Source organism: Lygodium microphyllum, chromosome 13 (assembly GCF_053477565.2).
Source record: "Lygodium microphyllum isolate KBCC chromosome 13, Lygodium_microphyllum_v1.1.10, whole genome shotgun sequence".
Lineage (NCBI taxonomy): Eukaryota > Viridiplantae > Streptophyta > Polypodiopsida > Schizaeales > Lygodiaceae > Lygodium > Lygodium microphyllum.
Window position 1 is genome coordinate 154516532 of NC_141147.1, and position 72089 is coordinate 154588620.

Consider the following 72089-nt stretch of genomic DNA (forward strand, 5'->3'; position numbering starts at 1 on the left):
AAACCAGGACTGGCTGAAACCTTATGCTGCAAAGGGTGCTCACATGATCTCTTATCCTGGAGCTTTCAATAGAATACGTGCTTTCTTTTCCAAATGATCCTTCACTTGTTGTTCAAGATGCACAATAAGGAAGTCCTAGTCTTTATTTTTTTCCTTTCTCGGCTTTGATTATGTCTTCTTCTGTTGCATAAGTCACCCACCTACTTATAGCTATGTTATTTTTCAACATTTCATTGTGTCTTTCAATCTGCTTCGATGCTTCACCAAGGCCATTCAATTCTTGCTTTGATGTTTCCCATTTTTATTTGAGAAAGCTTGATTCAGTTGTTTTCTCGTTGTGCTGCTTCTTAAAATGGAAAAGCTCCTCGTCTGCCTAATTTTCAAGATATTCAAGATGATGGGCATCTCTTCGTCTGTTTGATTTTCATCAAAGCACAATGCCTCCATCTCTTAATCTAATACAATCTCAGAGTTGTTGAATGCCAAGAATGACAATGATAAGGTGTACCATTCAAGAAGAGCTCGACCAAGTTCTCCTGTTCCAAAATTGATATGAGCCAGTTGTCAAGATCTTCAAGCGGAGGAAAGTCTGCAGGCATTCCTAACTCATTCCAGAATGGCACACAACAAAGCTTTATGTGGCTCTTAAACAATATGCCATCTGCTCGAGGGCATGCTCTGCTTGCCAGTGCTCAGGGAGCTGTAAAGCAGGCAAACTTGCCTACCAATAAGGTGCTAGATGGAAAAAGAGCTATTGCTATCAAGCAACAACCTGAAGACAAAATAGGATCGATTTAGAAATTTTGTGTGTCTGGAAAGAGGCTAAAGTGAGAATTGTTGCTACTGGAGAAGTGACAGTCATGCCTTTTTTTCACAAGCACGTGAGAGAGGAAGTCTCCATGGTGCTTCTTTGGTAGTGCCTTTCAACTAGAGTGATAGGAGAAAGAGGCGAACAAACGGTGGCAAGGGTTTGATTGATGGAGCTTTAGATTTCTGGATGCGCTTGTCAACGAGGATTGAAGAAGAGCTGTGAGGATTGCTCTTCTGAGTCTTCTAGGAGATGAGAGAGCTTCCTACAGGCATAGCAGTAGCAACAGAAGAAGCACAAAGAGGGAGAGAGACCTTTCTTGCAGCAACTCCGTGTGTTCTCCTTCCTCTCTTGTCAAGAAGAAGACAAGAGAGAGAGAGAAGAAGGGGAGAGAGAGTGTGTGTAGAAGAGAGAGAAAGATAGTGACAAGGAGAGAGAAAGACAGAAAGAGAGAGGAAGAAGCATGAAAGCTTAGAGAGAGAGGTGAAGATGAAAGGAGACTTGTATTATAATCTGATGGGTCAAAAATCAAGTCCCTAACACCTTATATACTAGCCAGTGTAGCTAGTATTTCCCCATTATTAAATCCCTCTCTCTTACATTCCATCCCCACCCGAAGGTTTTTACCCTCAAAAACAATTTGGGCACTACTCTACTAGGTAGGAACAAATCAGAGTACTACTCTACTACATTATTACAGGGGTATACTAATGAATGAAGAGGTATTATTGTATATGATGGGTCATTGGGGTATGTACGATACATGGGCCCTATTGAGGAATTATAAAAATGAATTTTAACCCAAATATCTTGAGTAAATGCGAGCTGAAGATAGTGGACAGCAAGTTGTTTATTACAGGGCCCTGTTGTAGTAAATCTGTCATAACTTTCTGTAGGAGACTCTAATCAAGGCATGCTACACATCAAAATGGAGCTCTTGGTAAGTGCTTTCAGCCCATGTAGGTTGGGCTTGGCTATTCAGAATTCAAAGTAAAATTTGGTGTAAAATAGTAAGTTGTCTGCAATCTTCCCTGCACTAAAATATGGCCATAGATAGCCAATCTTCAGCCAAAAGAGTCTACCAAAAAGATGGATGTTGGTCTAAATGAGACCCCAAGCATTCCATTAACCTCCTGGATCAAAAGGTATTCTGTCATAATGATTGTCCAAGAGAAGAGAATGCCCATCAACCACATACTCCAATCCACCCGGATCAAATGGATGCAATGAAGTATCCCCATAATCAAGTTGACAATTACATCCATAATCTCCCGGATCATAGGGAAACACAATGCCATCTTCATATTCATGTATGCCCAAATCATGTATTATATCATCATCAGACATATGCGAATCATCATAACCATGATCAAGGTACTCATTATCAAATGCATTCAATGGCTGTTGTAAACCTTGATTAACTATAAACTAATGCTCAAGAATATCATCATGAGGTTTCTCCAAGAGTCTAAAACCTTCAGCATAACCATCTACATCTGTGAGTGCCTTATGTGATTCATCAGCTAAGATATCATCAGCTTGTACATCTTGCTCTTCATTGTTCCCTTCTTGTACATCTTCTTGGTCTTCTTGCTCATCTTCTTGTTGATCATGTTGCTCATTATCCCAGTCTTGTTGTTCAGCTTGCTCATTGCTCTCTTCTTCATCATCTTTGCCATGTTTAGGTGTAGTCCCGTTAGACCACCTGTCACTAATTTGCCTGTAACTTGAGCTAGGAAGCTCTGATTGACCTCCTTTTTTGATACACTGGATGGTATATAAGGTGTTAGGGACTTGATTTTTGACCCATCAAATTATAATACAAGTCTCCTTTCATCTTCACCTCTCTCTCCTCTTCTTCTGTTGATGATGACAAAGATGAAGGATGATCCTTCTTGTCAAATGGAGGTCTGACTGTTGCAGATGGTGGCACATGGAGAGAATGGGCTGATCTCCTCCATGAAAGCTTGAGAGAAATGCTAAAAGAAAGAGAGAGAAAGATTGTTCCTAAAAAGTAACCAAAACTTTCCCCTCTTCTACTTCATTTACCACTGTCTCTTAAGAGAATACCTTCAAAATTGGCCAAAAATGACCCACGAGTTGCTAACTTCAGCCTTCCTACTACCAAACTTGGTCCAAGACTCCATTAATGCACCAAACCTGCAGTCCTTGTGGTCTATAAATCCTTGGTAACTGCACTGTTGCTCCATGTCATGTCTGTACCTGTGTACCTGTGTACCTGTGGCTCTTAAATCTGTGTGACTAAAAAAAAGATACCTAAATGGAATGTTGGCCAACTAGATCAAGAACCTATGGCTCTGATACCACTTGTCAAGAAGAGGACAAGAGAGAAAGAAGAAGAGGAGAGAGTGTGTGTAGAAGAGAGAGAACGACTACAAGAAGAGAGAGAAAGAGAGTGACAAGGAGAGAGAAATATTACAAAAGGAGAGAGAAAGATAGAAAGAGAGAGGAAGAAACCATGAAAGCTTGGAGAGAGAGGTGAAGATGAAAGCTTGGAGAGAGAGGTGAAGATGAAAGGAGACTTGTATTATAATCTGATGGGTCAAAAATCAAGTCCCTAGCACCTTATATACTAGCCAGTGTAGCTAGTATTTCCCCATTATTAAATCCCCCTCTCTTACACTTTAAGATTTTAATAACACCTCCATTGAACTAAACATAAAGATCCAAAATAAAATATTGGCTAAATCATCAAGGTTCTAGTCTAAAGGAACTTGACTACCACCAACATAATGCCATATATTGTAACAAAAGCTAAGGATGAAATTCCATCATGTCTTTATAAGCAACAACGTTATGATCTATCTTACAAGTTATCTTTCCTTCTATCCTAGTATCACATCCTTCATCAACAAATTGCAAGACATGATCATATCTTAGTCTTTCTATTGAGAACATGACCTTTGAACTTCTTACCTTAGCATTGTAAAGGCAGTTGAAAAATATATTAATAGGCCTAATAATGTGGTCTTGATTATCCTAATTGAGATATTAGGTTTCAATGCTCTTTATATCTCAAAAAATATTTTACATCTATATCTTTTACGAGGCTAGGCTTGGCAAAGGCCATTCAAAGCTTGAAATTTTAGGCAAAGGAAGGAGTGATGTTGCTCCATATTGGCAATGTTGTGTTGGGACAACATAAGAATGATTGTAAAAGAATACTCTATTCTATGCAAGTTATGTTTTATTCTACCTTTGTACATTTCTTATCCAATACAACCATGCATAATATCAATAATATCAACAATAGACTTGATCGGTTACCATTGCTCAAGATTAGATTAGTAGACATCTACAAAACAAATGAATTTGTCATAATAAAATCTAATACCAAGTTTAAGAAAAGAAAGACATTGAGGATGAAACATTAAAAAGTAGGTCTATGTATTGAAAGGTTTTCATGTTCCAAATGTAGCTCTCTATGCAAGACCACATTTTAAACTATTATCTATTTTACATGGTTCTTATTTGAAAGAGCTCTTACACCTTTGCCTTTTCTTATGTCTTACCTACTACATGATGGTGATCTAGCTATCTTTGCTTATAATAGTAGAATCCATCTTCCATCATTTTGAAATGAATTAAATATTGATATAAATGTGATTTGAGAGCTTGGCCACCTTGTTGAATGTCAAATTTTTGTATTCATAGTGCACATGCACGCGCGCGCACGCACGCACACACACATATGCACAAAGTGAAACAATTAAAAGAAAGAAGGGAAAGAGACGAGAGAAACAAGACAAAGGAGAAAAAGATAAGCAGTAAGGTCTTTTGTGACTTTAATTTAGATCTAATTGTTGCTACCATACAATCGTAGATGTGTCATTAATGTAAAGTAGCGGAGACCTTATTCCCTTAATGTAAAGGATGTCATAATCAACATTATAAGAGAAAAAATTTGATATTCATAATAAAAAATATAGTATTATTATTTTAATATTTATAATATGATACTTTTTGGGGTTTAAAAGTAGAAGTTCTATTACATAGGCTTTTCTCCTATTGGCCTAGAGTACTCTTTCTCTATTCCCTAATGGATTCCTTCATTATTCACTATTAATCCCTTCATGTTTGTGGAGAGGTGTCTTCAAACTCTTGGTTGTATAGATCAAATTTTCTTTGGCCAATCACAACCAAAGATTCTTTACTTGGGTCCTTGAAAGGTCCTCCTCCCATCTTATGACTCTTTGCATGGTGTTTTCTTAGGGTCTCTCTTAGGGATATTTGGATCTTTTTTTGTATGAATTTTACACTCTTCTTGGCTCCTATGGATCTTTTCTCCTTAGTATCCTCAAAGCCTTTGCTATCCTTGAAGATTTTTTTCTCTTATCAAGACCAAGTGATAGATAATCCAAATCTTCAAAAGAATCTTTATTGCTTAGGCTTTGGTAAGCCATACATAGTCCCCTTTTGTAGAAATCTAATATAAATTATATAAATGAGACCATGAATATTAGAAATGACAAAAATAAATTTTCAACAACTAGGCAAATTACTTACAATCATTGTCTTCTTTATAATCATAAATTTTATGTTTTTTGTGATGTGCAAGTGTAGCAGTGCTTTATTTGTAGATACTTACGGAATCAATTACTTGGAAAAACATGTATTCGTTTAAGCTAACATAGTAACTTTTGAACATATACTAATAGAGGGTGTCCAAAGAAAAAGATAGTTTCATGAGTCCAAATTTGAGATGGAAGGCAAACGCTTGTACAAATATGATAATTCTTGATGCAAAAGTTTTTTGGGTGGATATTTTGACCATTAGACAATCTCAAAAGCCTCATTCCAATCATGTTGAGCATAAACACGAACCCATTTTGAGCTCTAGAATGAAAGTTATGGCCCTTTTTGTGATGCAACCAATAAGATCAAGCCATAATAAAATGCATTGTACGCAAAAATATTAGGAAATGCCTTGGGTATGCCATATTGAAAATTCTCCTTGCTTATCAACAACAAAGGATATTCCATGCCCTAATAAATTGCGCTACACATTAAATATAATATGTTAGAAACTAAAAGAAAAAATGCAAAACTTATGAGCTAAAGTTAAAATATAAAAATAATATTATCTCTATTAGAAGATATCATTCTTCCTCTTTGGTATTGTTGCTTTCCTTGAGATCTAAAACATATATTTTTCTTCTTTTCCTTTTATTTAAGCTTCTCTAATTGCACCTTTAGTAATTACAATTCTATCTCTCCCTTACCTAACCTCCTTACTTGTTGTTTAATATATATTTGCCTTCTAATCATCATGGTTTTGATAAGTCATTCACCTTGCCTTATGAATCTCAACTTCATGTTGAGAGTGCAAACCATTACAACATCCTAGTAACCCACTATTTCCAACTCTGATAGACCTAATTGTATCATAAAGTGTACAAAATTTAAGCGGTTCACATATTAATAGATTTGTTGGATATAATTCTCCATCCATCCACATATCAATATGTTGCTTGCCTTCATCTTCTAACCTTTTAGCTTCAACTTCTCCTTGAGAACCTTGTGATTCTTTCTTTTCACCTCAAATATGGGATTCCACCACTATGTAAATATGACCCTTCACTTCAACCACCATGTATCTTAGAAGAAAGAGAAAACCCTCCAACATTCAAGACTTCTTAGATATGTGATAAACACAAACAAAAATAAAATCCAAATATAAATTAGAAACTCCTTGAGAGAATAGCTACCTTGATTTTTTAAAATGGAACTGTATCAATGATTCTAATAATAACTAAAAGAATCTCCTTATGGCATATTCAAGTGCTCAATAATCCCCTTATGGGGGAAGAGAGAGAAACACCTATAACAAGTAAAAATACTTTTAGTAGGACCTTTAAAACTACTGCAAAATGTAAACATTGAGAAAACATTTTGATCTAAGTATTCCAAACAATGTCTTGACCAACTTCTTATTTCTTGTACTTTTAATGGTATCTCAAGCTTCTTCCAATGGTACATACAAATACACAAAAGAGAAACAGAGATAGTGAGAGACAAAAGAAAGAAAGACAAGGGCATGTAAAAATTATTAGGTGTTTGTTTATTGGAACTTCTAAAACTATTGCAAATGCGAGTATTTTAAAAAAAGTATTCTTCTGATATTCCAAACAATACCTTATTGAGTTTGTTGCTTCTTGCAATCCAAATGATACATCAAGCGTTTTCCAATGGTGCACAAGGATATAAGAATAAGAAAAATGACTAGAAGAGAAAAAGAAATGAAAAACAGAAGAGATGTATATGAGAGAAAGAGAAAGAGAAATGATACCTTAGGCTTCTTCCATAGGGCAGATGAATAGGACACACACACACACACACACACACACACACACACACACACACATAGAGAAATGGCAAGAAGAGAAAGAAGATAAAGAAACTAAAAAGAACAAAAACAACAAAAGAATATGTAAAAGTACAAAAGTGCAAGAATGGAAATAATCAAAATCCAAAATGAAAATGTAATCAAATTTAAAAATGACCTTGCCCAAAGAAACAGTGCCTCAATCAACATAAATGCAGCGATCAAGGCCTGCTTTGCCCTATAGCGGCTAGTCCTCGATCAGAAAAGGGTGTCCCTTGGCACACCTACTCTATACCCTAATCATGGATCCTTTATTGAGGAGGTTTGATAGAGCCATGCAAGATGAAACCATCAGAGATTTGCCCCTACTGGATAGGCCACAAAATGTTGCCCAATTCTTTGCAGATGACAATGCATCCATTGTTGAGGCTGAGAAGGAATTGGTTCTAAATCTTCTAAAGATATACTTTTGAGTTCTCACAACTATTAGCCTCGAATATCAATCAATCCAAAACTGAGTTGTTCTACCTTTCAAAGGGGGTGGGGGGGTCTTGAGGAGTGGCTCAAGCAACTAGGCTTCAAGGTTGTAGCACCTATAGAACTAATTTGCTATCTAGGTGTCCCCATTGGAGTGGGTGTCACATTGAAGTAAAGGTTTATGTGGTTTCTAAATAGATTTCGAGAAAAGATAAAAGGGAGAACAAATGCCCCCTCTCCTTTGTTGGAAGATTGGTAGTGGTCAAAAGCATACTCTTCTTTGCCATGATTTCTAGTCTTACCAAAATAAAGAACTCATGCCACAAATAGGCTAGGGTATCCTCATTGAGGATAGGACGTAGGGAGGAGCTGGATTGGAAAGCCTTAGCTCAAGCTCTCAATATGGCATTCCTAAAAAGAATTGAAAATTCACGACCCTAGATGATATTGGTCAAGCATTGGATTGCTACTGGCAAAGTCAAAGGCTTCTTATGGGATAGTCTTCAATGGCATGACGTGATCTCTTACCCACAACTAGCAATCAAGATTCCATAGTGACATTGCACAAGGGCTAGTCACCCAAAAGCAAAGAGTCCTAACTAGCATGGAGTAGAAATTCGAAAGCCCATCAAAAGGCAACACATTGCTCTCTTGCAACATTTGTTTCTCTCTTAATGCCTGCGAATCGCCCAATGTCCCTAGTGCACAAAGGACCGAGGATAGTGAGAGCCCTATGCAACAAAGGAATTGCTTTCTAGGAAGACCTTTGGGATAAGCACAATGCTAAGTGGCTCACCATAAACCAATTAGTGCAACAACACATGTTGACAGACTACATTGGTCATGCTACATAAGGACGATTGGACCACCTCAATGGTTAGGAAGGACTTGGTTTTGAATAAATTGAGTCCTATTGGCAAGTGTCTCCTTCAATGCAAGTCAAGTGGTGAGTACAGACTAGCATCCCCATCCATCATAATGAAGATACAACACAACTAGAAGAAAGAGTGTCCCTTGGTAAGGACCGAAACATGGAAGAGAAGAATTAAGAAGGTTTGGAAATTGACTCTATCATACAAAATAAATGTGTTTAGATGTAGGTTGATGCTTTAAAAACTCCCATTGCACACCAAGTTGACAAACAGGATCAAAAACTCCCCCCTCTACCCCCTTTGCTATAGAGAAGAGAGTGAGAAACACTTATATAGGATACCAATCTCATGAGCAACTTTGGGATGGCCATATGATAAGACTTACAAACTAATCAGAGTCATATGTGGGGCAGCCATCGAGTTTGTATGGAATAAAAGGAATACTATGATTTTCAAAAGCCCCGTGGGGGGGCTTTTAGACATTGGTGTCAATCAGTTGAATGCATAAATCTAAGCTCTATTAAGTCCTCTCAAACCCATGCATTGGATGTTTAGGCTCTTTTGTAATAAGTTAAGCCAGCTAGCATAGTGCCACATTGCATCTCAATGATGTTGTAATCACTTTTACCCTTAATATAAACTACACATTACCCAAAAAAAAAAGACTCAAGGTAATGTTACCTTGCTACACCTACTCTCCAAGTAGCGAACTCCAACATGCTTTGTATTGTTGTGAAGATGGGGTTGCCAAAGTGTGATGGCACTCTAGCTATCATAATATAGCATCTTATGAGTCTCACATGCAAATTGTAGGCCCACGAAATAAACTCATGAAGTAGACAGCCTTGATGGTATCATCATTAAAAACTTAGTATTTAGTCTCACCTAGGTCATGGTTAGTGTCAAACTCCAGTTTTCCAATACCTTAGAACTTTTCCAAGGAGTTATTCCCATAACAAACATTACACTTTTCCTTAATGGCTTAATGGCTTAACTATATACAATCCATTTGGCTTTATGGCCACATAAAGGAGTGGGGTGGGCCTCTAGGGAAGAATACTCATTGTTGAAAGCCACCTTATATATATGGACCAAGCTCGCATCCTCGTGTGTCTTTACGAAGACAAGGTGGACTAGTGGACCAAAGTTTACCAATGGTTCAACACACATTGTATATATGTGGCCGTTAAGCCAAGTGGATATTGGCTAGGTGCCTTAGTCTCAAATTGACACTCATTGTCGAAATGGTTTGCCTTTCCAACAGTGGTGACAATACCGATTTTTCCTTGGGTACATTTTGCCAACCTGGTTTTAAGACTTGATTGGGCATTTCCATGTTCTTCACTAGTCTTTTAGATTGGTTGTTGTTCCTCCATTTCTCCTACTTCCCCTTTTGGGGAGAGGAAACAAGGGCCTCCCCTAAAGATGACACAAGATTTCTTATGCACTTGATCAAATAGTCCTACATAACATCATAATTGGCATTCAAACCCATAAAAAGCGGGCAAGTGAGACTGAAATGGTCTATTGTGTGAAATTAAAATGTTTCAATACCAACTTATTTCCAAAAAATATACCTTGGTTCCTCATCAAGCATGGGATGCTAATAATCTCAAATTCGGTAAGTAAATGCCAGTATTTGTATAATGTGACCCTTGAGTCACCCAAATTAGAACTTCTTTAAGTCTTGCAACTCATGTTAAGGTTTACATGTCATGTCCTATCACAAGTTGCATAACAATCAATCAAGTAGATCCATTGATTAAAAAGGTTGAAATGTCGTAACTAAGAGTGAAATTTAAGTAAAGAACCTTGCATTAGCTCGCCTATGTCAATGGCATTTTTGTTCTTCCAATAGCAAACAACCTCATACGAGAATCAATGGGTTTGGGTTGTGGTTCCAACGCCTGAACAAGATCCCAAGTCCAAATTAGGCCCCATAAGACTTGACCAAGTGAAGAAATTCAACTCGTTGAAGAAAGTCATGTCATTAAGTAGGCCACATAAAACTTGACCAAGTGGTAAAATTCAACCCGTTGAAGGAAGTCATGTCACTAAGTACAATATTGGTCGTGGTGGTAGAAGAATTAAAGAATGTGCAAGTCGAATGTGTGGTTTGTGTTGTGTTTGGCTTGATATGACATGTAACACCAAGGTACCTAGCATGATGACTCATGGCAATTGAACCATGGACAATAGTAAAGCTAGATAACATACGTATGGCCCAATAAGTTTCGACATTTGAGAGAATCGTGAGTGTTTGTGTGATATCGAGGGCTTGATATGTCTCAAATGGATATCCTTCCATGTAGGTCACAAATTGTTCTTGGTCACGAGGATGGACCCCCGCCAATTTTGCACCGCCACCATCCCATTGAGTAAGAGGTAAGATTCCTACAAGATACACACCTAAAGGATAAGTAATCCCCTAGTGTGGTGTATGTGGAATGGGTGTGAGCATATGTATGCAAGGAATACTTATCCCCTAGTGTGATGTATGTGGAACGGGTGTAAGCATATGTATGCAAGGAATATGCCCATAGCATGCACATCAACCAAAGATATCAAACTATTAAAAGTAGAATGTGTACCTTACATCTTGCATGGGACTAAAAAGATTGGATGTATTGTTATCACCTCTTTGTCTTCTTTGGACTAGACACTCTAGATCCTCAACAACTTTAAACTTAGACCTACGGTGCATCCTTCTCTTAGATATATACAATCATTGGGTTGATACATAAAAGAAGTAGGCGTGTGATGGTGTAGATCTTAAGCGGGACATTATATACCCTCGTCTAAATCTCTCTCATCCTTGCCTCAAATCCTTCACATATTAACCTTGGGTAAGAAGATACACTATCTTTGAAGGATACCTTTGATCTTAGGGGGAATCTTGCATTTGGGATAGAGATCGTGGATACTAAGACATCTCTTTTTGTGCTCTCACGAGCTCTTAAATGCTAAGCTTTCTTATGAAGGCTCAAGTGTCGATTGAGAGCACCTACCTTTAAAACCATGTAAAGGAATGTTAAGGGAAACAAAGAGACACAGAAAATGTACGACACAGGAAATACGATCTGTAGAACGCTCGATGAAAACGACCTAGACATATGATACAATGTAATGCCTCTAGCAACAGATCCCAAAGCGCAATAGCAACATTCCACCAACCATGATGTCAAGGAGCATTGGAGGGAGAAAAATGCAATCCTCAAAGACACAAAATGTCATCGAAGATCCAAAGAACTGCAATGCACATATGTTGGGTGAGATGGTGACTCCACAAACAATAGGAGACAAAGCAACGATGATATGTTGACCCCAAACATTAGCAAAATTAGGGAAAATGTAGGCTATAGCAATAGGGAAAATCCAATCAGCTACAATCCATAGAGTGATGGCAACAGTACTTAAACTCCTACAAGGCTAGCGATGATATATAATGGCTGGGCAATCTACAGTAGATGGCTAGGGCAGGCTTCCTGCGCAGCCTCCATGTGGCCGTGGCCAGCAAGAGGATGACGGCTGGCTGGTAGGAATGATCGAGGATGGAGTGGGATGCCCACAATATGCCTCTTTGTACAAGCCTTTTGGCATTTGTCGTAGAGTTCAAAAATAAAGCCTTCCATCTTCGAAATAATGCATGTAATTTTTCGATTAATGGATGTCTTAATATTAGAAGCTAGACAGGGGCTCGTATATCCTAGACTTGGGATGTGTCTGAGTGCGTGTTATTGGGGAACCAAAGAGGTGAATTGGTGCACTAAGTAGAGTCATGTTCTGACTCTGTACCCCTGTAATCAGTGTGGGTGCTGTGTCAAGCTAACAATAAAGAAACTTGATAAGCGTTCTGAACCCTGTACAGCAATCCTCGTTACATTTTATTGTTCATAACATTCACATATTATTGGATGTGGAGTCAAACAGATTCTATGCAGTTTACACAATTTGCAAAGAATTGACATACATGCTTTCATGCAAGAGTGTGAACGCACATCGAAATTACTGCCAGAAACAAATTCAGCAGCTAAATACCAATCAAATATCAAAGATTTTCCCTACAAATAATTGTTACACAGACCCGAGCTTCAAAGAACAGTACCCAACTGAGCAAAACTTTCGAACAAGTTATTCAATATTCCCATCACTGGGTAACTGCATAATATCTTTGAACACTTCCACAAGAGCTGCTGCCTTGTAGGTGAAGAACCCCACAAGTATTGGTATCAACTGCAGATGTACAAGGCCATACTCAGGAGCAAACACCCTGCCATAAAATATAACACCAGACAAATAAATAGGGTACAGGCTTAAGTAAAGGAAAGCAACATTTATGCAAGAAGCCAATTCTCAAAATGTTAAACATGCATGAAAAGAAAACATGACCTTCCATAGAATTTATCAAGATAAAGGGTAAAAGCTTGAGGGAAGGAAAGCACCCAGCTTAGTAATACAAAAGCCTCAGATTTCAGCACCTAACTTAGAAATATAAGAAGCTTCATCAACTTGTATCTCCCGAAGCATATCAAAAATAGAATTCAATTGCAAATTAAACACAGGCCTTTAATCTTGTGAACATCTCACAATACCTTCCGACTCATCAGCCAATTCTTCAGATTGGGCAATGTTGCCATCATCATTGTTACCATGCTAATGTAAAGGCATGCCTTTTTGCTAGCTTCATCTCATTCCACAACAAGGTAACAAAATAACCCATTAAATTTTGAATGGCATTCAATCAAACAGTTGTTTAGAAATCCTCTTGTATGTTCTCATATTGCATCTTATAACCACACTAAGTAAATGCCAAATGCACTCGTCAATTTGAAGCTTCAATCTAGAACTCTATACTAAGTGAATTTGTAGATTTAAGCCTGAAAGTTAGAACTCTATTTCAGCAACATAATACTATATCCCATATCACAAGCATCCATAGGTTTATCCCTGGAAATAGAACTCTATTTCTGGAAGACTTAAATATATCCCAAAGTACTTGTAACAGAAAAGAATATCATTCCTTCATTGCATAAGCAACCAAAGCTTAGGTTGACATTATACATGAAAACATTATTAAAGGACGTGTTCAGCACAATAAAAACAAGTATTTTAAAATGCACACGTGGCGGGCAGATTTTCCTTTTGAGGTCAAGAGTGTAACTCACTCATTCCATCTGTTGAAGAACATGACAAGAACTACTGGCACCAAAAGGCGTGGCTGGCCTAATATTCCCCTGCATCAGACAGAACAAATACATAGGCATCATCACTCTGTATAAAACTGGAGAGAGTTTCAATAGTGAAAAACAGATTAGAAAAGGCAGGCGCAGGCGCAGGCCCCATAATTTGATCAATTTGGAATTGATATTTGCATGTTCTAGACATTGTTTGCAGTGCACAACAATGTGGGGCCAGCTTTGCACCTTGAATGTCACTTTTGCAAATCGTTGGACTACAAATAGCATATATTTTTATGCATTACACCTGTGTGTTAAGAGTGTGAATCGACAGATTTGTTGCACATTTGGTTAAGGCTAGTGAGAGCAACTAAGGACTCCATACTAGAGATAAGTTTGAGCTGATTCAAGAGCAAGGAACATGGGAATAACTACTATTGAGAGAGTACTGGTTTGTGACAACAAGTTGCTTTTGATTCATACAAGCTTTGCATAATGATAAAGAAATACCAAAAGGGGCACCAACCTTTGGGGCCTATCATGTGTCGTCTATCATCCAAGAGCATTCTACCTCTCCCATTCACTGAGTCTATTGTTAATTTGCTAATTTATTTCATGTATGCAAGTTAGTTCATATTCACTACTCTTTAGATATTCGAAGGCTGGTTTCAATGCAAACACTCGGTCCTTCACAAGAGCAAGAGCACTTTGGCTATCGACCCATGGTAAAGGCAGCCACACCACTTCCTGCCCATCGGAACACAATGCTTGATACATCATACTCGGCCTTTGTCAATGAAAGAGCTAGAATAGGTTGATTCTTATTGCTCCAAGACACTACATCAATACCAAGGGAGAAGGCAGATTCGGTAGTCATCAAGAATCCATGTCTCCTATCCAATCAAAGTCACTCCATGTAGTAAGTGTGGCACCCTCTCGATACAAGCTCTTGTAGGATCGTCTCCCCTATGGATACCGCAGGATGCAGACAGAGACATGGTAGTGAGCCTAAAGAGGAGTGTTTATGAAACAAGACAACAAAGATAACACAGAAAATCTCGAGCCAAGTGTGAGTGATCTAACAAGGCATCGATAGATAGCAGGTAGCATCTCAAAGGGGAGCACCTACTGAAGTAAGTTGGGACTTGGGGTCTGTGGGACAAGACATAGGCTTACAAAAAGCCATACCAAACCCCGTCAAAATCTCCAAGAAGTGCCTTTGTTGTGGAATGAAGATGCTCTAAGGAAGATGATAAATCTCAAGACCAAGGAAAAACTTGAGGATTAGTCATGTCAAACTCTTAGTTGAGTATCTCTTGTGTACACTTCACCCCCTGTGTATGGATGACCTCTCAAATAAAAGTAGAGGTTGGAATCATTGTCCAAACAGTAAAAGCCATGGTTAAGAAAGTAGCAATCTATCTACTTATACTAAGCTCACACAGCTTGCTTCAGCGCATGGAGGGCACAAGGGGTACACATGATCCTCCTTATTCCACATATTGAAACCTAGAGGCTGATCCACATAGATCTTCTCTCAAAGAACATCATTCAAGAATGTAGACTTATGTCCTGGTTGCAAGAGCAAGAACTACCCAAATGGTAGACATTGCATAGTCCAATCAAAGGTCTCTAACTAATCCAAACCGGCATTCTAAGCACAACCCTTGACAACAAGCCATGCCTCATTCTTGTCCAATGAGCCATCAAAAAAGTATTTGGGTTTGTAGACCCACTTCACACAAGTAACTTTCCACCTTGGTGAATATGGAGCTAGTTCCCATGTCTCATATTGCTCGATAGCATCAAAGCTAATCCTACATAGCACAATGTCATATCTCATATAAAAGCCTATTGAAGAGTGGAAAGCTCCTAGCCCTTCAAAATCCAAGTCATAAGGGCATAGTTCACACATAGTGACGGTCACTCCTTTGTTATAGTTGAACCATAAGTGCTCTCCGATATCTTTGAAAAAGAGGTAACTCCAAAATCTTGCATCAACCATTGAAACCACCACAAGATCAATAGGTCTACTCATCCTGTGAGAGAGGTTGAGAGGCCTTGAAGATGTGGTGCACCTATATCTTAAAGTGGCCCCCACTCATTCTGGGAAAGAGGCTCCCCCTCTAGAAACTAAGTGTCCCTTGAAGAAGACTAAGGGGAGAAAGTAGAAGTAGGCGGCGAAGTGGAGGCAAGGGACGAGGAGGTGGGGGTACCGAAGAAGAGGAAGGGGTGTTAATAGGTAACCTGGAAGAAACAATGGGTTGCCAAGGGCGGGGGAAGGCGTGAGTTGAAGAAGATCCACCTGTTAAAACACCATTGGGGGAAGTAAAGTAAGGTCCTTGTCAAAGACAACATTCTAACTCACCACTACTTTGCCATATTGGGATCGTAGAGTTTGTAACCTTTGGTTATACAACTATAACCAACAATACATGCTGCTTGGACTTGGCTTGGGCTCCCCCTCTTTTTCTTATCGACATGGACGTAGGCATCACATCTAAAGATGAAAAAGTGGGTAACATAAGGCTTTTGTTGCAAGAAATCCAGATATGGAGTCATATTTAAAAAGCTACAAAAGGTTAATTAACTTCAATCCCCCTTTTTCAGCTCATAAAAACATCTGCAAAAATCAAATACTAAATGTCCTAAAAGTATCTAGGGAACCCACATTTAATGTACCAAAAGTGCTTTGCCACCACCCTAGGTAGTTGGTTGACTCGTGTCTATAAATAGGGATCTATCCAACCAGTTTGCACATCTTGCAACCATCATTCTATAGTTGCTATACTCTCAGCCTTGTTGTCCACCTACTGCCAGCTGCTCCACCTGCTGCCAACCCCAATACCGTCCTCCGAACAGCTGCATTTTGTTGTTCAGCATGCCACTCAGCTGCTGCCCAGCTGTGACAACCTATCGTAGCCGCTGGTGACCTGTTTCCAGCTAACTATCAAGCCATCTGCTGGCTGCTCCACTTGCAGCCAAGCCAACTGCCACCCTCTAACAAGTGTGTTTGGCTGTCCAGCAGACCAGCTAGCTGCTGCCCTGCTGCCACAACTTGTCCTGGCTGCTGGCGAACTGTTTCAAACTGACTATCAAGCATTTTCAGCATCAAAACAGCTGCGTTTTTGCTGCTGTTTTGACTGCCATGGCTGACATCATCACCTGAATTGTTTGCTGCCTGCACTTTCACCTGTTCATACTACCGCCTACCTTCCACATCATCCAAATAGCTACATTTGTCCTTGAGAAGCTGCATTTGCTGCTGCCCACTTTGTTAGGACTGCTATAGCTTTGTTTTCTTCTTATCCAATTGTGATTGCATCCATCTACATCCGAGCTCTATTGGTGTGTTACTTCGAGATCATCTAGAGGTTGTCTCCATTGATTACCTCCACCCAGCCTGCTCTTAGAGAAACATGGTTTGAGTTTTTCTTCACTCTTTGGACATATATTATATTATTTAGTTCATTGAGTTAGTCCTTTGCTCTACACTTGTTTTTTGAGTTTCTATCATGAGGATATGAAATTTTAATACTTTGCTTAGCATTTGATTAAAAGTTAATCAAATGTGCAAAGTCAACTTGCACATGTGAGGTGCAAGCTAATTATTTCATCATGTGGGACCTATGACCCCGACATATCACTTGGTGCCAAATTCAAAAGTTGTAATAAGTTATGCTTAATAAGTACTCGGTGGTACTCGGTGTCAAATTTAGGCCTAGACCAATTTATTGGCCACTAATGCTAGTAGTGATATTAGAGACTCTGCATTAATTAAGTAATTAATTAATGCAAGTCTAAGGGTCAATAATTGCTTAGGATACTTAGGAGACAATGTGGCTAGGGGTACCCGGTGTCCAATTTATTGGCCACTAATATTAGTGTTGGTGACATTAGAGACTTAACATTAATTGATTAATTAATGTCTTTCTAGGGGTCAATAACTACTCAGGGATACTTGGGAGACGAAGTGGTCTAGCCAATTTACTTATTGACTTACTGAAATTATTTTTCTAGATACTTAAATATTTATCAAATTAATTTTTATAATTAATATTTTAAAAATTAATTTATAAACTAGATAATATTGGAAAATAGGATTAGAAGGCTGCCCCTTAGCAAAACTTGACCATGCAAATGGAAAAAAGGTTTTTGGTTTTTTTTTTTTTTTTTTTTGGGGGGAGGGGGGTTTGTTTCATTCTAGGCTTATGCAAGCACAAAGAGAGAGAGAAGACTACCATTGCTACTGCAACAATTGGCATGTCATTTCCAGCCACCAATGGGAGACATTCCAAGAGCTGGTGACATGCCCAAAAGAGACTATAGCAATAGCTGACTACAATTTAAAGGCTGCTTCAGCCAAGCAGCATCATATTTGAGGTGTTTCATCAATGCACATAGCTTTCATGGTTGACTAGACTAAGCAATTGAGTTGATTTATTCCATTTTCTTGGGATGGATATCATAGGGATATGAAATTTTAAGATGCTTTAGACTTGTTGATAACATTTGATTAAGTTATTAATCAAATGTGCAAGGTTGTTTAAGCATATATGATGCACATGGCAATTCTTTCATAGTAACAGACCAAGACCCCGAGGATGCAAATGGGTGATAAAGGCAAAAGTAGTGATAAGTTATGCCGACTGGGTTTTGGTGGTCAGTTGCTATTAGATTGGACCCTAGGGCAATGGTTTGGCCAATAAGTGTCAGGTTGATATTAGGGGCTAGCATTAATTAATTAATTAATGCCATTCTAAGGGCCAACGAACGTTGGGGACCACTCTAGGTTGCAAATGCCCTAGCCAATTTAATTGTGGATGGGCACATTTAATTTTGGGCAGGGTCAAAAGGGCTGAATTTAATTTTCAAAATTATTTAATTCTGAAAATTATTTAAATGGCTGGATAATGCTGAAAAATGAGTTTAGGAGGCTGCCGCTTGGCAAAAATACCCATGCAAGACTAAATAATATTTTTGGAGGCACAGAGAGGAATTCAGATCATTCAGGCTAAGGAAAAAAGAGAGAACACGTTACTGGTTTGATTTTCTTACAAGGAGGGACCTTTTGGAGGCTAGAGCAACAGAAATCAAGCCATTTGATGTGGGCAACAGCAATTATGGGATCTATAAGAACTGGCGACAACATATTGGGGCAAGCAATAGCAGTTTGAGGCCTCTTGGCAGAGCTGACGGCAATATTAAATGTTGTCCGGTACATGCAACAATCTGATTTCAAGCCTTACTCGCATGAATATCAAGAATTTCTCTCTCTTCTGGCATTCTCTCACCTTCTCTAGCTTGTGCTCAAGCATTCTCAGCATTTTCCAGCCTTCTGGACCACATTTCAGCCAAGTTTGGTGGACAGCAAAAAGATCTCTGCCGTAGACCCTAAATTTCCACAAAGATTAGGATTTTACAACCACCTCGAGACCCGTGCTAATTGGTGAAGGCATCGTACACTGAATTCAGCACCTAAAACTTGTATAATTGTCAAGGAATTCAAATGCCAACCCATTCATTGTAAATTGGAGCAGCATTTGGCCAATTGGTGGTTCCATTGGAGCAAGTCCTAGGTAAAGAATCAAGGAACAATTGGCCCAAATTGATTGTGATTGTTATTATAGCAGGGGGATTTTGAAACAACAAAGGAGATTGCGAACCTCAACTTGTATTCATTCCATTAGTAATCAAGTTAAAGAAATACAGAAAGGGGCGTCAATTTTGGGACCAACAAGGTGTCCAATGTCCAAGATTATTAAGGTAATTTGTGCATTTCAAATTATGTTTGTTTGCTGATTGTTGTAATTAAGTTCTTAATCAAGGGATTACCACCCTTTCGAGGAAGGAAGGTTGGTTTCAATGGAAGTCTGAATTTTCTCTCTCTTCAGCACTCTCTCATCCTTTAGCCGTCTCTCAAGTTATCTCAGTAAAATCCAGCCATTTGAGTCATCACAAGTGGAGATTTTGGTTAATCTCTGCTGTAAACATATTTTACAGTAGAAATTAGGGTTTGATAGCTGCCACGGGATGCACACTTCAAATTGAGAGTCTAGAACTTGAATTCAGTAGTAGCTAAAATTGAAGAATTTCAGGGAGATTTAAGAGACTAGATAGCCAATATCAAATTTGGGGCTAAGTTCATCTTGCAAGGAGCAGGATGAAGGTCAATCCCCACACAAACCAAGGGGCAAATTGGTTTGAAGATTAGCTAGTCATTTATGATAGCAAGAGGTACTTGGATTTGTGAAGAAGATTAGTGAATCTCAATTGTACTCCATCCATTTGCAATTGAAGATAAAAAATTTCATGTGATTTATTTACTTGTAATTATTGTAGGTAATTACGACCTTCTCCAAGAACGCTAGTTTCAGTTTCCTTAAGCTTCTCTCTAAGTTCAATTGCTTTGGTTGAGTTCCTACATGCTTTATGTTTCCTCTGCAAAACCTAAGGTACTTTCCTCGCATAGTACTAGAGCTATTGTGAGAGTAGGTGTTGCACAAGCGAACTTCCCTAACTTTTGATGTCTCGGTTTGATTTTCCAAAACCCTTCTTAGAATCCTCTCTTTCGAGTCCATGGTTCAAGTTCTGAGGAATTTCTATTCTAGTCACGGTCTTTTAATTTTAAATTTAACTCGCCATCTGGGAGCAATACACCATCGCACAAGGCGATCAAGGAAAACCACGAGTCTTCTTTCACAAGACAATAAACTACCAAGGACCAAGTGAGACATCTTATGGCCACTCTAGTCCCGTCAGGTTCACATATTTCTTTTATAGATCATCTCTTTTGTGTTGATTCACCTCATGTGCAGCCAAACATAAGTTACCACGAAAAATTTTAAGGCACAAAGCTATGTGAACTGTAAGAGGGCAGGTACCCATCATTGAATAGGTATTCTCTTGATTTGCAAGGAACTACTTACATTGATTCTCTGTTAAATGATGCATCTCATTTAGCACCAACAAATGCTTCCGTACACACATACATGAATCTTTATATCCCTCCCTTCCTCCCATCCCGTTATACCCTTAATCTCCGTGTGTATAAACTTATACGGGTGTGAACACACCCTTATTTGTACCCTAACATATAAATGCATCTTATTCTTTGTGTACCGTGACTTTACTGGTACACTCATCTTGGAATTCTCTCTCTTACTCTTAACACTACTCCTTTATTTCTGTCTCACATTCTATTGTGTACTCACCCCAACAAAGTGGTATCAGAGTTGCGGCAAGGTGTACGCACTTTCCAAGGCAAGCGATGGCCTGCCAACAGTGTTTCAAGCTCATTTTCTACTCACACATGTCAAATTGTCATCTTTCGAACACGTGTACTGGGCAAGGCAGTCAATAGATCAGTTTTGACTAGGTGGACCAAGCAATAGCAGGTGATAGGTCAATTTTGACCAGGTGGACCAGGCAATAGATTAGGTTGTATAGGCGACAACTTTTCAGGCCTGCGGCGGCAATCAATGGCAGGTAGGCAACAGCCTGGCAACGACCACGTGATAGCAGGCAAAACACACAGTAGATCAATGGCTAGTTTTATTTTCATCACATTTCGACTGTTTATTCCATCAAATTTCTATTAATTTCTACAAGCGTGCCCTTTCTTACTATTAAGGGTTCACGCACATAAGCACAGTTTTCAAATTTGTGCATATTTACACCCAAAATTTTGGGGGTTTTCCTAGATTTGAAATTGTTCATGTATAACATTGACATTGGACCCGGAAATTGCAAAAATTGTGCACATTGGCCTTTAAAATTTTGGGTCTTTTCATGTATCAATGAAATTTTGCTCACTGAGCAAAATTTACTAACATTGGTGCACATTTGGACCGCAAAATTTTGGGGCTTTTGCAAAATTTTGATAAATTTGCATATTTTATGCTCTCAGAAACATGTATTGATGCAATTGGGAAAGATAAGTCAGTGAAATTTTGGGACTTTTGCTGAAATTTGTGAATTCTGGCAAAATTGATGTGTGAAATACACATTGGGGACATTGCTGAAGCAATCTTGTTTATTATCTCGCGCTTGTGAGATTTTGAAGAAATTGCAGAGAATTTTGGTCTTTTGGTGTATCAAAAGTGCTTTTGGGCACATGTGTATACAGTACACATGTTAGGTAGCTCCTATTGAGTTGATGCATTGTTGAATATTCATGGTGCAGCAGTCTTAGTGATCATTTGCAGATCTGGGATTGTTGCAAATGTATTTTTGGTGATATTGCTGAAGTGAGAGTCATCTTGCAGTGGTGTATGCATGGAATGTACACTGAAATCTCAGTTATATTGATGAAAGTCATCCTTTCTACTGCTATACATGTATTTGGATCAAATCTTGCTCTTATTTCCTGAAATTTTGAACTAAAATTAGCTGAATATTCAGCATGTTATTTACTGTCATAAAATACAGCATTGGTCCTTGGCACTTTGCTGAATAATGGCCACTATTGCTTCTAGCAGCAGTGACACTAAATCCCTTCTTGAAATCAAGAGGTTTAATGGCACTGGCTTTAATCTGCAAAAGGACAAGATGCAAGGCATTTTGTTTCTCAAGGACTGTGATGATGCTCTCTTGGAAATCAAGCCTGCAGCTATGATAGATGAGGATTGGGCTAGACTCAACAAGAAGGCCATTGCATATATTAAAATGGTTGTATCTAATGATGTACTTAAAGACATTAAGCGTCTCCATATGGCTTATGCCATATGGAAAAAGTTGATGGACACTTATGAAAAGACAACTCCAATAAATCAAGTGCATCTCATCCGCAAGCTTATGAGCATGGAGTTGGATGAGTCTAAACCAGCATCTAAGCGTTTGAGTGGTTTCGCAAGGATTTTGAGTCAACTCTACAAGACTCTGGTTTGCAGCCCTTCAATGATCAACCGAAGGCTATTTTCTTGTTGATGATTTTGCCTGATAGCTGGGAGTCTTTGGTTGTTTCACTAAGCAACAACCTTGCTTTAACCTTTGATGGTTTTAGGGGCTCTATTCTCAATGAGAAGATCAGAAGAAAGTACAGTGGAAAAAGCAATCGTTCAGCCTATCATCTTAAAGGCAGGTGAGAGAAGAGGGGTAGAGCAAGAAAATAAAGGAAAAAGCAAGTGTAAAAGCAAGGGCAAACAACAAGATGTCACTTGCTATCAGTGTGGGCGTAAAGGCCATAAAAAACCTAATTGCCAGTACTACAAGAAAGAGTAAGAAAGAAAGAGACAAGAAGGAAAGAAAAAGAAATACCACAGAAAAGATGATGACAACTCTCCCTCAAAAGAAGTTGCAAAGGCAAATGTTGCATCTAGTGTGGTCATTGAAGAGCTCTCTGACACTAGAGAGATACTTGTTGCAACCTCATGCAATGATGTAGATGTTATGGCAGCAGTCTAGGTAATATGCACATCACCAAAAGGAGGTGATTGATGCCTTACTTTCAGCTCATCATGGGCTGTTCCAATCATGGATAGTGGACAACACTGCATCTTTTCATGTTACTCCCTCTTTGGAGTCATTTTCCGAATACACTACAAGTTGCCTAGACAAGGTTTACTTGAGTAACAACTATCCATGTGAGATAGAGGGTGTAGATACCATTCACTTGGCCCTTGAAAATGGCCAAGAGCTGATTTAACAGGATGTCAAATATGTACATGGCATAAAGAAAAGTCTATTGTCAATTGGGCAACTTGATGCAAGAGGATATTTTACTACCTTTGGTAGTGGATCTTGGAAAGTCTACAAGGGCTCTATGTTGATTGTTAAAGGCAGCAAAGAGGGGACTTTGTACTATTTGCATTGTAAAGCATTACCTAGCAAGTTTTTCATTGTGGCTGAAGTTCATTCACGAATGGAACTTTGGCACAAAAAACTTGGCCATATGAGCCAGAAAGGCCTTCAGGTTCTCTTCTCTTTAGGGAGATTTGATGTAAAAGAATCTGGTCTCGACTTTTGTAATGATTGCATATATGGAAAGCATGTGAAGTCTCCTTATTACTCTAGTGTCATTAAGAAGTTCAATGCTCTTGATTTAGCACACTCTAATGTGTGCACTATGCCAATTAATTCACATGGAGGTGCATAGTACTTTGTCACTTTTATTGATGATTTCAATAGAAATTCATGGGTATATGTGTTAAAGAGCAAAAAGGAAGTGTTGGATGCTTTTATAAGGTTTCATGCTTTCGCTACCACACAAAGAGGACTCAAGTTAAAAGCTATAAGAATGGATAATGGGGACGAGTATGTTTCTAATGAGTTCAAAAACTTTTGTAAGATGCATGGTATTAAGAGGCAGTTGACGGCTTCTTATAATCCTACATCAAATGGCATGGCTGAAAGATATAATCGCACAATTTGTGAGAGAGTCAAATGCATTTTGTCCATAGCTAATCTCCCGCAACAGTTCTGGGGAGAGGCTCTTAAAATTGTATTTCATCTATGCAATCACTCTCCCAATCGTGCATTGAAAAATGGCATTCCTGAAGAGGATTGGTCTGGCAAACCTGCTTCATATGACCATTTGTGTGTCTTTGGTTGTGATGCCTTTGTGCATGTTCCTGTAAAACAAAGGACTAAACTAGACATGAAATCCATCAAGAGCATCTTTATGGGATATGGAGATGAGGGAGAGATGGAATATAGAGTTTGGCTTCCCTAGGATAGGAAGATAGTACGTAGCCAAGACATACTATTTAATGAGGCAAAGTTGTTGAAAAATGCTACACATGGAGACCTTGACAAAAAAATGTGAAGTTTCAACATGAACAGCCAGCCATATGGAGATGAGGGAGAGATGGGATATAGAGTTTGGCTTCCCTAGGATAGGAAGATAGTACGTAGCCAAGACATACTATTTAATGAGGCAAAGTTGTTGAAAAATGCTACACATGGAGACCTTGACAAAAAAACTGTCAAATTTCAGCATGAACAGCCAGCCAATCAGCAGCCATTAGCTAAAGATTATGTTCCCTTTGATGCTAAAAATCAGTCGCAACCTGTTGTGCTACAGCCAGAAGATAATGGACAGCAAATAAACGCACAGAATGGAATAGGACAGCAAGAAGAACATGCTGAAAACAGGTTATAGCAGCAAGAAAATGTGGAACTAGTGGTGAGGATGACTACGCTTCTTGTTTTGTCTGCTCTCACTGCATCCTTGGATTTAGAGTTGGATCAAATGGATTTGAAGACTTCTTTTCTTCATGGTGACCTGGTTGAATAACTATACATGAAACAGACGAAGGTTTTGCTATTCCACGGAAAGAGCATTTGGTTTGTGTAAGAAGCAAGGAAGAAGATATGTTTAGTGTGGAATTACTGACAATACTTGTCACTCTAACACAAGTATAAAAGGGAGAGACGTGTAAATTTTCACATCTTTTGAACATTAATACATTTAGGCTCTCTTGTCTCACCTTCTTGTCACATCTTCTATGGCTTCTCTCTTCTTTATTGTCTTTCTCTCTCCATTTCTAGTATTTCCCTCTCCTTGTCACTTCTTTTTCTCTCCTCTGCTCTTCCTTCTCTCACCTCTCAATTCTCTCCTTAACAAGAGGTATCAAAGCGTAGGCTTCTGGCCTATTTGATTTTCTTATTTCAGTCATATTTTCTCCAATTTTCCACTATTAAATCTTGGATAGCAAAAACAAGAGTCACATGGCAAGTACTTGTAAGAGTTCTACTTGAAGCAAACACTAATCTTAGAGCTCTGACAAAGATCTTGGAGAGATTTGGCCAAAACATGGCTAAAATGACAAGTCGTGTTCCATTATACACTAATTTGGAAGTAATTTGGTCAAATAGGAGTTAACCGGACTTAGAAGAGAAACAAATGTGTGAGAAGAAGCTTTGCTCTCGTTCTATTATTGAATATTTGATTAGATGGAGAGGTTTACAATCTGAAGAAGCTTGTTGGAGACCCGAATCTATATTAGATGAGTTTCCTTATCTACAGGATATATTGGTGGCTAAAGCATAATTACTATGGAGCCAGTTATGGTGCAGACAGGGTCTTGACAGTAGTTTGTTTTCGAACAGTTTTTATTCTGCCAAATTTTCAGAAATATGCCACCTAAATAGGGTCAAGAGCTACGTTTTGACATGTGGTACGCTTCATTTGGATACTTCTACCAGAAGTTATGATAGATTTGGTTCAACAGGGTCTGTTCTTACAACAAGTAGTCTGCTTCATTTTGAGTCTATTTCTTGAAGACTTAAAGGCTCCAAACTCTTTTGAAGAACTCAAGATCATATATATAGCTGAGGCTTACTTTCATGTATTCATTTCAATACATATGTCTTCAATTTTTCATTTATTTCCATACTTTGTATAGCTGAAAACAAAGTAGTACTCTGTTTCATCCATCCTTTCCAACTCTTATAAGCTTGTTTTTATGGGCAAAAACCTGAGATTGGATGGATTATAAGAAGTTGGAAATAAGATATATTTAGTGTGGAATTATTAATAATACCTTGTCACACTAACACAAGTGTAAAAGCCTAAAGGGAGAGACATAAATTTTCACATCTTTTGAACATTAACGCATTTACTGTCTCTTGCCTTACCTTCTTGTTCACATCTTCTATGGCTTCTCTCTCCTCTTTCCTATCTTTCTCTCTCCATTTCTAGTTTTCCTCTCTCCTCGTCACTTCTTTCTCTCTCCTCTGCTCTTCTTTCTCACCTCTTAGTTCTCTCCTTCACAGTTAGTAAGCTAAAACAAAGCTTATATGGGCTGAAACAAGCCCCTAGACAGTGGTATAAAAAGTTTGATACCTTTATGTTCAACCATAGATTTAAACACAATCATGCAGATCACTGCTTATACACTAAAAGGGCTGATGATGGAAGCCATATTGTACAAGTCTTATATGTGGATGACATGCTAATTGCAGCAAAGCATAAGAGTACTTTGAATGCTCTTAAAAGGTAGCTGAGTTCAGCCTTCTCAATGAAGGACTTAGGGGCAGTTGAATATATTTTGGGCATGCGGATTAAAAGAGATAGAGGGTGGCACTTGTTTCTCTCACAAGACAAGTACATCAATAAAGTACTTGATAGATTTAATATGGCTAATGCTAAGCCTCTTGGTGTGCCTTTACCGCCATATACAAAGTTTAGCAAAGCTGATTGCCCAAAGAATGATGCAATTGCTAGTGCTATGATGGGCATACCTTATGCATTAGCTTGTGGTTCTTTGATGTATGCCATGGTTGCAACTCGCCCTAACATTGCTCATGTAGTGGGATTTGTCAGTAGATTTATGTCTCACCTTAGCAAGCCACATTGGGAAGCAGTGAAATGTATCTTTAGATACTTAAAAGGTACACAAGCAAAGTATATATGCTATGGAAAGAATACACTAGAGTTGCATGGATTCTGTGATTTGGACATGGTAGGAGATCTTGACACTAGAAAATCTACCAGTGGGTATGTCTTTACTTTGGTTGGTGGGGCTATTTCTTGGTGTTCAAGGTTGCAGAAAATTGTGGCACTGAGTACTACAAAGGCTGAATATATCTCAGTCATAGAAGCTTCTAAGGAAGCTATTTGGCTTGGCCGTTTGGTCAAGGATTTTGGTCTCTCTTCACATACTCCAGTGCTTGGTTGTCATAGCTAGAGTGTAGTATGTCTGGCTAAGAATGCCATGTCTCATGAACATACCAAACACAGATATATTCGGTACCACTTCATTTGATAGGTCTTGGATGATGGTCTTGTCACACTGACTAGGGTCAAAACCCAAGATAACCCTACAAATGTTCTCACTAAGAGTCTTGTAAAGGCTCAACATGAACATTGCATCCGATTAGTGGGGGTTGGCTAGCTTAAAGGTACCACTTCGGGCCTTTAAGTGTGAGGTTGGGTGTAAAGTCCCTTAATCTCCGTGTGTATAAACTTATACAAGTGTGAACACACCCTTATTTGTACCATGATATATAAATACATTTTATCCTTTGTGTAGCATGACTTTATTGGTACACTCATCTTGGGATTCTCTCACTCTCACTCTTAACACTGCTCCTGCTTCATTTCTATCTCGCATTCCATTGCGCACTCACCCCAACACCTTGGGCATGACTAGTAGCCAAGTTTCTAGTGTTTCAAGTAGACCCTCAACTCTTGTGGACATGACTTATAGTCCAATACCGAGCATTTCAATTTTAGGATTTCCACATCTACACCAGTCTTAGCTACTATGTGCCAAGTGGATTCGAGAGTCTAGTAATGGGGATTCCTCTGGATCAAAATTTGTGCATACCTATAGTATTCAAAGTCATGGACTCTCGACTCTTGTACCTAGCCCATTGTCAGTCTCCCAAATGGTTGGTAAGTTTAGTCAATCAAAGATTTCTAACCCACCCTCTAGTATGATACTCATGCCTACAATGCCTCACCCTCAACCCTCTATGCTAGTACCCTCTAGAGTAAATGCTCATCAAACATATGGCATTTCATCTCTCGCTAGACTCAATATTTTCTACCACCAAAGGGACTTGCCCCCTCTGTTATGAGTGTTCTTTCAAGGCTCCTAGGTACCTCAAGGGAAACCAGCCTTCCTCCTTAAAGGGTGGTAATAACCTGATTTAACAATAATTATAGTAAGTAAATAAATCACACAAACTGAAATGCACACTTTACCACTTTAATGTTGGACAATAAACAACCTACTCGCCCCAAAACTAGCGCCCTTTGTAGCATTTATTTAGCTTTTATTGCAAATGGATGGAATACAACTGAGATTCTTGGATCTCCGCCGCTAATCCAAGTGCCTCTTTTGCTATCAAATTTGACTAGTAAGCCTTCAAATCAATTTTTCCCTTGCTTTGCTTAGGAATTGGCCTTCACCCCGCTCCTTCAAAGGCGAATCTGATATGGGTTGGCTAACCTCTTGAATCTCACTAAAATTCTTCAATTTCAGCTATTGAAATTCAACTTCTCCCAGGTGGCTGTCAAACCCTAATTTTTGCTCTAAATTAGGGTTTACAAATTACGGCAGAGATTTTTCAATATCTCCACCTCTGATGACTCAAATGGCTGGATTTTGCTAAGATAACTTGAGAAATCGCTAGTAAATAAGAGAGAATGTTGTAGAGAGAGAGATTTCGAAGTTTCGTCGCAAGAAAGGCTAAAGAACAATTGCTGCCCTACTCAAATACCAATGACAGCACTATTAGGCCATAAAGGTAAGATTTATGCCAATTGTGAAGTCGCTTTCCATCTCACTAGTAGCATATGGAAGTTATGGACTCCATAGAAATTGCTAAGAGTGCCTCTCATTTGTATAGTGGTCTAAGAAGCAAGACAAAGCATGTTGAACCATATAAACTTGATCAATGCTTACGCAATGATGTAGTTGGATAGCTGCCATCTTCACCCAAGACAGTTGACCTATTCTATTAAGAAACCCATAAGCTCACTAACACTGCATTCTACTATACCACACTAGAAAAGAGACTATTTGTGGCCATCTACATCCTTAAACTTTGGTGGCATATGGCACCCACATCCCTCATAGATGCATCACCACTTCATGTATCTTCTCTACAATCAATCCAACCTCAATGGCTGCAAGGCAAGGTGCCACCACGAACTCATCTCTAAGTTCACTTGGGAGATAATGGCACCTTGAGGGTACAACTATCTACTTGATAATGCTCTTAGGAGCATATCTAAGGTCTATACTTTTATCTGTTTCAACAATCTCAATTGACTACTTTCTTACTTTAATAGGGCATTGCCAAAACAAATCCTCATTTTCATAAGATTTAGCAACTAGTTCAAGACAAAATTCATAGCCTCTTGAGCTTAGTCCAAACACCCATAAAATGGCTACTAAGGGAAAGATAATGCAAACTATTCCACATGTGGTGGATTACATTTAAAATAGGTAAAGTTGATTGCTTTTTTAAAATGAAATTCACAAGCATGTGTCTTGATGCACCTAGTGCTAGACACCCTAGTATACACCAAACTTTAGCTTTGGACCACCAATACTTGTATTGGTTGTATATGGCATCCCTTGCAGTTGAATATGTGTGCAATGCATGTTGTATCAACTACATGAAGTTGAGCAACACAAATTGGCTGGGCTCTTACATCGCTTGCAAATTCCCAATGGTTTTGTATATCCATGGATTTTGGTGGGATGCACCCATATAGCCTTGCCTATGATGCACTTCGGAACTTGATGGACTGTGATGCACTTCGGAACTTGATGGACTGACAGCCATCAATAGCATGTTTCACCTTTCATAGACAAACTGTGCAAGCCACGAATTGGCTTGTTTGTTTCTCAAGCCCTGGTTCACCCATCAAATGTAGCAATGACCATTCATTTGTTGTTTCAAGCACCAACCAGTATTCCAGCAATTGGAGACCCACTAGACAAGCTCGACGATATCGTCCATGATTGTCCTTCTTAGCTCACGGCCATTCCTAGCAAACGGACATTCATACTTAGCACCATTTCTCTTTATCGTTTTCAGAAAATCTGGAGATTGATGGATAGACTACAAAGCATAAACTATTCTTGGATATAAATGCCTCATACGTATGTTTACCATTATCAATCTCATTGGAAGCATTATTTTCCATGGATGATATTGAATACTAGCTTTTGCTTATAGCAATACTAAGCTCTTGGTTTTGAATCCAACCCCTTCTCCCTAATGTACAATTATGAGACAATACTACATATAGCCCAAGACTGAATGGAGCAAGCATGAAATCCATAACCTACTTTTTATTTACATAAACAAGAAATGAGGACCATTGCTGGCTGTCACAGTTATCGTTTTGAGCTCCCTAGAGGCTTGTGAATGTACCTGAAGGTACTACCTCACTCCAACTCAATGCACTCTAATGGGTGGCATACACTCTCTTTGCACAATATCTTTTTGCTTGAATGTACCTCTAGGATGTCTATATTCATCAGTGTTCCATATAGACCATTTGACAAAATGTTTGGAGTAGGGTGAACTGATAGCCCCGATTGAGAAAATCCTATACTCGGAGGATACAGCTTGTACCTTCTCCTCAAGCTTGTATTGGTTCTTAACCACTAGGACTAAGAGATTCCATGAAATTATTTCATCCCTTACACTGGTCAAGTGGAAGAACTGCCCAGTGGTAGCAGACACATGGCAGTCAGTATGCTCGCTTCAAAGCCACTTTTTTACGGATATTGCTGAGGATAGCAACCGTTCATAAGGGAAGTGTTAAATTCTCGGACATCATGGATGGCACACATTACGTGGGCCACTTAGAATCACTAGGTATGAACACAATCATGGCACTAGAGGGTTTGGACACTAGGTTCTACAAACAGGACTTAGGACTCAGTAGTGTAACACTCTTCACCCTATGGCTCTTGGACTCTAGACACTTAGCAGCTCCAGCCACACATTGGGATGGTGTGGGCTGGCAATACAAGATATCAGCCAACCCACATCAGCCCTATGGCTCTTGGACTCTAGATACTAGATGGCTCCATCCACACACCGTGATGGGAACTTGGCCCAACATGCTATTGGTTCCCAGGCTCGAGGTGATGCAATGTGGCTCTACGGCTGGGAAGTGAGCTCAATCTCCATCCTCTTATGTTTCTTCTTGTGCTTGTGTGGCTCATGTCATGTCATGTGTGCAGGTTGGAAATCCAGGTGGGAGTATCAACAAAGCTACAGAAAATTTACCACTTTCAAAGCCACTAGTGCACCTCAAGACCACCCTCATTCATCCTAGTATACCTTTTACTGCTATCAAACGGAGGCCTTTGTTCTTTCTCGCTGTTTATCTAAGGTGTGCACTAGATGCTAAGCACAGTACAAGCCTTTCCTCACACTAAGCAAAGCTACAAATATTCAAAGCTGCTAGTACATCTCAAAACCAAAAGAAATTCACCATCCTAAAAGCAGCATAACTTTTAGCAGATTATACTAGGAGTCAGATTCTGACAAGTTACAAACTACTTCAGCCTGCAGGGACCCTTGCTGACAGCTTGTTTGTACATTGATCATTGGGGAAGGACAAAAAGTAACTAGAAAGGAAAGGAAAAGTGCATTGAGTTCCTGAAAATGGTGCTGCCAATACTTATTCTTCAGAAACCCACTTGACAGGCTTGTGAATCGAGCAGGGTAGAAGGGCCCTTCACTATTGCAGGGTCCCAATTGAGTTGGAATCAGCCTAAGAAACTTAGCTTGAAGCAATAAAGAGGTCTAATAATAAGATGTATGTAGCATACCTTACAGCGCCTGTACTGTCACTTTTACCCAGTGAGTCTACACTATTTGCCAGCATCCTTATGTATAATAGTGATCCAGACAAACCAACCCCATAACTGCAGTAATACATGAAGTTTAAGTAAGCGTCAAGAACAAAATAAATACACAAGAGCAGACCTGACGAGATTGATTTCTATTTTTGCCTGCTGACAGTAAATAATTCTGGCTCTCCAAAGTACTACCAACTGGACCAAAAAAGGTCTTTATGCTGGAAACAAATAATGTACCTAATGGCAGCTTCTGTTGAGTAAAGAGAACATGCTACTGCAGCACCAGCAGCTCCAAAAAGTACTGTGAGGAACTGCAAATTCCCTTTCAACTGCAGAAGGACAGTAAAACAGAACAGTAAACCAACAGGAATATCACCGATTCACTTGAGAAATTTGTCATTAAAATCATCATGCCATCACCACCTGATTGTAGTTTTGTTTGGTTTCCATGGGAATGCCTGAAACTGGAACTTCTTCATCTCCAGCCTCTGTTACCAATACAGCCTGACATACAACGAACCCGTCAAAGTCCTGAGGCATTTGACATGTTTCTGTGGTAATGCTCACAGCACATACCATTCCCGCAGTCTTGCGGGCTCGAGCCCATTGCTTCTGTTCCCTTCTAGTGGGTGCCACCCTCCACCGTGTTCTGTCCTGCTTGATGGCCTAGAAGGAAGCTGCTTGGTTAGAAAGGTTTCCACACAAAAACAGGTGAAGGTAAAAAGAGGAAAGATGCCCAAAGCTAAAGAAACCTCATCAGTAGGGAGCCCATCTCTTGCAGCTTCCACCTGCAATTCAAGAACAGACTTGACAGGCCTTGCAAGCTCGCCACTCAAATCTATATCCATGCTGTCAAACAACTTAAGCCAATCAAATATGCACGTGAATCAATGTTGCTCCACAAAGAGAGAGGGGATTCCAGCAGGCATGGGAACGAACCTGTCAAGGGCAATGGCACGGTTCAAGCTCAGGAACCCAACGTCTACCTGCAGGGAACTAACAGTACGCGAGATTAGCACTCGCAGAACAAAGAATTGATGCTCATAATCAGCGGACCCTCACCCCCACACTCTAATACACAACAACAAAAGGCCATTGCCGGGGAAGCTATCCTAAACCTTGCCTCCTCTAGCCTCAAACTATTATAGCACTCGCATAGTAATTGAGGATTAACACTACAAAAGAAGACCATTGCCAGGAAATGTATCGGAGCGACTACTAAGCGTTGAATCCTCTAGCCTGGAACTATTAGCACTCACGTGGTAATTGAAGTCAAGCTTGGCGAGAGAAAAGTGCAGACACCTGAGAGTCGGGTGAGGGGGCGGAGATGGAGGCGGAGGTGGGAACGAGATGAGGCTGCCAGTTTTTGTTCCAGATGTAATCGTCTGAAGAAGTAATGGGATCCTCGACTTTAAGTCCCCATCGCCTGATGCGGAAGTCCAGAGGAGGACCTCCATACTCCCCAGGGCCATCTCCCTTGGACCACTGCCATCGTTGCCGCCGCGACGGTGACCGCCTCTTCAGTGCAACGGTCTCATCTTCCCCATCCTCCCTGGAGGATGACGATGATGACGACGAGGACGAGGACGAGGACGCGGCAGAAATTGCACCTCTTCTTCTGCTGCTCCTTGTTGTGGCTTCCGCTTCCCAAAGATGCAGACTTCTCCAATCGGAGCTGCACCTCGCGGCCGAAACTGTAGGAGCACAAGGGCAGGCCATCTCTTGTGGCTTCAGCTGGTGCAGTCTCGCACGAAGAAAAAGATAGACTTATTATTTATCATGGTCTCTGAAGCTTCCAAAGGCTCGCGTACCATGGTCATATGCCCAGTCACCCGAGTCCACGCTTCATATTTCGCTGACATGTCTGGAATAGTCTAAGCGCAAAAGTTACACTGCCCCCCAACACTCAAGGCAGCGTGGAAAGCATCTCTATCTTCTAATTTTGGCTGGAGGTTCCCGAACCTCCATTTTCTTCCCAAGCCTATTTTAAATTGCATTTATATATATATTCTTATTTTGACTGGAGGTTCGGGAACCCCCATTTTCATCCTGAGCCTATTTTAAATTGCATCTATTCTATATATTCTTATTTTGGCTAGAGGTTCGAGAATCTCCCTAACCTCTATTTTCTTCCCGAGCCTATATTAAATTGTATCTATATATTCTTATTTTGGCTATATCTTCTTATTTTGGCTGAACCCGAACCTCCATTTTTTTTTTCGAGCTTATTTTGAATTGCATCTATATCTTCTTATTTTGCCTTGCATGTACTCTATTTTGAATTGCATGCAGGGTTGAGGGAGGTTGAGATGGCTTTAATGCCCGACGACTCTCTCTCTCTCTCTCATGATTAGTGATCTAATTTTAATCTCCTTTTGATCTCATTTTTTTTGCTTTTGATCGAGGAGCTTGGAGCTTAGCGCACGCACGATCCGCTTGGACTTGGAGCATCAGGAAGAAAATGGAGGTTCGGGAGATTTTGAATTGCATGCAGGGTTGAGGGAGGTTGAGATGGCTTTAATGCCCGACAACCTCTCTCTCTCATGATTAGTGATCTAATTTTAATCTCCTTTTGATCTCATCTTTTCCACTTTTAATTGAGGAGCTTGGAGCTTAGCGCACGCACGATCCGCTTGGACATGGAGCACACATGATCTGCCAGCTACTTGGAAAGGTGTAGCTCTCTCTCTCTCTCTCTCTCTCTCTCTCTCTCTCTCTCTCTCGACAGGCGGGCGGATGGGCAGGCTAGGATGGGTGGGCGAACAAGCGGGCCAGTGCGGGCAAGTGCAGGCAAGGACGGCTGGGGGACGGGTCGGGCGAGGGCATCTCCCTCTCTCTCTCTCTTCTCGATGCTTGCCCCTCTCTTTCTTTCTCTCTATGTGTCCTTAACGCCTCTCTCTCTCTCTCTCTCTCTCTCTCTCTCTCTCTCTCTCTCTCTCTCTCTCTCTCTCTCTCTCTCTCTCTCTCTCTCTCTCTCTCTCTCTCTCTCTCTCTCTCTCTCTCTCTCTCTCTCTCTCTCTCTCTCTCTCATTAATGTTTGATGTTTGATTATGTTATTGTTAATGTTATAATTAGGATTAATGTTATTGTTGTTAATGGTAGTGCTAACGTTAATGTTAATATTATCATTAAGATTAATGTTAAGGTTATTGTTATCGTTAATGTTAATGTTGTTATTAATGTTACTATTAATGAATTAGTTATTAGTTTTTATATTTATATTTATATTTATCTTTTTATTTATAAGAATAAGAATAATAACGGTTTAGTTAATGGTGGGTTATATATATTATTATTGCTATTATATTGTTATGTATTAGTGTATTGTTATGTATTTATGAATTATGAATGAATGAATGAATTAGTTATAGTTTATAAGAATAAGGATAAGAATTTAAAAAAATAAGATAAGATAAGATAAGAAAGAATAATTAGCTACACATTGTGTGTGTGTGTGTGTGTGTTACTATTAGCAAAGCAATTAGCAATGTATTATATTATTTATATTTATATTTTATATACTTTATTATAGAAGAAGAAGATAAATACATACAGATACAGATATTGATAGATATAGAAGATATATATATTATTTTATTACATTACACTATATTATATTGTATTGTAATAGTTATATATGATAATAATTAATAATTAACTAATTAATGGTTGCTTATTATATTTTATTGTTTTTATATTGTTATTATTGTACAATAGACTAATTATAAATATAGATATTGATCATTGATATTGATATTATTTTATTTTATTGCATTATATATATATATATATATATATATATATATAAAGAAAAGTATAGACTATTATATTATAATATAAATTATATTATAAATATAAATATAAATAATAGATAATATATACATATATTATTGTTGTTGATAATGATAATTGATATTGAGAAATTGGGAAATGAGAAATGAGAAATATAGATTATAGAATATAAATAGATTTTTTTATTATTGTATTATAATATAATATATTTGGTTTTTATTCTTATTATTATATTATTCTATTGTATTTGTTGTTGTTATTATTTTGTTATTGTTAGTTATCAATATCAATTTTAATAAAATAATAATAATATGTTATTATAATATAATTATTGTTAATATTAATGTTACATTATATATATATATAACATATAATATTATTTGTTTTATATAATAATTATTTTATTATAGTTATAGATGGATAAAGATACAGATATCGATGGATATAAAATAATTGTTTTGTTATAATAATAATAGTTAAATTCAATGTTAATGTTACAGTATATGTAACGTATATTATTTTTTATTTTATATAATAATTATTTTATTATAATTATAGGTAGATACAAATACAGATACAGATATTGATGGATATAGAACAATAAATATAGATAGAAGATAGATAATAATAATATAGTTAATAGTTATTAAATAGATATAATAATATAGTTATAGTTAATAGTTAGTTAATTAGTTATTATATAGTTATTACTGTTATATTATTATTATTCTTACATTCTTATTATTTTATTTTATTATAGAGTTAAATTGTTAGTTGTATTGTATTTGTATGTATTATTACTTCTTTGATTGTGTTATTATTATTTTGTTATTTTAATTTATTTACTTGTTATTTAGTTTATTATTTTATTATTCTATTTTTTACAATGTCATTTTGTTTGGATATTGTTAATTGTATTGTATTATTATTATTATTATATTATATAGTTATTATATTATGCAGTTATATATTATTATTATTATGATATTAGTTATATAATTATTAATAGTTAGTTATATAGTTTTGTTATTAGTTAATTAGTTTAGTTGTTATTCAGTTTATTATTAGTTGTTATTTTAATTTTTATTGACTTTATTTTATTATGATGTTATTTTATTTAGATATTATTAGTTGTTAGTTATATTATTATTATTATGGATTTATTCAGTTTTAGTTTATTATTATTTTGTTGTTTTAATTAGTTTAGTTGTTATTTTGTTTATTATCAGTTTATTGTGGTATTATTTTATTTAGATATTGTTAGTTGTATGTGTTATTTTTTATTAGTTATATTATATTTGTTATTATTATTTTAATTTTACTTGTCATTGGCTTAATTGTTATTGTTATTTTTGTTATTATTATTAGTTTAGTTATTATTCAATTTATTGTGGTATTGTTATTTTAATTGGTTTAATTGTTATTTTTTAAAATTTATTCACTTTAGTTTTTATTGTTTTTGTTTTTATTAATTTAATTAATTTCTTTAGTTGTTATTCAGTTTATTATTATGGATATATAGAAAAAATAATATATAGATAATTATTTGTGATTTTTAAATTAGTAGAGATATATAAAAATAAGATGATGTTATTTTAATTTTAATTCGTCATTAATAATAATAATAATAAATTAATTATGTACATAGTTATTAATAGTCAATAGTTAGTTATAGTTGTAGTTAATAGTTAGTTAGTGTTGTTGTCTTGTTATTTTAATTAGTTTAACTATTAGTTAGATATTGTTAGTTGTATGTATTATTTTTATTAGTTATATTATATTTATTTTTATTATTATTATTATCATTATTTTAATTAGTTTAGTTATTATTGTTATTGTTATTAGTTTAGTTGTTATTAATAGTTGTTTTGTTATTTTAATTAATTACTTTATTTGTTATTGATATTGTTTTTTAATTATTAATATAGATAAGATATATGTCTTATTTTTTATTTTATTGTTGTTATTATCATTATTATATTATATAGATATAGAATATTAGATTAGATAGATATAGATATTAGTTTATTGTTATTGTTATTTTATTTTATTATTGTTATTATTTTAGTAATAAACGTTTTAGGATATGTGTTTTAAGACATGGAGTGGAAGGTAACTTTAAGATATGTATTATATTGTCAATCCTTAAAGGTGCCAGGGTGGAGCTAAATTATAGTACTACTACTACTACATTACTCATGACATTCATTATTGATAGATAGAACTATCCTTTGCCTCACTAATTGCGATTCGTAGGGCATTATTAAAAGCCTATATTGACGCTTTTAAACTTAGAAAGTTGTTTAGTGTGGGAGCTATAATTTTATTGGCAGGAGTTGGAAGTGTTGCATCGTTCTAGGGCATGATTTTCTAAGAAAGGATATTGTATGGTGTGCATCATACAAACTTAGGTACACCAATTAAAAAGCCAACCCACCGGTCTAATACACGTGTATTTTATAGAGTGGAAGGTTCTGTAGTAACTTTATAAGATATATATGTATTATATTATATTACTATTTATTTATTCATGGTCATGACTTTCATTGTTGAGAGGTACAACTATCATTTGCCTCGCTCATTGCAATTCGTGGGGTTGACATGGATATAATAACCCTTCATGGCATTAAAAATCTGTTATTGACATTTTAAAACTTAGGAGGTTGTTTAGTGTGTGAACTATGGTTTTATTGGCAAGAGTGGGGAATGTTGCATAGTCCTGGGGCATAATTTTCTAAGAAAGGATATTGTCTTGTGTGCACCATGCAACGTTAGGTACACCACTTAAAATACCAACTCACTGGTCATTATGGCATTGGGTTCGATCCTTGAATTTGCTCATTACGCAAGGGGTTTTGCATCATGAAATAGATACATCCATTGTGACAAAACATCTAATCTCTCACCTAGGGAGCCATGGGAATTTGCTTGAAATAATCCAAATGCACCTTGAAGACCTACTTGAGTCCTATGTGTAGGGATAAACGAATTGAAACCTCACTCCAGATGCTACTTACTATAGCAAATTCTATTGTAGTCAATCATATGGTCTAATGCACATATGTTTTTAATTTAATGCTTTGGAAGTTAATCTAATGCCATCTAGGATTTTCCACTGTTTCTAATTTTTAAGATAAGATAAGAATAGTTTATATGCACCTCGATGTTGACGCATGTGTTTTGCGCAGCATGGAGGATAAAAATGTGTCTATAGCAAATGTTGTGCAGTGCGCTCCCAGTGTGCAAATGAATATGTGCAAAGGGAAAGAGGTTATAAGGAAGAAGGCAGTTCGTCGCGCACTCGGGCATGTTGGAGGATATGAAAGTTCTCTTAGTTTCTTGAGAGTCATTCATCGCTTGGATGGGCTTGAGAAGCAAGTGAAGGCACTATTTCGACGTTAAAGGGCTTCAATTTCTCTTGGTGAGAGCATTGATGGTTGTCTACAGAGGATTGAGAGAATTTTGGAGGAGAAATATGAAGGAAACCTTTGTGATGGGGTGAGGATACAGGATGAGTTGGAAGAAATCAAGGGTTACATAGGGGAGATATATGACCATGTCCGAAAATATTAGCCACGTATTGGATCCTTGGATGATCATGATGAGAAGATGGAAAATCTTATTGACAGTGCTGGTCGTATAGAGGATGGCGTATGTGAGTTAATTGCTCACAAGAATGAGAATGTTTCCCTTGATGTGCAACTTACTTCTTTGAAAGTTTCTCTTAATAGGTTTCCTGCAATGTTAACCCAGATGAATCGCCATGTGGGGTCATCCCCTTACACTCGAGAACATTGCCCTTGATGTGCAACTTGCTTCTTTCAAAGCTTATCTAGATAGGTTTTTGACAATGTTAAGTTGGATGAGTCGTTGCTGCATAAGCATATCCTTGAAAATCTCCATTTTGAAAAACATTGTCTATCTCTTCCAAATTGAAAATTGCCACATACTTGATATATATAATCTCTACAATACTTTTTTAAATGAGTTGTATTTTATTCGATTGATGAAAATCTCCATTTTGAAAAACATTGTCTATCTCTTCCAAATTACTAAGATTTTTTGAACTCATTTTAATAGTTTTATTTTTCATATTTTCACCTTGGTATTCATTCATCTTTGAGCGTCGAACACCTTTGGATCTTTAACACATTCGAGCCTTTGGCAAGACCTATGTATGGATCTAGATGAAGGAACGTCCATTAGTAGGGCATGGAGAGAGAGAGAGAGAGAGAGAGAGAGAGAGAGAGAGAGAGAGAGAGAGAGAGAGAGAGAGAGAGAGAGAGAGAGAGAGAGAGAGAGCGTGGGAGGAGAGAAGGGATGTTAGACAATACTTAGCCGGCCTTTGTTGAGCGATGTGTGCATGTGCTAAGGCATGGCCATACATACATTTGGTTATGCATGTTGGGCTTAATACGTGTGTATTCTTTCACTTTCGAGTTTAGGATATCCTCGAGACTAAATATCTTCAAGTTTGAGTGATGCTTGTTGGGCCTTTGGTGGGTGTCATGTGCACATATGGATGAATGGACATCCATTGGAGAGGGCAATCATTAATTGGCTTTTGGCGAGCATTGTGTATGTTTGTGCTCATGCATGATTATTTACACATGTGTTCGTGCATGACTATTCTTTTGTCTTTGAGTCCAAGACACTTTTGATTTAGGGTTTTCAGTTTGAAATGTGTTTGTCTTCAATGGCTTTGAGATTTCTCTATTGGGACTCTTATACTCTATTGAAAGTTTCGTGTAGTCATCATGGAACAAAGCAAAGCTATGGACGATGTTCCAGACATAGTCCATTCGACTCCATTGAATGCAATTGATTTGGTTAAATCAAAGAAAACAGCCACAACATCATCTCTTCGACGCTTGCCTGCTTGGAGCCGTTCGCATGGGTCTGGGAGATAGTTATTCTAATTGTATTTTCATCAAGGTATTGTGTTCTTTTTGGGGAGATAGTCATTTGTGTATTTTGTTGCAGCCAAAATGTGGAGTTTAATAGAGTGAATAAAGTTAATGTGCGAAATATGAAAGAAGTGGTGAGGCAATAGGGAGGGCATGTTCGTCAATTCACAAGGGCATCAATGATTTGAAGAAACACAAAGGATGCTTCAAGTTCTTTGGAGTTTAAACGCCTCGAGACCAAGATGAATGAGTTGATGGAATTGTAGATGAGTTTATCCACACGTGTCGATCATGCGCTTGCCATTTACTCTGCAGAGTTGCATGAACAAGCTAAAGGTTTGTACGGTGTTACGTTCGAGACAAAGCACACCCAGAGTGTTCTTCGACAAGTCTCAAGTGGTTTGGGTGGTGAAGTGAGGGAAATTTTGACAATTGTCTCTGAGACAAGCAAGTTGATGAATTTAATGTTGAATGATATGTGGGAATCGTTTTGGAGGCTTGGAGATGACCACCAGCCTGTAATTTGCCAGAGGGGTTGTCGACTACCATTCTTGCAGTTTCAAATGAATGTTAATAGGTTCAATGCCTTGCTACAGCAATTGGGTTGTCAAATGAATGGTCCCAATTGAGGAGGACTTGCTTGGATGAGGCTTATGATCTATTATTATCTCGCTTATATCTTATTTGAAAGTGCTTGGACCAATGCTTTTTTGTGTGATGATGTGTGCTTCCTTTTTGTGAAGATTATATTGGTTTTAATGTAACGATGTGATACCTCTTTCTTGAGGTTTGATCTGTATAAAGAATTATCATGTCTTGCAATGTGGATACAACTATTTTTATTTTTGTAGTGTAGTGCATGCGAGAGTAATATTCTCTAATTGTATGGTCTAATTGTAATTGTAATGTTTGAATATTCACATCTCTTCTCTCTCTCTCTCTCTCTCTCTCTCTCTCTCTCTCTCTCTCTCTCTCTCTCTCTCTCTCTCTCTCTCTCTCTCTCTCTCTCTCTCTCTCTCTCTCTCTCTCTTCAACATTTGGATGAAGGTTATGCCTGTTAAGATTCCTAAATCAATGAACTCTTCTCTATAGATTGCAAGACATAATTAGTGTTTTTGTAACATTTAGGAATCTTAACATTTGGATGAATCTTAACATTTGGTTATGCCTGTTGGGCTTAATACGCATGTATTCTTTCACTTTCGAGTCTAGGATATCCTCGAGACTAAATATCTTCAAGTTTGAGTAATGCTTGCTGGGCCTTTGGCGAGTGTCATGTGCACATATGGATGAATGGACATCCATTGGAGAGGGGAATCATTAATTGGCTTTTGGCCAGCATTGTGTATGTTTGTGCTCATGCATGATTATTTACACATGTGTTTGTGCGTGACTATTCTTTTGTCTTTGAGTCCAAGACACTTTTGATTTAGGGTTTTCAGTTTGAAATGTGTTTGTCTTCAATGGCTTTGAGATTTCTCTATTGGGACTCTTATACTCTATTGAAAGTTTCGTGTAGTCATCATGGAACAAAGCAAAGCTATGGACGATGTTCCTGACATAGTGCATTCGACTCCATTGAATGCAATTGATTTGGTTAAATCAAAGAAAACAGCCACAACATCATCTCTTCGACGCTTGCCTGCTTGGAGCCGTTCGCATGGGTCTGCTGGGAGATAGTTATTCTAATTGTATTTTCATCAAGGTATTGTGTTCTTTTTGGGGAAATAGTCATTTGTGTATTTTGTTGCAGCCAAAATGTGGAGTTTAATAGAGTGAATAAAATGAATGTGCGAAATATGAAAGAAGTGGTGAGGCAATAGGGAGGTCATGTTCATCAATTCACAAGGGCATCAATGATTCGAAGAAACACAAAGGATGCTTCAAGTTCTTTGGAGTTTAAACGCCTCGAGACCAAGATGAATGAGTTGATGGAATTGTAGATGAGTTTATCCACACGTGTCGATCATGCGCTTGCCATTTACTCTGCAGAGTTGCATGAACAAGCTAAAGGTTTGTACGGTGTTACGTTCGAGACAAAGCACACCCAGAGTGTTCTTCGACAAGTCTCGAGTGGTTTGGGTGGTGAAGTGAGGGAACTTTTGACAATTGTCTCTGAGACAAGCAAGTTGATGAATTTAATGTTGAATGATATGTGGGAATCGTTTTGGAGGCTTGGAGATGACCACGAGCTTGTAATTTGCCAGAGGGGTTGTCGACTACCATTCTTGCAGTTTCAAATGAATGTTAATAGGTTCAATGCCTTGCTACAACAATTGGGTTGTCAAATGAACGGTCCCAATTGAGGAGGACTTGCTTGGATGAGGCTTATGATCTATTATTATCTCGCTTATATCTTATTTGAAAGTGCTTGGACCAATGCTTTTTTGTGTGATGATGTGTGCTTCGTTTTTGTGAAGCTTATATTGGTTTTAATGTAACGATGTGATACCTCTTTCTTGAGGTTTGATCTATATAAAGAATTATCATGTCTTGCAATGTGGATACAACTTTTTTTATTTTTGTAGTGTAGTGCATGCGAGAGTAATATTCTCTAATTGTATGGTCTAATTGTAATTGTAATGTTTGAATATTCACATCTCTTCTCTCTCTCTCTCTCTCTCTCTCTCTCTCTCTCTCAAACATTTGGATGAAGGTTATGATCTATTGTTGTCTCGCTTATGAAGATATTGAAGTGCTTGGGCCATTGCTCTTTTTGTGATAATATGTGCTTCTTTTTTTTGTAATTGAGTAAAATGCATTGGGTACCTACAATGTCGTGTGATGTCTCTTTCTTGACGTTTGATTTGTACAAAGAATTATTATTATCATGTCAAACAATGTGGATATGTAACTTTATTCATTTTTGCGATGTAATGCATGTGAGTAATATTCTCTAATTGTATGGTCTAATTGTAATGTTTGAATATTCATCTCTCTCTCTCTCTCTGTCTCTCTCTCCAACGTTTGGGTCAATTTATTGGGGAGTTTCAATCTATGATGCATTCTTCTCTCTTTTAAAGAGTTTGTAAACATTGATCGCATTTATAATTCTATGTACGTGTCCATTGTCTCTTTGTTAAGGTTTGATCTATAGTTTATAGATAGAATTATTATGTCTTGCAATCTAGAGAGAAAACTTCATTGATTTTTGCAATGTAGTACGTATCAAAGAGTAATATTCTTTGTTAAATACTTGGATATGGACATGTCTCTCTCTCTGTCTCTCTCTCTCTCTCTCCAACATTAGTTTCAATGTCTAGGAACTTGCTATGGATTGGAATAATAATGTGTATTCTTTCTCTTTTGAAGAGTTTGTAAATATTAAATACATTTTTATTTTTAAGTATATTGCCTCTTTCTTGATGTTTGATCTATAGAAACACTAATTATGTCTTGCAATCTACAGAGAAGAGTTCATTGATTTAAGAATCCTAACATTTTATAGTGTACTGCACATTCATGTTGAAGAGTGATGTTTGGGTTTGAGTTATAGGCTTTGGGGGATCGCTTGCCAGTTAGATATAGTTTTTTTTTGTTTGTCTTTGGAATAGATATCTAATTGTATAGCACTTATAAAAATATATGATGATTCTAATTTTGAATACTATTGTTCCTTGCACGTAGGAGGATTGTGCTTATTTAAATTGCTGTAGTATTTTGGATTATGGGATTCCAGATTGATTCTATCTTTAAGTCTTTTTGAAAATACTAATCCCAATCAAGTCTCTTCTTGAAAGAATTCATGTTTTCTCTTGATGTGCAGGCTTTGTGAGAATCCAAACAATATGGGATTTTCACATCAGAGAATTAGCAAGGATTATGTCATAGACTCAACTCTACATGATATAGACGACGGCAAGTTGCTAGGCTTAGGGCTCAAATGGCAAAACATGACCGCAGGGGTACAAAGAGATGTGTTCTACTATAGTTGAGTGTCAGAACGTTTTGCAAGGAGGGGCTCTAAATCATGGTAGCTTGATTCGTGAGGGACTTCATAGTTTGATTGAGCAACAATTTGCTAATGATTATAATTGTGATGCTGAAAATCACCAAAACCTAGGAAATCCTATAATTAATGAGTCACGTGTCAATAATGCTCCAACCTTCAGTCCTCAAAATGGAGGTTTTTGCTCCATTTTACATGCTTTGCTTGCAATGGATATTCATCCTGCAACTAAAATATTGCTATTTCAAGACCCAATTGTGCATTCCATGGGGAGTCTTTCTGAGATGTGTGAGCGATGTTCGGCTAAATTGTGGAGATGTGAGGCTCAAGTGCAAGGGTTAAAGTTTTGTTTGGTAAACATTGTTGTCGAAATGAAAAAGTAATGTTGCCACAGTTGCAATATCCACCACAGCTATTGCATGATTTGTTGCATAGTATGCATACTCAAAGTAGAGTATTTAAAAATAATATACAAGCATATAATAGTGCTCTTGCATTTGTGTCACTTGGTGCCGATGTTGATGAGCTTTTGTCTGTTGTGGGAAATTCTTATATTTTTAGAGTGCATGGCTCCATTTATCATCGTATAGGCCCTTTGATTCCTAATGTGCAACGACAAGAAAGGCCAAGATTTACACAACTTTATGTTTATGATACTGAGCATGAGTTATCTAATTGATTAGATGTCATGCCTAATTTATTGCCAAATTTTCTTGGCGAGCTTCAAACTATGATGCATCAATATAATGCATACGCACAAGCTTTTAGATTTGTGGGTATGGAATTGCAAAACAATCCCTTGCATGATTTGAGAATGACTATTTTTGGGGTTCAGTATGCTAATAGACAATACTCAGCTTCAGTGGCAATTGAGGTTGCGGTTATCATGCTAGGACAAGGCGATGAGAATACTCATGATCGTCGAGACATACATGTTTATAGTCGAGATGGACGATGTATTACTATTTCAAACTTGCACAGGGCATATATGCCAATGCTATATGTTCTTCTTTTTCCTATGGGTGATGATGGTTGGCATGTAAAGGTACCTTATAGTGGTGTTAAGTTTCCAATTAATATACATGGATTGTCTAATAAGGAATGTGTTACTCATATGAAATTTTATGCATTTTGACCACAACTGCATGAGTACACTAAGGTGTGCATGTTGCAGGGTGGTCGATTGTTGTAACAATTTATTGTTGATGCTTACTGTAGTATAGAGCAATGTAGGTTGGCTTGGTGTCGTTAGAATCAATCAGTTTTATGCTCAGAAGTTTATAAGGGCTTAACAGATATGATGGGAGTAATGGATGATGGGCCAGTGGGAATTATTGGTGCCTCTATCAGTAAAAGGGTGGTTTTGCCATCTTCTTTTACTGGTGGGCCAAGACACATGTATCAGTTGTATCAGGATGCCATGGCTATAGTGCGGAGTAAGGGAAAACTTGATCTATTTATAACAATGACATATAATCCAAAGTGGCTAGAGATAACTAATGCTTTGTTGCCTGGACAGATTGCTTATGATTGTCCTGATTTGACAGCTCGAGTATTCATTAAAAAACATGCTGATATGATGCATACATTGTTGAAAAGGAATCTGTTTGGGAATGTGGCAAGCTATGTTAGTGTGATTGAGTTTCAAAAGTAGGGGCTACCACATTCTCATACTTTGCTAATTTTGGAGCACCCTTTTAAACCCTCTGAAGCATGCCATTATGATAGATTTGTTTGTGCTGAGTTTCCTGATAAAGCAAAGTTTTCAGCTTTGTTTGAAGTTATCTCAAAATGCAATGTCCATGGTCCTTGCGGTGCAATGAATCCCAAGAGCCCTTGCATGCGCAATGGTCGATGCATTAAAAAATTCCCTCAGAGGTTTGTGAATGTAACAACCGTTGATCGCTCTGGCTATCCTATTTATAGAAGATGAGATGATGGAAAGACGGTCACAATAAAGGGTAATACTATTGATAATCGATGGATTGTTCCATACAATCCTTACTTGAGTAAAAAATACAATGCACATATAAATGTTGAGGTATGCTCAACGGTGGTAGCTGTTAAGTATTTGTATAAGTATATATACAAGGGACATGATCATGCAACCATTAATTTTTTTGTTGGAAACTCAAGGTTAAATGGTACAACCTTTTGTGAAGTGTATGAGATCGAGAGTTATTTAGATGCATGGTATGTTTCTGCTTCAGAAGTGTGTTGGCGAATATATGACTATGCATTGCATAATGAGAAGCCTGATATACAGCAGTTGCAGGTGCACTTGCATGATGAGAACTATGTGGTGTTTCAAGATACTGACAATATATCAAATGTTATGTAGAATGAAGATATCAGGAAAACTACTCTTACGGAATGGTTTGTGTGCAATTGTATTCATCCAGAGGCTCGAGCTATTCGCTATCACGACTTCTCGGTGTATTGGGTATGGAATGCACAACGAAAGGTGTGGATAAAGAGAAAGAGTGGAAATACATGTGGTTGAATATACTTTGTGCTGCCCACATCTAGTGAGCGTTATTACTTGTGAATGCTCTTGATAGTGTCTCGAGGATGTATGTCTTTTGATGATTTGGGTACTGTTGGCAACGTGGTATACAACAACTTTAAGGAAGCATGCATTGCAAATGGCATGTTAGAGGGTGATGACGGGTGTGCTGTGTGCTTGGAAGAGGTTGTATCTATACAAATTGGTGCCTAGTTGCATACTTTGTTTGCTGCAATTTTGGTCTTTTGTGAGCCTGCATAGCCTGGGTAGCTTTGGGATAGGTTTATGTCACCAATGGTGGAGGATATTTTGTATGAATTACAGCTAGAGCATGTGCATATATCTTTTGCAGTTCTACAACAAGAGGCATCAAAGAGGGCTTTATTGCATCTTCAGGATCTTTTACGATAGCATGGGCAAAGATTGTCTGACTTTGATGGATTGCCAGAACCTCGATGAACAAATTCTTAGTTGTGTGCTAACCCTCTTTTAGAATATGAATATGCATATGATATACTAGAGCAATGTAGAGTTTGTGTTTGTATGGAGGCAATGTTGAACGACGGACAGAAAGTTGCATATAATGCAGTTATAGGTGCCATCGGTGGAAACTCTAGGGATGTTTTTTTTTTTGGATGGTCCCGGTGGGACTGGAAAGACATTTCTTTACAAGTGTTTGCTTGCTAGGTTGCGCAGTGATCGTCATATAGCATTAGCAACAACATCATCTGGCATTGCTGCTTTGCTTCTACAAGGCGGTCGTACTGCTCACTCGAGGTTTAAAATTCCATTGGATCTATGTAATTGATCCTCTTGTAATATTCCTATTTAGAGCGATCTTGCTCAATTGCTTAGAGAGTCGCGCCTTATTTTGTGGGATGAGGCTCCCATGATGCACAGGTTTGCATTTGAAGCTGTTGATAGAACTTTAAGAGATATTATGAGCTATGATAAACCATTTGGTGGAAAGGTTACTTTGCTTGGAGGTGATTTTAGGCAAATCTTTCCCGTCGTGATGAAGGGCTCCTATGAAGATATTGTTCATGCAGCACTATGTTACTCTCATTTATGGTAGTATGTAAAGGTGCTAAGGTTGTCTAGAAATATGAGGATGTCAACCGCTCGTGGTACAATGGATAATTGATTTGTTGGTTGGATTCAAGGGATAGGGGATGGAATGGGTATTATGGAGAATTGTGATAAGTTACATATTCCATTTAGCATGGTATTGAAAGGGCGCTCTATTGAAACCTTGGTTAATGGTGTGTACGGTGAAGTGTTCACATGGTGAGAGACTTTGGAGCATATTTCAGTGAGCATGCTATACTTGCAGCGCAGAATACAAAGGTGCCTTCTTTGAATCATTGTGCATTGCAATCGATGCCAAGAGAAGTTATACAGTACTATAGTGCGAATTCAATTGCAGAGATGGGTGATAGCTCATTTTTATACTTTGTAGAGTATTTAAATATACTAGATCTTGGAGGTGGATTTCCTCCCCATCTATTGTTGCTAAAGATGAATGCACCTATTATTCTACTTAGAAACTTAAATCCAACAAAAGGTTTGTGTAATGGTACACGGTTGATATGTAAGGCATTTAATAAAAATGTGATAGATGCTCAGATAATAACATGGACAAATGTAGGGGAACGAGTTTTTATTCCTAGGATCACTTTTATTCCTAGCACCTTGCAATTTCCATTTGCTATGAGGCGAAGGCAATTTTCTATTCGACTGGCGTTTGCTATGACGATCAATAAGTCGTAATGCCAGACATTGTCTGTTGTTGGTCTTTACTTAAAGACACTAGTATTTACACATGGGTAGTTGTATGTTGCATTTTTAAGAGTGAAATCCTCATGCGGTGTGAGGGTCTTATTGGATGAGGATGGAAGCACTATGAATATGTCACGATGAACATTGTGTACAAGGATGTACTTGAGAAGAGGCAATAAGGTGCATTGCTTTTTTGTAGAGATGCATACAGAGATGAATTTTTTGGAGGGTGGAATGATATGCTTGCATTTTTACAGAGATGTATCTATTGAATTTTGATGGCTTTGTAGTCCCTGCTTGGTATATATGTGAAATGGTCTTTGTGCTGTATTCGGTTGGCATATATTCGATGGTAATTTAGTATATATTTCCTACACTTTATATAAGTGTTTGCTTGACTTTTGCATATGCCTACTCCAAGTTGGGGTTATTATCTAGCTTTTGAGTATCAGAAGGAATTGCAGTGTATATTGCGCGTAGTGACAATGCATGATATTATAAGAAGAATGTTTACAAGGGTCGTTGAGCGTTTATATGATGATGTCAACATAGAGATTTTACTTTCAGTTTTATTGAGGTGGTGGATTGTGGGTATATTCAGTGTTTTCGAGTGCATATGGGTGAAGCTGAGCATGAAAAAGAGGTTTCGGTGATCTCACACTGATAGAATACCGAGGGGGTGGCTGGCGTATGAATTTAAGGACATCGGTTGTTTTGTGACGCTACATCAAGTTGTGACAATGACTGCCGAGTGGTTTGCAAATGTTAAGCCAGGTATTGTTATTCCAATGTTAAGTGATCTTTGTCAATTGTTAGATGTGTTCACGTTTACGTTATGGGATTTTAAAATTTTAGGCACAAGAAAGAGAGGAAAGACTATCATGTCCCCTGTACCATCATCGAGATGAAGAGGGGCAATGGGACTTGCTTCACCTGGGCATGCTGTGTTGGAGAATGGAATTTTTCCCAGTGATTCCTCAAAGAAAAGAAAGCTCCATTTTGGTTAGGCCCCATGGAAACTTTCAACATTTTTGTAGCGTTTGGATATAGATGCATAGGTGTAATCAAGAAGTGACATTTTGTGGTTTGTTGATACTTGGATTTATGGTACAAAGTTATGGGCTTTGGAGCAAGCTTTGGTTTTGGGCTTTGCTTCACCTGTGTGGATTGTTAATACTACTAAGAGTATGTATTTGATGCTTGGATATGTTTAGACTTTGTGGTTCATTTGAGCATAGCAATGTTATTTCTGATCGTAACATCGAATGATCATGTAGAGCTACTTCTAGCTATTGCGCATAGCAAGTATGGATGCAACTGCAATATTGGTATATGGTCATTCCATGTATATATATAAGTCTATGTACTCCTAGATGCATGTTTGGACTTTTGTACATGCGTGTAAGAGAGAGAGAGAGAGAGAGAGAGAGAGAGAGAGAGAGAGAGAGAGAGAGAGAGAGAGAGAGAGAGAGAGAGAGAGAGAGAGAGAGAGAGAGAGAGAGAGAGAGAGAGAGAGAGAGAGAGGGAGAGCATGAGTGAGTGAGTGTGAATAGAGGAGGGGAGATGTGTAAAAGGGGTGAGAGATAGAGTAGAGGAGAGGGGTAAAAGAGGGGAGGGAGTGAGAGGTGACAAGGGGGGAGGGAGGAAGAGATAGAGGTTCTGGAGGGAGAAGAAAGATAACAAGGGAGGAGGGAGGGAACGAGGATGATAGATGTGAGAAAGAGAGATGGGTAACAAATATACGAGAGAAGAGTCGCAAATGGAGGGGGGGTGAAGATAGGTAGGGAGAGGGAGGAAGAGGCAAAAAATAGTGAGAGAGATTCGGGATAGAGAGAATATGGTAAGCAAGCATATAGTTTATTGCACTCAAGGATACAAAATATGCATTTTGTATGTCTTTTGTTTATGGTTTGGTCCAATGTTATTTCCAATTGCAACATCCAAGGATCGTATAGAGCTACTTCTAGATATCATGCAAAGTACGTATGGGTAAAGTTTACGAGTTTGGTGTATAAAAGGCATTGTATACATATGTGAGTCTCTATACACCTAGATGCAAATGCATATCTATCCTTTTATGCATGTGTACATGAGAGAGAGAGAGAGAGAGAGAGAGAGAGAGAGAGAGAGAGAGAGAGAGAGAGAGAGAGAGAGAGAGAGAGAGAGAGAGAGAGAGAGAGAGAGAGAGAGAGAGAGAGAGAGAGAGAGAGAGAGAGAGAGAGTGTGTGTGTGTGTGTGTGTGTGTGTGTGAGAGAGAGAGAGAGAGAGAGAGAAAAGATAGGGAGAGAAGTAAAAATTGTGTGGGAGAGGGGTCGCAAACAAAGGAGAGGCATACACTAGGGGAGGGAGGAATACATTGTGGATATACTCAGCATTTTCAAGTGTATATGGGTGAAGCTGAACAAGATAAGAGGTTTTGATGATCTCACACTGATAGAGTACCAAGAGAGTGGGTGATGTATAAATCTAAAGAGCTTGATTGTTTTGTGACCCTGCATCAAGCTATGACAAAGCCTACCGAGTGGTTTGTGTATGTTAGGCCAGGTATTGTTGTTTTAATGTTAAGTAGTCTTTGTTGGTTGTTAGATGTGCTTACATTTACGTTGTGGGCTTCTAAATTTTAGGTGCAAGAAAGAGAGGAAATACTATCATGTCCCATGTACCATCAATAAGACGATGAGTGGCGATCGGACTTGCTTCGCCTAAACATGCTATATTGGGGAGTGAAAAATTTCCCAGTTATTTCTCAAAGAAAAGAAAGCTTCGTTTTGGTTAGACCCTATGGGAAGTTTCAAAAATTTTTGTTAGATTTGGATGTAGATGCATAGGCACAATCAAGGAGTGACACTTTGTGGTTTGTTGATACTTGAAATTGTGGTGTAAGGTTATTGGCATAGTCTCTAGAAGAAACTTTGGTTTCAGGCTTTGCTTCACCTATGCGGGTTATTAATACTGACAGTTTGCATGTAATGCTTGGACAAACTTAAACTTTGTGCTGTGGTTCATACATCTTTCATTTGTGGTTCGTTTCACTGTAGCAATGTTATTTCTCATTGTAGCATCCAAGGATCATCTAGAGCTATGATTGATGTAGTTTACACGTGGAAAGCATATATTACACATGTCTGCGGTCGATTTTCACAAGAAATGGTGGTTGGCCCATTAGTTTAGCCTTCAAATCTTGAGGTGATTGGTAGATGTTCAAGTCCTCATCTCATGCAGGGGATATGAGGGAGGTCAAGTACACAAGCAATAATTATAACAAACTTTCATCTTGCAAACACTCGAGTGTTCCCCCCTCCACCTAGGTCTTGCGCCTTCATAATACAACTATTCTCTTTTGCTCTTAAAACTCTCTTGCAAGCTATACTCTTTTCTAGCAAAGTGCCTTCTTGTGAACTAAGATGGTTGATTGTTTGCGAGGGATCACAGTGGAAACCATGGGTGACAAATGGAAAGTTGGGAAAAGCACTCCACTTACTAGATTCACACTCCTAGTGCATCACACTTGGTATCAAAGCTCTCCTCATGCAAAGGCTAGACCTTCATTGCGCGTCGAAGCGATTCACGTAGGAAAGCTAGTTGCACTTAATCAACATGGGTAGACACCTCAAGAACAAAGGTGGGAATAGGGATGACTGAGAGGAAATCTCGATGGCCCTAGGAATGGGTCCAAGTAGATCTCCAAATAAGGAGGACAATGATATGCAATTGAACCTAACAATGAGGTAGAAGCAACACCTCAAGATGGGGATGTGCCACGAAATGATGCAGACCCGATGGAGGCCATGCAGGAGATGATGAAAGATTTGTTGGCCACCATGTTACCAAAAGCTTTGGGAAAGGGTCGAGCCGAGACCAACAACAAGGGTGATCAACAAAAGATGGAGAAAGAAAGATAACAAGGATCAAGATGACTCTTCATTTGATGAACTAGGGAAGTACAAACCCCAGGACCAGGAGAAATACAAAGGAGAAAGGGACTCTTTGAGCCTAAATATATGGATTCGTGAAGTGGACGACTACATGAAGCTCCTCCCGGTGTCAAGCAAGAGAAAAGAATTATAGTGGTCTAGTTATTGAAGGGTGACACTTCAAAATGGCTAATGTACGAGGAGGAGTAGTATGGTCGAAAACTATAATGGGATGAGCTATAGGGGACATGAAAGATTACTTTGTTCCAAAGAATGAGCCATATAAAGTTAGAGATGAATGGAGAAACTGCTAGGAAAACGAGAGGCTATGTACAGAAATACAAAGCCCTAATGCTTCAATTATCGGACATGGATGTTACAACAAAACTACATGGTTTTCTATTTGGAATGCAACCATGGGCTTGAAGGGAAGTAGAAAAACAAGAGCCAAAAAGTGAGGTGTATGCGACATCCTTTACATTGTGACTGCACGACGTAACATAATTGAACACAGGGACACTGTACTATCGGTAGCTAGTAGCTATTGGATTTGTGTGATGAGGACAGTGTACTTTTCATGGCCATTTGTGCAGTGTTTACCACAATTGATTGCAATGGTATTAAGGCAGAGTGCAAGAGGGAATCGTGTGAATGGGTCAGGGGGACATGTCTAATCATAGGCGAGACAAGCTTCCTAGGTGTGTCCTGCCCTTGGTGTGCCCTGAACAATTGTGGGTGATGCTAAGGGGCTAGGGGACTAGGGACGGAGCTAGCCGACCAAGGTCACTGGATGCACCTAATTTGAGGACCCCTAGGTGTTGTGCTGTGATCGTGGGTGCTTGTTATCTTTTCATTCTCTTTTTTTGTTTTTTTGTTTTTTGTTTCTTTTTCTTTCTTTCTTTTCTTTTCTTATATTTTTTCCTTTTATGTTTTCTCTTTTTTTTTGTTTCTTTTTCTTATGCTTTTTTTTTTAACTTGAGTACAACCATTGCAATATGTTGAGGCTATCAGCCTTTCAATGGGTTGGGAAATGTCAAGCTTTGAAGGCTCATGAAATGGATATTACAGTGATACACTTGAGATCTTGCAAACCTCTTTGTGACACGCGATGTCGGTATAATTGAGGTAACAACTATCGTGAGCCAACTATAGAGCTTGACTTAGGAAGAGAGCGTAGCCCATGACTATGCTTTGGTTCGTGCGATGTGGGCACTCGCAAGGGTGATTTTTCATGTTCGACAGCGTGGCTTTGTCGCGGTTCTTTGTGAGGTTGGTGGTCTTGCAGTGACTTGGGCATTGAACACGTCTGCACGAAGGCCTGTGTGATCCTGCATCCACTTGTCACTTCATGAGAGTATATGCAAGTCGCATGCATCAAGTACAACGAACAAATGCAATCATGTCAAGATGTAACTTTTTCAAAATCCTATGATACTGATTGCAATGACTATTCTAGTGCTTGTTAAAGACGTGGCATATATTAACGATAGGTAAGGGGAGTGTGTACAAGTGGGGAGCCTGCTCCTTTAATCATCAAAAGAAAAAAAGTTATGGCAAGATGGTTTGTTAAGTTGCTTGTATATCATAGGGGCTACTCGATTTGCACGAGGCGGGGTGAGTCTGAGTGGTCAAGGGATTGAGGCTCTGCTGGGTGAGGGGCTCCTGTGAGGTTGGGCAGGGAAGATGTTGGTTGGGACCTGAATGGTGTAGTCTCTGGCCGCAACCGTTTCCAAGATGCTTTTGAACAATGCATTGAATTCTTCCTTGTCTCGAGCTGCCCTTTCTGCCTTTGAGCACCTGGTGCCCGAGCGTCTGTAGGGAGCTTGCACAACCGGTGTTGCCATGCCTTGTGTGCTTCTTTGAGCTTCTACTCCTGTGGCATGGGGATTCTTCGGCCTACGTCTAGGGCGGTGTCACTTGGGACCTCGTTTCTTTGCATACCTTTTGAGGGTAGGCACGTAGCACATTGACAGAGGAGCTTGTGCTGCATGTTCCCTTCGACAATGGAGAGTGTCTTTGCAAGCCAGCTGCCCTAGGTGCTCCATGTCTTCCACGTAGGGGGATCTGCAAAATGCGAACCAAGGATGAGGCCTTGATACAGGATAAAACCATTTGCATGGGGGGTTTATAGTGTGGGTTATCAAGCGCACATGACGAGAAGGGGAGGGGTGAGGCATGTAGTGTTTGTTGTACAGGGATGGCCCCCATGATGATGTTCATCCAGCCATTAGCAGACTGGCTCATGTTAAGTTACGCGGACTGGTGGTCATGGAGTGGGGTAGGGCTCATCCTCGAAAGGATAGACTGGGAAGGGGAAAAGGTGTATAGAAAGGGACAGTACCCTATCTATACCATCAGAGACGTTGGTCAGGGCTTCCTGTGGTGGTAATGAGGGTTGCATGCCCCCCGCCTGGAGGTGGGAATGGTCACATAACTTCTAAATGTGTGGTGAGAGGAGGACCTAAGGAGCTTAGCCTGTTGAACCCAACTCTTCTCTCTGCGCTTGACTATTATTGCTTGTGTGTGTTGATAGTGTCTATACAGAGTCACAAAAGTCATTGTTTATTTATATACATATCCATGAATCCATGTCACTTCACGAGGATAAAAGCCAATTGTAGAACTGCGGATTGTACTGGAGCGTGGCACACGCATCTAATACTCGTGGCAGCTTACTCAATACCGATAGATATTTTGCAACATCGAGTAGCATGGAATCTTGTCCGAGTCTACTGGCAACATTATCAATCAGAGAGTTCTCTTGGTTAGGTTCAGCTAAGTCCGTACCTCGAGTGGCAGTCAATACTCGAAAGGAAGTTGGTGCCACATAGGTTGGGTCTCTTTGAGACTGCCATTTGGCCAATCGCTCATGATCTGGGCTCCTAGTTCGGCCATTGCAACGCGTTTTTCACGCCAACATTGTTCAAATTGACTTCGACCCTCTAATAGTTGCTTTAGTTGCTCTATCTCTAAGAGATTTGGTTGGTAGAGCACGTCATTGAATGTGACAGTTAAGCGCAGTTCGTGGCTTCCTTGTCAGAGATGAGTCGCATGCGTTCATACATGAGCCTATTATAGTGCTCATCAAGATGTTATTGCTCTTCCCAGAACAAGGGAAATGGCAAGTATTCTTCGAGCTACTCTTTAGGGAATGAGTCCATGTCTACTAGGACATAGACATGTGCGAACACTTTGAGCTTAGCATCCAACTCAGTTAAGCACTTTGTGACACTTCTATGTTCAACGAGGGCTTGCTCAATTGCTATCTCATGCAAGGTTCTAGGAGTTTGCCTGGGCTTTAGTGTAGCTGGGGGCTCAGGCCTAGACGAGCAAGTTTGGCCAACACTAGGATTTCTTATGCTCTTGGGATTTTCATGTTTCTCCTGAGGCTTTGTCATTGCGTCATGGTTCTCCTTGGATGTGAGTGGTATAAATTTGTCACCCTGTTGTGACAGCGTTGTATCCACTCTTAATTGGTCAATGCGAGTTCTATTGTCAATGGATAGAGTTTTGCAAGCAGCCGTTGATGGTGACAATTGCTTTGATTTTTCAAAGCACACGGATGTGTCTGAGGTTTCACCGCTATTAGGAGAGGCATCAATTGGTGCAGTGGTGGATGGACTCGATGCTTTATTCCTCAACTCTCCAATGCTCTTCTTCTCAATGTTCTTGGGGTCCACAACCACCTACAACTGCTATTGTTTTCATTATTTTCTCCTCTTTTTCCTCGTCAGTGTAGGTGTATCTCTCAACAACTCAGGACCTTGGACCAGGTCAACCATTGATGTGCTTGGGGCCTCAGCATTCTCTTTCTCTAGCGTGTCCTTATGGGACCTAGCCGTGGCCTGCTGAATAGCCTCGCCAGGTTGTGAGGGCGCAACTGCCTCCCTTTTTGGAGAGTCTAGCTCTTCAGCCAATTCCCTTGTGTTTAACTCCTCTAGCCTAGGCACTGTCACGGCCAAGGGCTGTAACTGCTGTGATCCCTGATTGGAAGTAGTAGTGGCTAGTCTCGTGGGATGGCTACCCTTGGTGGATTGCGGTGTCAAGTCCCTAGGGCGATCGGAAGTGGTCGTGTCTCTTGTTACCCTTTGAGCATTCATCTGTGTAGATCAAGCATGAGTTGATTTAGTCACATTAGGTTGCTCAGGTATATCCTTGGGCCGAGAGCTACGGATGGTATCATGTCCCACCTCTTGGATATTTGGAAGCTTAGATGGAGATAGAGATTGGGATTGAGCAGTTGCCTTTGACGACTGTTGTAGTGCTTCCTGTGTCCGTTTGGAAAAAGAGGGTGTAGGAGATCTAAGACTCTTAGGTGGACTTGGCACTAGCTGAATGATTTGCTCGAGGCTAGGTGTTTGCTTTGTTGAGCAATCAGCCTTCTCAGGAGCAGCGTTGTGCCTCTGGTGCTCATTATCCTCTTGGGAAGTCAAAAGCTCCTTGAGCACTAATGGTCTTTGTGCACGCTCAATGGTTATGTATGACCTATGCTTATTAAGCATGCTAGGCCTTGGCTCTTTCTTTCGAACGCTCATGTTTTGTTTCTTGCCTCAAGACCTGGGGTTTCTCTTAAGTTTCCTCCTGTGCCTCATTGCTTTTGGTGCAATCTAGCCTTCAGCTGATACAGGTGGTTTAGCAGGGGGTTTTGGTATCCAAATCCATCAGTTACCTGCGTAATACCCTTGAGCATGTAGCAACGCTTTGGATATCCATTGCGGCGTTGTGCTAACCCTCCCTCGATGCCTTCGTTTATAAAGCTTAGGCTTATTTTGGGGCCTTCTACGATATTTGTAAGTCCAAAGCCCGACCTTGGCATTGTCTCTTGACCTTCTTGTTTCAGGCATGGCCTCACTCACTGGTTCTTGTTGTTCGACCTGCGCTTGTATCAGTTTTTCCAACAAGTCCTTACTCTCGTTAGTAGGCTTGACCGTTATGTCAGCACCTTCCTTGCCTTTCCCTCGAGGTTTGATGAGGTCACCTTTGCTAAAGGTTGTGACTATCCTCACACCCGGTAGCGTCAGGTGTATCCTCTGTGCTACATAGTCAGCCTCACACTTGGTCGCCCTTTTGAAGGGTCTTCCTAGGAGGGTTTCTTTCCCGCAGCTAGCACTATTTGGAGGAACATGAAATAGGATAGGCAGGATTTCCGTTTCAATTGTCGCAAGGATTTTGCACTTCCCTATGAGTGCTTGTGGGTGTCCCCCATAAGGGCTAAGAGTTGCACTAGTCAGTGTGAGCTCTGGTTGGCCTAGTAGGTTCCATGATTCATAGGTTAAGATATTAAAATCTGCTCCTTCATCGATCAGAGCATCGATAGTATGCTCTCTTTTCGCCGTGAGTTTGACCCTAAGATAAGCAGGTGGTACTATGTCTTCATCTTCTAGGTCTTTGCTTGTAAATTTAAGCCTTCTGACAAATGCCCTTGAGTCCCTAATTGCATGACCAGACGTGGATTCTCCACCAATGTCTTGGGTTGTCTGTGCAGTGTTGCTCAAGGTACATCTCTCGTCAAGAGTGTCATGTCTAGTCATCTTGGCATTTGTAGCTTGATGATGTTGCATTTCGCTCTGACTAGACATGGTCTGAACACAATGTCTTTGTGTTCTCGTGGTGTGGCCTTTTTGCCCTTGATGGCTATATTGGCCCATTGATATTCTAGGGTCTCTATTTCTCTCTGTTCGGGTATGGGCTTTTGGTTGCTCTTTTGCAAGTGAGAATCCATGCTCGTGTAGAGCCATTACTACACTAGGGTCCAATTTGGAGGACCTATCATGGCGCGCGTTTTCTCTCCAACTTACTTGGGGGAGGTGCAGAGGGGGCAGAGCCCCCTCTGTGGGGGTCCGGGGGGGCAATCCCCCCGGCCCGTAGGGCCGTTACAATAAACACCATGTGTGATTTGGAGGACCGTTTATACCCAAATTTTGAACTACTTGCTCTAAGTTTCAGCCCAGTGATGGACCCGTGACGTGCCTTTAGCTGTATGTAGCCTTTGGGGTCAATTTTGGGGTTTAGATGCGTCAAAATTTGTGTTCTAGACACCTGTTCGATTTTGATAGTTTTTTGTCCGATTTTCAGATGCCCGATTTTCAGGAGTCCAATTATCAAAATCGGACGTCCGATTGTGGGTTGGTCCGATTGGCCCAATGCTTCGATTTTGGTCACGTCTGATTTCTAAAATCGGACATCCGATTTTGATAGATGTTTGATTCTCAGTGGTCCGATTCCTTCTGTTTGATTTCTCGGGTTCGCGTGTTCGATTTTTAAAATCGGACGCGGGCGAGTGTCCAATCGATCGGACAAGGGTGGTTCGATTCTGGGAATTGGATTGGGAGGGTGGTCCAATTTTTGGAGTCGGACGGTTTTTGGAGAGGTCCGATTGTCAGAGTCGGACGGTCCGACTCTAGAGATAGGGCAATCCTATTCTGGGACTCGGACGAACTGGTTCGACTGCGCGGCTGACGGCCCGGGAGTTGCATGCGACACCTCTAGGCTGACGTCTACTTCACCGAATCGTGCCGTGCCGCCCAATTAGATGAAAATCCACAAAGGGAAACGCCTGGCGTACCTAAAAATGGTGTGGCACTCGAATCGACTAGCACGCTGACGATCTCCTCACAGGTCTCTCTCTCTCCCTGGCTCTCGAGCTCACTCTCTTCTCAGAGGGCAGGATGTCAAATGTGGCATGTCTTGGTTCCCTGGCCTCTTATTGCCCCATCCCAGCCTGCTGTGACCTCAGAGGTTAGTCCCTCATGCTCTTCCAGCCAGAAATCCAAATCTGTGCCCCTATTTTCCTGTTTCAGCCTATTATACAGTAATAGAAAACCCTATTGTTTTCCTTCTTTTTTCCTATCCTAACCTTATCCTAATGCAACAAAAATCAAAACCAGAGATGGAGATGGATGGTCCTACTCTAATATTCAACAACAAATCAGAAACCTACTTGCTAAGGAGATCGAATACCTCTTCAAACTCCCTCGCTTCCTACCTATCTACCTCAAGCACCTGTTTGGGGAAAACCCTACTCCAATGCTCGATTCGAAGCATGCAAGTGCTCAAGGCTTGAATCCATTTGTCCCGGCAATAGAACCAAAATGTGGGAGCTTTCGCTCAACCGCCAAGACCCTCGGACCGCTTATTGTTTCAAGTGTTCCAAGCCGAGCACTAATGGCTACCTCTCACATAGCCGACGCGCCATCCATATCTACAGGTGTAGTGACCTTACCTCCATGCCAATTGAGTTACCTCCTCTCCCGTGCACTTTGATAGCTCCACGATTCAAGTGCAAGCTTCAAGCACGCTCCATCCTCAAGCTCCACGCTCCAAGCTCCATAGCTAGGAGCAAGACAAGAGAAGAGAAGAGAGGAGAAGATGAAGAGCTTCTCCTCCCCGGTTCCTCACCCTCACATACTCACTCCCTCACACTCTCACACTCCCTCTCTCAAGCACAAGCTCAAGCAAGCAAGAAGAAGAAGAAGAAGAAGAAGAGGAGAGCCACTTTTGGCCACACACAAGAATGAGCTTCTCATTCACTTTTCAACTTTATATACATAACCCTAAATCCCTTTTGGGCGGTCATCCCCTTATCCCCTTTTTTACATGGCTGGCCGTGGCCTAGGCCCTTTTCCCCATTGTCCTTCTATCTTTCTAGCTTCCTTTCCACCAGCCATCTACATTTACAAATTGCACGGGTGAGAGCTCGGCACTCCTTGAATTAAACCATGATGCGCTTGCGATCTTTTACAAAAGTATTGACTTGCGCTTTTCCTTGTGCGCCTTTCTCCCTTATTTAGGACTTTTCTCCCTGTGCGTCTTTGTCTCCCATTTCACTTTGCCTTGTCGTTTGTTTTCTGTTTAGCTTTTTTGGATTTTCCACCTTTGTTCGTTTGAGGGTTAACAAGTGGCCACAAAGGTAAATAAATCAAAGGCTAGTTATGTCAAAAGGCCTCATCAATGCTCTAATTACATTTTGTGAACTCATGAATAAGGTGTTCATTGATTATTTGGATGAATTTGTAATAATTTATATAGATTATGTGTTGATTTATAGCAAAACTCTGGATGAGCATCTAGAACATCTAGAGAAGGTGTTTACCAGACTTTGAGCAAATCAATTATATGTGAAACCAAAAAAATGTGAGTTTGTAGTGCAAGAGATTGAATTCCTAGGATACTTGGTCAAAGAAAATAGAATTGGCATTGACCCTAAGAAGGTAGAGGCTGTGAGGAATTGTGCTGCTCCTCACAAAGTGGGCCAGGTCAGGGAATTTATTGGGTTTACAGTATTTTGTCATCGGTTCATTCAAGGATATAGCAAAATCATAACCATGCTCATCACAGATTTGATTGCTAGTACATCCAATGTCTATTGGATAAATAAGGAACAACAAGCCTTTGATCAGCTCAAGAACATGATGATTTAGGCGCTAGTGCTGAAAATGGCAGACTTATCTTGACTCTTTGAGGTGCATATTGATGCTTCTAGTTATGTTATAGGCAACGTGCTCATGCAAGATGAGCATCCAGTGTGCTATGAGTCAAAGAAATCGGATCCAACTAAATGGAGATGGGCAACACATGAAAATGAGATGTATGCAAGGTGTATTGCTTAAGGAAATGGAGGCATTATGTGTAGGATAAACCAACGAATGTGTGCATAGATAATATCCCTGAAGTATTTTTAAACTTAGCCCAAACTATCTCCCAAACAAGTTAGATGGTAGGATTTTCTTGCTTAATTTGATATAGAAATTCTACACAAACTGGGCTCCACTAACAAGATGCTAGATGCTTTGAGCAAACATGCAGAATTATAGGCTATCAGAGTGGCTGAGAGTAGGATTGGTACTCAAGTATATGAGAAAATGGAAAGAGATGGAGAAACACATTAGCTTTTGAAATACATGACATAAAAAAAACTCCCTAGGGTATGTATGAATCAAGGAATGGTCTTATTTATTGTCAAGGAGCGCTCGATATACCCAATGATGATGACCTTAGACGATAGGTGCTCTGGGAATGCCATGATAGCCTCATAGGTAGCCACTATGGTCAAGTTCATACCTTCGACCACCTCAAGAGATTTTTCTATTGGCCCAAAATGTGGGAGGACATTACAAAATATGTGCGTGTCTGCCCTACTTGTCAAATGGTAAAAGCTCAACAAATGAAGCCAGCATGGGAGCTCTAAGAGATGCTAGTTCCTTCTTGCCCCCCTAGGATGTGGTCATTATGGACTTTATCATAGATTTGCCAAAGTATCATGGATGTACAAAAATTTTTGTGGTGGTAGACTACTTTTCTAAGCAATCTCATTTCATCACCATCGAACCTCCCATAGCAGCAACAAAAAGTGGCTAAGATGTTCTTTTCTAGGGTACTCAAATACCATGGTCTTCCATTATCATATATTTCAAATTGGGACCCACAATTCCTCAGTAATATGTGGTGTGAGTTGTGCAAGCTCATGGATACTTAGCTGTGCTTTTCTTCTGACTTTCATCCCTAGATAGATGGTGGGCAGGCATAGAGGTTGAATCAAGGAATTGAAGACTACATTTGCAACTATGTTCGGGTAGATAAAAAAGATTAGGCACAATATCTTGACATCCTGGAGTTTCGCTACAATGCCACTTTGCATAGTTCCATAGGTTTCACTCCCTTCGAGGTGGCTACATGAAAGGAAGTCATCACTCCTATGGCCTTGGCAATAAGCAAGTAGTATATAAAAGACCCAAATGCAAAAGAATTTCTTATCAAATGGAAATAACAAATGCAGGTGGCACAAGAGAGCCTCATAAATAATAACATACTGACTGCCAAAAGATATAATGCCAAGCGTTGAAAGCATGTAGAATTTTTCCTAGGTGACTTAGTACTGATTAGTTCCAAAAACGTCAATTTGCCCAAGAACCTTACCCCCAAGTTCAACAATAGGTATTATGGTCCATACAAAGTCATGACCAGACTCAATGATGTGACATACAAGATTCAGTTGCCGCCTAATGTGCTCATTCATGATGCTTTCCACCTGCAACTATTGTGACGATTTCATGCAGATATTCGATTTGGTCGGCAAAGGCCACTCCTAGCTCAATTAGCTTAACTTCCTTTTGAGCTATAACTCATCTTGGAAATACATTTCATTGCCAAACATCCCAAGTTCTTGCTCAAGTGGAAGGACCATCCAATCAAAGAAGCTTCATGGGTGGCCAAATTAGTGGTTATTAAGCACGCTGAAGATTTGTTACTCCATTTCTACAATGTGTGGGAAAATCTCGATCTCTATCATCCTCCTTTATCCCACGAGTGATTGTTTGCTTCACAAGTTGTAAGTGACTAGCGAGCAGACAAATTGTTGTCTTTTCCAATGTCTGCTTCACTAGTTGTACTGAATAGTGGGCAGACTATTTGTTGTCTTCTCAAGACCTTGCATCCATGCTTGTAATTGAGTCAGTGGGCAAGGCAACTAGTTTTCAATGTATAATTGTAGTTCCAATAAAAGTCATTGCCTCACAATTGTATTGAGTCAATGGGCAAGGCTACGTCCTAGGGGAGAAGTATTTTTAGTTGGCAGACACTGATTAGTTCTCTAATGAGTTGATTAAGAACCCCACGTTTGTGAGTTACTAGTCCCACTCCCACTCAATGAGGGCATTGAGCTTTCTCATAGGGTGAGAGTGTGTGAGGGAGGTCAAGTGCCCAAACAAGCATTGTAACAAACTTTCATCTTACAAACACTTAGGTGTTCCTCCCTCCACCTAGGTCATGTGCCTTCATAACAAAACTCTCTTGCAAGCTATACTCTTTTCTAGCAAAGTGCCTTGTTGTGAACTAAGGTTGTTGATTATCTGCAAGGGATCATGGTGCAAACTGTGGGTGACAAACGAAAAGTTGGGAAAAGCCTCCACTTGCTAGATTCACACTCCTACTGCATCATAAGGGATCTTCCCCACCCAAATGTATCCGTCGCTCAAAAAATGTAGGCCCAACCTTATGCTAACTCAAAAAAGTTGGGGTAGACACAAAGTAAATAGTAGAGAGAGAGAGAGAGAGAGAGAGAGAGATGCCATCCAAGGTGTTGTGTAGTGCTAGAGCTCCTACTCAAGATGTGAGAGCCTCCTAGGTATTGTGTAATGCTAGAGCTTGTATCCAAAGATGCAAGAGCCTTTGCTAAAGTGACACAATTAAAGGCTCTATTTGATACTCAAGCGAATGCACAAACAATACATACTTAAAAACTGCTTAGGTTTTTATATATGCTACTAAAAATGCTCTTTATAAGGCAGTAGCTTTCCAAACATGCACAAACCTCCTTTTGTATGAGCTTAATTTAGACAAAGAAAAGGACCTCTTCCATCATTGTTTGAAAATGTATAAAATGCCCATTGGGTGTCTGTAAAGTCAATTTTCACCAATTCAACTCTTTACTCTTGAGCTTCAAATGTTAAAGAATCCAATCAGCCAACTTGCAATCAAAGGTCTAGTTAAATTCCTCAATAGGTGCCTTAATAATCCATATGCTTTAAGTGGTTGACCAATGTTGTCTGCTCTTGTATGGGAAGAGAGAGACAAAGTACACAAATTTTATCACTTAACTTTTCTATGCAAAGTCCATCATTCCTTATTTGTTTGAGGCCATAACTTCCCATTAAGTAGGGCATCATACTTGTTTGCCATTAAAGATCTCACAACTTGCCAATTTTAGGGTTTCTCTCCCAGCATTGACTTGAGTGACTTAGGATTTTTGTTTTATTTATTGGTATATGAGATTTTTGTATATTCATTTTCCACTTGTTTATTTGTTGTATAAGGTAGCTTTAAATCCTTAGATTTTATTGAATTAATTTTAAATCTTATTTTAAGGATTGTAGCATACAATGCACAAAGTTTAAAATTTTATGAAACTCTCTTCCATGTGATCTCCACCCCATTATATTTGATTACTTGTTGTAAACTTGGATCTTGGTCTTGGTTCACGTGTAGTGTATGTGGACTCCTATAATTTCACTATGAAAATATATTGGAAATACAATCTTTTTCATCTTTAAATGCTTGCATATAATGATGGTGGATCAAGGATGCTTTATTTTATTGAGGTCTACCATTTAGTGGGCTTAAGTCAGTGGCAAGTCTCATCTTCAATAATAAATTGCATTGTTAAATTTTTACCATGTTCTTTAGATAGGATATAGTAATATATTGATGATTTGCCAGTTCCTATGAAGACTCAATCTAAGGAAGTACACGAACAATTCACTACCACACAAGATGACATTGTTCTTGAAGAGCTACAACATTAGCCATAGTTTATGTAGCACTTGAAGGTGTAGAAGAACATATTTAGTTCTACTATAATTTGGTTCTTAAGCATAGTGTTGAAATATTTGAGCTTTTTTGCTTCTAGTATTCTGTTATATTGTTCATATTACTAATATGTAAGATATCTAATTTGTATAGGTAGAAAATATTGAAGAGTGAGACTTGGAAGCACTAACAAGTGAATCAAGTGGTTTTGGCAAGAGTAGTGGATCATATGAACTATCTTAGATGGCAAAACTTGTACTTTATATCCAAGCCAATATCTTGTAGCCTTAAGTTCTTATATATTGTGTTCAATGCATTATGTACATATTCTAATGTAAAAAACAATGTTATTTCATCATTCTTCTTTCTTTTGTATTGTCCTTCAAATTTTTGTTGTGTCAAGCTATGTTAGTGTGTATAATTTTATATACCAAGTGGGTTCTATTCTTATAAACAATTCCCAATGAGCAGTAGAATTATGGCTATAGCCATAGTTCTACAGCCAACAACTCCCTAGTTTTCTTTTTTTCTTTTTGGCTCGCACAAAGCACATTTATGTTCACATGTAATAGCATGTAAAAAGTGCAAACAAAGTGCATCTAAAGGACCATGTGTATTGCCATGAAAATCGATATCATAACACATTTAAAAACGTGTTAACAAATCATGCTTATTTTTCATCTATTACGCATGATTGTAGATGCTAGTCTTTTTATATTAGTCTAAGTAAATTGTAGAAGTGCCCATATGTTTTTTTAAAGAGTTTTAAAAAAACATCAATATGACCGTCTATGGGCCTTACCCCTTATAGTGGTTATCATTGCCTAGGATTGGACTTATGTCGTGTATTTTATCCATCAAACCATTCAAGTACATCCATCAAGCCATTAAGTTACCTTATTGAGACGTTCATTGCCATTGGCAGAAGTGCATTGCATGTGATCATGCACAAGCACTATTAAGACTAAATTATTCTGATAGGCTTAAAACATTAGTATGATATGCTATCTCCTTGTTTATGGTGCACGATAGTGCACTACGTGTGATCATGTAGCACTATAGTTTTGAAATGATTATTTAATGTTTTTCGTATTCTCCATGAACTTGAAAGTTGTTATATCTCCTTACACAAATTTTTATGTATGCATGCACAATATATACTTCATGGTTATTTAGAAACTCTTAAATAGGTGCAAACCTTGAATGGATGAACAAGAGATCAAAGTAGCTAATTTGAGAATACAAAGCACATATATACATTCTTTGTAGATATAGACATGGCTCATGATGCTACATATGAATTTTTTGGTAGGTAGTATGAAGATCATGGTGTGTGGCTTTGAATCTTATTATGGCTATCAACCTTGTTGTGGGTATGAACCTTGTTGTGGCTATGAATCTTGCTATTCTTATTTATAAGTATGGCTCACAATCTTGTCTATGATTCTTCTTATCAAGATGATAGGGATAGTTTAAGCTAACACTACTGCCTATGATATTTATTGTGGGCGTTTTTCAAGATTTTTATGCAGTTTATAATTATGGGTATGGCTCAAAATCTTGCCTATGAAACTTTTGTGGGTATACTTGAACATGATAGGGACTATTTAATTTAACAATGCTACCTATCATACCTATGATGCTTGTTGTGGGCAATTTCCACATTTAGATGTTGTTCTTAATTATGGGTATAGCTCAAAATGTTAATTATGAATCTTCTTGTGGGTAGTACCAAGGTGATAGTGGCTGCTTAACCTAACAATGCTAGGTATGATGCTTATTCAAAGTACTTTCAACATATTTAATTTGTTCTTACTTATAGATATGGCTTAAAAGATTTAAGATGATATTAACTATTTAAGTGGACAATGCAAGCTATGATGCCTATTTTGGGTACTTTCAAGCTATCGATATTGTTCTTAATTATGGGCATGGGTCATGATGTTGCCTATGGATCTTCTTGTGGCTATAAGTATCAATTTGATAGGGCCTATAGCTATAAGTATCATTGTGGGTATGAGTCTTTTTGTGGGTTGAATGGTGAAAGTCAATCGTATATTTGCTTATATCATTGTGGCTATGAGTCTTTTTGTGGGTTGAATGGTGAAAGTCAAAGGTACATTTGCTTATATCATTGTGGCTATGAGACTTTTTGTGGGTTTAATGGTGAAACTCAAAGATATCTTCTTTTAAAGGGATTTGGTTGATAAATAAGGTTGCTCATGTAAAACTTATTGTATCTCTACCTTAATAACCATTGTATCTAAATTGGCAAGTTCATTCTATATTACAATCAATCTAATTTAATTAATAGAAACACTCAATTTTTATGTCCACTTTTATAATTAACTTGGTGTTAGTAGGCTTTACAACTTGATTAGTTGTCCAATCCTTTAGTTAATCACCAAATAAATGAGATTTCTTCATATTGAATGGAGTCGCCATTCATTAGTTCTTGCTAAACATTTACCCCTTATGGATCATTCATGCTATTGAAACAAGCAAATATAAACATTTTTCATTCGTCTCCATGTTAGCAGTTGGGTATATTTTTGGGACTTGCACCACCTTGCCATAACACTATTGTATAAGCATATGCCCTAAAGGGCAATGCTAACAAATAAAAAGACACATTATGGGAGGTAATTTGTGCTAAGATTGATTTAATATTGCATGGAGTCATCATTCACTATTTCCAAATATTTCTAACCCCTTATGGATCATTATTGATATGGAATGAAGCAAGTATATACATTTTCATTCATCTACATATTATTTTCTTGCATTCTCGCTCCTTAAGTACTTTCCATCTCTAGGGTGTGTATACACAAAAATCTCATTTGCAAATTCTTTGATACAAGGTTCAAAACTTTAGGCATTCATACAATGTTCAAATTTGACATAAGATCATCCATTGATGGTGTTAACTCCAATTGTGAATTCTCAAAGCACTCATCTTGAAACAAAAGTTATCCATTGAGGTGAAAGGGGAAGGTTAGCTTATGTGCTTCCAAGAAAATGACATGTTGTGAGAGTTCTTTTAGATGGTCTTGAAAACTACACAAATGACTCAAAAGGCATAAGAGATTTTGGTTTGTAGTAGTGAGGGCCCTTAAAGCTATCCTCATAATAAAATCAAACACTTCCCAAGTAGTAGATTCTACTTCCAACAACATTGTCCTTAATTCCTAACTTTCAAGTTTATTGTTCTAGGATGGCATTGTGGAAAGCACACAGTATCCCACTAACTATCTCCTACCTTTCAACTCTTCATTCCAAAGGTGCATTCATGAGGCACTTACGAAGCTTACTCCATCTTCCATCATTAGAGGAGCTTCTCCTGCAATTGGCACTCAATATATGCCTCATTCTCCTAGATTTTACATTTTATATGTTCCACCTTCTCCCTCATCATTAGGTAGTGTAGGTCCTACTACCCCTACACAAGAGTGCCATCAACTTCTCCACCAACTAGAACTCCCCTTTCATATTTAGTTGGTTTTTTTGGTGTTGTTGACCCCCAAAGCACCATATGAACGGTGGTCATCTTGACTACTGGTGAGAATACTATATCAAAGTCTATTCCCTTCTCTTGCTTGAATCCCTTGTATATTAGTCTTGCTACCAGACGTTTGCTGGTTGTCTAAGCCTTGCATCATGTGGAATAGGCTGTAGATGCTACTCTTATGGTGGCTATCTATCCTCCTAAAATATCACCTTGCATATCTCAATGGTCTTTATATGATGTTTATACTTCTTCTTCTTGTTGAAGATTACATGATTGCATACTATCTTTTCAACCCTGGATCCAATAGATAATATCCCATCTCTCCTTAATCACCTTATGCAAGAAAAATGCATTTTCTAGATACAATCTTTGTTTTACTTTTCAATCATATAAACTTTGCAATCAAATACACATAGCTAGTCATATGAGGGTTTCTTGCCAAGCCACACCCCCCCCCCCCCCCCCCCCCGGCGAGAATTTCGTCATCCAATGACTTACCAAAAAGTAACTAAGTTATTAAGTGAATAGTTGTCTTAATAACCTTAGCCCGAAATTTGTAAAGTAAGAGTTGCATTAGACAATATAATTTGAACTCTTTCTTGTGTGATCCTATTCATCTTTCAACAATCCCATTTTCAGTGGGATTTTTAAGAATAATCGATTGCCTCTTGATACCACACATCGATTGGGTAAAGGCCAATGGTCTATAGTTGGGCAAGCACCCCTTGTATAAATACACATTGTACAATCATACATAAGTGAAGATAACAAAGAATAAGGGTGCCATTAATTTTGTACCCACATAACTCTCTTATGCCTCTCTCTCTCTCTCTCTCTCTCTCTCTCTCTCTCTCTCCACCCTCCTACACTCCATAGCTTCTACTTCACATCCCACCATTGCTTCCCTCTCAATTGGTATTATAACAACATTCATTGTGTCAAGGGTAAAGGTGCCAATGCCTAGTCGCCCATGTATTACTAATGTTAACCCTCAAACGAACAAAGATGGAAAATCCAAAAAAGCTGAAGTAGAAGACAAGGCCAAGGCAAAAGTGAAACGAAAAACGAAGGCGCGAAAAGAAAAATCTAGAAACACAAGAAGCGCAGAAAAGTCCTAAATAAGGGAAAAAAGCGCACAAGGAAAAGCGCAAGTCAATACTTTTGTAAAAGAGAGCAAGCGCATCATGATTTAATTTAAGGAGTGTCGGGCTCTCACCCATGCAATTTGTAAATGTAGGCGCACAGTGGAAAGGAAGCTAGGAAAATAGAAGGACAATGGGGAAGCGGCCGGCCATGTAAAAAAGGGGATAAGGGGATGACTACCCAAAACGGATTTAGGGTTTTGTATATAAAGTTGAAAAGTGAATGAGAAGCCCATTTTTGTGTGTGGCCAAAAGTGGTTCTCTTCTTCTTCTTCTTCTTCTTGCTTGCTTGCTTGAGCTTGTGCTTGAGAGAGGGAGTGTGAGAGTGTGAGGGTGTGTTGAGTGTTGAAATGACTTGTTTTTTGGCTGATTTTTGTTGTTTTTGAGAGCTGAATGGTTGATTTTATGAGATGATTGATTGGTTTGGAAGTGGATTGAGAGTGTTTTGGATGATATTGAGAGTGTTTTGGAAGATCATGATGTTTGTTGATGGTTTTGTAATGTTCTGATAGGTTCTGAATGGTTCTGTATACCTTCTGTTTTGTTCTGTTTTGGTCTGTTTTGTTCTGATTGTCTTCTGTAAGGAGGGATGGAGTATGGATTGATGCAGAATGAGATATTGTGAAAGCTTAGTGAATGTTTTGTGAGAGTTTGAAATGGTTTGAGAGTGAGTTATGAGGTTTTGATAACCTTCTGTAGGTCTTCTGTAGAGCTTCTGCTTCTGTTCTGTTTCTGTTCTGCTTCTGTACTGTAACTGTTCTGGTACTGTTCTGTAGACTGTTCTGTAAGTGTTCTGTGGAATGTATGTGTGACTTTGGGGAAAGTTTTCTAGCCTTGGAAAGAGGTGAATACAAGTGCAAAAGAGCTGAAGGAAGTGGAAGAAGTAGTTGCTGAAGACTCAAGAGAAGACTAGAGTGAAGTGACAGTAGTGAGCTGTGAAGAGACACTGTAGTGGCTCTGGTGACTTTTCATATCAGACATACCTCTTGGGAGGGGTATCCACGACCTAAGAGTGATTATTGAGAGTAATTTTTGAGAGATTGTAGTGAGGATATGATGTATTATTGATGGAGTGTGTGAGAGAGAGTCAGAGATAGCCAATTCTACTGAAACAAAGTGATTGTATATGAGAGATTGAGAGAGAAGACTATGAAGATATTGAAGATGAATACTATGTGATGTATTTCCATTCAAGGATGGTGTACTTCTTTGCTTTCTTTGTTCTATTGATGGATTTTATGAGGATGTTGAAGAATATGGTTGATTCTATTAAAAACCGTGGGAAATTTACATGATGCTGCATGAAGATTTGTTGTGCCTGGTGTTCTTTTCTTCATTGTGACAATATGAAACATGATAAACAAGCTTGTTGATGTTACAAGATAGATTTTCTTGCAAGAGAATTCCCTTTTCCTTGGTGTTCCTCTCGGGGTTCCATGTTTTTGGTGCGCAGCCGGGGAAACTTGCCATCAACAAGCACCAAAAGAGGCTGAAAATGAAGGAATTGGCATTGCCAAGAAGAGAAGAATTCAATGGATGTTTGTAAAATTCCTTCTTCCACTGAAGAGTTGGAATTTCTCATAATCAAAGCCACTTTTCATAAGAAGTTCATCCCACAATGGCGGAAACACATCACCATCATGATGCATGCTCTATGTGGTGGACAGTTTCCTCTTCCTATTGAAGCAGCAGAAACTTGCATCTTGGTGGCAAACTGTTTGGGAACAAACTGAAGAGAAGAAACAGAGAGAATGAACATCCATGGAAGATTTGGCATTCATTGAGAAGTTTCCAGACAACATCAAGTGGGAGATTGTGAAGAAGCTACAGGAGTCTTGGTCTGTAGAGGTTCACAGGGACAAGAAGGAAAAGAGTTGGAATTTGTTCGTGGATGCTCAACAGCAAGATACATGGGATGCTTGGTGTACTGATAATCTTCTGTTTGTTCAATTAGCAACCCACTGGAAGTTGGTAGACAGAGTGTTTTTCACAACATACACTATTGAAACCATCAGAAGCTGGCATTACTATGATGATGGCACCACCACGATGCTCAGACGTATGCATTTTGACACCTTCAGAACCGAATACCTTCCTCTGTGCAGTGGCATGAAAGCAGAATTTAGGGACGTTGAAAAGAAAGAAGTAGAAGAAATGTTGGCAAGAGAGTCCTCCAGAGACTGAAGCCTTCTGTTAACCCTCTGTGGAGCACTAACAACATAGTGGAGTCAACCCCCTGATGAATGACGCAATAAAAAGGCAAGCGTTAGAACGAGTCCAGAGGTACGTAAGAAGAGAGAAAGCAAGAATCAAAGCTGAGAGCGA

General features: G+C 38.8%; 1 protein-coding gene across 6 annotated transcripts; it reads right to left on the reverse strand.

Moving 5' to 3' along the window:
* Positions 1-12420: 12420 nt before the first annotated feature.
* On the reverse strand, positions 12421-33766 carry LOC148027383 (ATP synthase protein I-like protein). Of its 6 annotated transcripts, none has more exons than XM_087691962.1 (10): positions 33267-33764; positions 32904-32950; positions 32717-32813; positions 32541-32630; positions 32388-32468; positions 32202-32293; positions 31935-32030; positions 13669-13737; positions 13096-13180; positions 12421-12773 (listed from the first exon to the last, which is right to left on the reverse strand). In XM_087691962.1, the coding sequence occupies exons 1-10, from the start codon at positions 33681-33683 to the stop codon at positions 12759-12761; spliced, it is 1089 nt and encodes a 362-aa protein (XP_087548088.1). In that variant the 5' UTR covers positions 33684-33764; the 3' UTR covers positions 12421-12758. The 6 variants fall into 6 exon arrangements, with proteins under 6 accessions (XP_087548088.1, XP_087548085.1, XP_087548084.1 ...); XM_087691958.1 differs by lacking the exon at positions 12421-12773 and adding an exon at positions 12780-12981 and having other exon boundaries at positions 33267-33766; XM_087691964.1 differs by lacking the exon at positions 12421-12773 and adding an exon at positions 12780-12981 and having other exon boundaries at positions 32904-32960; positions 33267-33587.
* Positions 33767-72089: the final 38323 nt, after the last annotated feature.

Bases quoted from the DNA above. Each gene is read 5' to 3' on its own strand.
- LOC148027383 (XM_087691958.1), bottom strand. From the start codon at position 33,683: ATGGCCTGCCCTTGTGCTCCTACAGTTTCGGCCGCGAGGTGCAGCTCC. The intron at 32,631-32,716 runs GTTTCTTTAGCT...GCTTCCTTCTAG, and splicing joins ATGGGCTCCCTACTGATGAG to GCCATCAAGCAGGACAGAAC. The intron at 13,181-13,668 runs GTGAGTTACACT...AGATGAAGCTAG, and splicing joins TTCTTCAACAGATGGAATGA to CAAAAAGGCATGCCTTTACA.